The 72,089-nt window shown below is 41.4% G+C and overlaps 1 protein-coding gene across 3 annotated transcripts; it reads left to right on the top strand.

Annotated features, from left to right (window-relative positions):
* Positions 1 to 31,545: 31,545 nt before the first annotated feature.
* mtpn (myotrophin) lies at positions 31,546 to 46,922 on the top strand. 3 transcript variants are annotated; one of them, XM_080518679.1, is made up of 5 exons: positions 31,546 to 31,876; positions 36,921 to 37,034; positions 38,222 to 38,306; positions 45,477 to 45,597; positions 46,584 to 46,922. In XM_080518679.1, exons 1-4 carry the CDS (start codon positions 31,799 to 31,801, stop codon positions 45,560 to 45,562), a joined length of 363 nt encoding a protein of 120 aa, XP_080374805.1. In that variant the 5' UTR covers positions 31,546 to 31,798; the 3' UTR covers positions 45,563 to 45,597; positions 46,584 to 46,922. The 3 variants fall into 3 exon arrangements, with proteins under 3 accessions (XP_080374805.1, XP_080374803.1, XP_080374804.1); XM_080518677.1 differs by having other exon boundaries at positions 45,477 to 46,922; XM_080518678.1 differs by having other exon boundaries at positions 38,222 to 38,309; positions 45,480 to 46,922.
* The last annotated feature ends 25,167 nt before the right edge of the window (positions 46,923 to 72,089 follow it).

Below are 72,089 nucleotides of genomic sequence, written 5' to 3'. Positions count from 1 at the left end.
CTGCTTGCTCGTGAAATTGTTGGTATTTCTCTCTAAGAATGCCTTCAGATGATGGTTTATAAACAAAATCAAATTGAATTTTAAATTTTTGCTGAGACGCTAAATACTGTGAACAGCAGTAGCATTGCTTGGATGCATTGTACATAATGACGGAGCAAAATGTGTTGCTTGTACTGCTCCCTCCCTGAATCACATGCTGTAAAGAAGACATCTAATATCCATCATTTTTAAATCTTTTTAATCCCAAAGGTCACGTGGAATGGCTGATTTGATATTGGATCAATGTGTGAAACAAGAAGGAGACGGTTTTTCAGTACGTCTCATCACTGGGATTAATGCGGGGTGCATTGTGGACAATCGAGCTATTTAAATACGTCACCCTTTTTGCCTTTTAGAATTTGAAAATTACACCCTTTGACTTTCTTGACTCATTAAAGACAACCAGTTGATTCATCAAAGATAATCGAGCGATTTCATCACTCTGCAGCTGGGTATACAGAAAAGACGGCGTTTCCTCAGCAGTATTTCAGGCTGGTTACCGCATAATGACATCTCTTGTGCCCTCCCACACTAAGCCATGGATGCTGCTGCACGGCTGACAGTGAATACAGATGTAATCTTTCAACTCTGACACGCCGGTTGCTCGAATCCTTTCTGGTGGCTGACCGCAGCTCCGCCTCGCCCTCGCACACGTATTCCTCGGGTCCTCACCCAGCACATTTCTCATTTTCACCCCGTGTCACACATTACATCCCTCACAACTGTCCGTCTAATAGCACCACAGCCTCTCTCTTGATGCTTCATTAGGATGACAGACACCGGGGCCGACGGGCAACATGTGTGTCCAGCCGGAAAATCTCCCAGCAACCCACTTTCCTCTTTCACATATCTTTTTTTTTTTTCATTCCGTGGCCTCCCCCTCTTCTGGCCTTTCACGTCACATTAAAATACAACATCACTGTAATCAGAGAGAGCGCTGTCTTGCAACCCACAAGGCACCAAACGAGCCGATGATTCAAATCCCCCCAAAGACCCTCTGAAAGATCTTTGGTCACATGAACAACAAGGAGTAAATGTGCTCCATCAGAGGACTCGGAAAGTGGAGCACAAGACCAGATGCCAATGAAATATATAAGTCAACAGTTTCTATTTAGTTCCCACCGCAGGAATAATTCATGAGGTGTAAAGCCTTATAAATTAGTTAAGTTTGGAGGAAATCCCCCCCTTGCGGAGCGATAGCTGAGCTCAAAACACGTGTGTTGATTGTTGTGAAGTGGCTCAGTCAAGGGTGTGAGTCGGCGCCGAAAACCTGTGCTGCTTTCAGTGCCGTAGGTCTCTTGAGCCAGACCCCGAATGCAAAACGGTCCTGGTTTGTTTCACATTGATGTGCTTCAACATCGAGATTAAACATGTAAACAAAAGGAAAAGCATTTCTGATCTTCATTATGCAACAGAACCTACATAATTTACACAACGATGCTTTTCGCTGGCATAAAACTACAATTATCGCCCTGGAATTCAACCCCAGATGAGATTATATGAAGGTCTTGTAAAATTGTATAAAAAAGGCAAAACAACAGGGATTTCACTGAGTATAGAATTTCATTTACGCTTTGTAGCTTCAATTACGTGTAAACGAAAGACCCAAACGCATTGAAATGTGCCTGTTTTCACATGTTTCCATTGTAAACGGGGCACCAAAGCTTATGCCAAGTGTGAACACACCACTATATATTAAGAGAAGAGTAACTGCTTTATATAGTTTGAATTGAAAAGAGTTTTAGGTGGTTGAATAGCGACAGAGTCCAAGATTATGTTCTTTAAAGTAGGATTGCATTTCATTTGGTTTGCATTCAACAGGCGGTCAGAACAATAACATATTGTCAAGAGAAATTGCTAGTGATACAAGGCACTTAATGGCGTCTTTGATGTGGAGATGAAAAGAAGTGAAATACAATGGTAATCATTAGACAAGATATATACGAGTCAGGTCTTCAGAGCAGACAATGTTGTTAGTGTCATCATAAAACAAAGGCAGAAACTTTGCGACGGTAGAAAACTACTCAGAAACAGCTCGCTCTTTGTTTGCCAGATCTGGCTTCTTTTGAAATCAAGTTTTTGTGGATGTGATGAAGATTTATTTGTGCTGCACAGGAGGCCGGTGTGGAAAACTACTTTTATCTGTTTCTGTTGTTGCACCACAGCGTTAGAGTACTGGGTTCAAACCCCTCTGGGTCTTTTCTCCTTGACATGTACTTCCTTTGTTTTGTGAAAATCCTCTATTGTTTGGAATTTCTCCAACATGCATGTTGAACCTGTCCTGTCTCTACCTTTTTATAAAGACAGGCACTTCATTGTAGTTGAGCCTTTCCAGGCAGTAATGTGTGTAATTGTCTTTCTACTGTAAGATCCTGTTAAAATATCACAATATGAAAATTTAAGTTTTCTGTTGGGAAGCATAACTTAAAATGATGAAATATCCATTTATTCATCCAATTTATTTATTCATTGGGGATCATACTCATAAGAGGGCAAACAGACGTCATGATCCGCTTTAAAGCAATCTAGAACAATCAACCAAACACTCGTGCCTTTGGGGTGTGAAATAAGTGGAAGTACCTGCAGAAGTCCTCATCTTGCAGTGGCAGGGAATTCAGAGTTCAAGCAGAAATGTTTAGAACAGAACTGAACTTGAAGTCCGGTTGTCAAAAGTCAGTTTACAGGGAGTCAGTTTACACAGCATTGGTGCTCAGAGCCACTGAAAATGCAACTTTTTAAAAATTGGTTCCCAACGTGGAACATTCTGAAAATGAGCAGTCTCCATAGGAACGGGTCAAAATGCAATATTTTAAAAATGCTGATACTGCACATGCATGAGTAGATAGACAATAACAAACAATGGCAGCTCTCCAGAGTGTCATGAATACAAGTCCATATGCTCTTGGACTTGGTAGTTTTATAGTTGACAGCCACCGTGATAACAATCCAACTTGGTCGTCTGTCCATAAGAATGCTCATGTGTACTCGCCATTGTTAATCTTCCTAGTGTATTGTTTACTGTATACGTGTGTGGTTTCATTACAAAAACAATGAGGGGGGCCAATATGTAGCATGGCCCTTTAACTACATGATTTTCATTTCATTGCTTGAATGTGAACATGTATGAGGAATTTGGTGTAGCAAAACAAAAACGAAAACAAAAAGATGGATAGGTGTGTTAATTATCTTACCAGACTTATAACAGGACCTCATCATCTTGGGAATTGAAGCCCTTGAAGATGTACCCTCCTTTACCTATCGAGAGAGCAGGATTTCTACCCATGTGATCTCTGAAGAAGATGTGGAGGGAAGAATCGGTCAAGGTAAATCTGCTCATTTTTTGTTAAAAGCAATATGGATAACCATAAATTTAAGCCTCAAGACCAAACTGAAACTCGTCACTGGCATCAACAGAGCTACCTCACTCTACGGTGCTGAGACCTGGATGGTAACCAAAAACATCACAGACAGGATCTCAGTTGGTTGACTGGCGCTTGTATTCCATCCTTATAATCCGATGGACTTTGGTAATCCGTTATGATCTCCGGAAGATTACCAACCAGGAAAGAATGGGACACCAAATACACAGAAGGAAGTGGAGGTGGATCGGGCAGGCCAGGGAAACCTGTGTGATGAAGCAAGCGCTCTCTTGAGAAAACTGAGCTAGAATCTGCATCAAACTGGGTCAGAGTCATGTATTAATGTAGAAGCACTATTCTCCTCTTAGGAGCAATGGGTTTTAAATAAGTAAGTATAACAGGAAAGCATTAAATGCATAATTGGCAACAGATTTGCAGGAATCCATCAAATTACAATGCAAAACAACTTGCCTTGTATCCCTTATTTGTACTGCATTTCTTAATATGTGAATTTATCCAAGCACATCTTCGAATGCAGTTGCCCTTCTCACCCACACGCGCTCCTTATCATATTCCATATCTTATGCAACTTATTAAAAAACAAAGAGCAGCGTCTCGAGTGTGAACACCAGCGGTATTACAGCCGTTTTCAGAGGCAGAGCGTGATTCCCCCAGAGAAGGTCAGTGGCTGCAATGTCCACCATCAGGGAGGCTTTTTGTTCTCTGATAGCTCCTGTGTTCTTTGTGTTTATCACTTAATTAACTGCACTTTCCTGCAATTCAATTAAAAGGAGTATTATGGCGTACAAAGTGTGGAAGAGCGCCCACCCCCCTGAGGCACTTGGTGGTCCCTCGACAGTTATCTGGCCTTGTGCTAGAACCGTCTGAGGGGGCAAAGGATTATTATGCGAGTTCTTTATGGTGCTGCCGTTCACCGTTTAGGCAATAAAGCTGCAGTGCAGTAATGTGAAATTAGTTATTGCACATTATCGTGACGAGAAAAATCCACTGAACAGCTTCACTTTGTTGTTTTTGGTTGATTGAATTGAATACATTATCCTTCCTTTGCATCAAATGTGTATTTTCTGGAGTGGTTGTCTCGCAATTGGAATGTTGCACGTTCAATTTCATATTTTGCCCTTGTCATTAAAGTCCGATGCTCCTGGAAAGTTCTTGTACTTCCCTCGATGTAATAATTGACAACAGTGAAACAGTCATTTAGGTTTACTGCTTAGAGTTTAATAAACTCCTAAACCTCCAAACCCCAAATGTGAAAACTGTTGATACAAACAACTGTGCAAACAAACATAAACCTGTCAAACAAACAAATACAGATATTGCACCAAAACATAAACCTACTTTAATAATAATATATTAATAATAATTTCTTTCTGAGCGGTGGGAACAATAACCCTAATAACATATCAACTTTGGTGTGTTTGATTTGGTCGTTAGTGTGTTGGTTTATTCTCTGTGCAGAAGTGATGCCTTTTAGAGGAAGTATATTTTCAAGATTTATTCTCGAAGAGTGCCTTTAGCCTTAGCATATGATATTCTATCCCTTATTTACAATAAAATGTCTTGTGAACCATTGCAATTGTTATTAACCTTTCTAAACTGTTATACTGCTATTTACAGAATAAGTTTGCCGTTGGTCTAATATTAACCCTTTACCTTGGTTTTTAACGCCACATGAATTAAAATCACTTAACTATATAGCCTACTATGAAATTAAGCTTTTAACAATTGCATTTATGAAAGAAATGTTTCAATGTGGGCCTTGACATGAACTTGTAGCCACATTGGAAATGTTAGCATTAGCAACATTAGCGTACACTAAAAACACAACAAAAGTGGAAATATACTGACCTCGTTAGCTGCTTTACACAAACACAAGATGTACATTTTGTCTTGGTATCTTAAGCATCTATAAAACGTACAACACTTGTAGAAATCACACATATACTTTCATCCATCCACCTAATAAATGTAAAATCTTGCACATCATGCACATCCTCATCAACGATTTTTATTATAGTATACAAAACCTTTATTGTTTGTTGTGGCCCCTTCAGGTAAGTATCACACTAATATGTTTCATCAATGTCTTCTAGGCAGTAGTGGCCCGCTGGGTAGAGTAGTCTTTGAATTGCATAGTTGCAGGTTTGATTCACTCTTCTCCCCCGGTCCAAAAGTCGACGTATCCTTGAGGAAGACACTGAACGCCGAATTGCTCCCAATGGATGGACTGAGCACCTTACATGGCAGCCACTTCCATTGTTGTGTAAATGGGTGTCCGTGATTAACAGTTTAAACCGCTCAAGCTATGGAAAATCACTATATATTAGTTAAATCTATCTGCCATTTTTGTCTATTTCCAGGGAAATAGACACAACAGCTTGCTAAAAGGTACACTGTGAAACGTGCAACACTTGTGGGTTTTAATGCAGAACGAGTGAGCTCAGCAGTTCTTGGTGGCGTGCGCCTGTGGTTGTTTCACTTTCATTTACATTCAATATTCCAAAGCAAGTGATTGCAAATGCAGCCAAGCACTGGCTGTAAAATAAGAAATTAAATGGCACTTTTAACACCCCCCCCCCCCCCCCCACACACACACACACACACACACACATTGTTTACATGTTTACATGCTCCCTCATTCAAAAGATAATTTATTTCGTAATTGTATGCACATCTGGCAGTGTGCCTCGATAATTACAGTGGAGACAGATGACAGGAAGTCGAAATAAAAACCAAGCCAGGTGTCGCAGGAGTCGTGTTTTCACACATCCCTCAGTCGTCCTCGTCCAATTCTTTTTGGGGCTTTTTGTCTGTAAAACTGCACATGCAGCAAAGTTCTCCTCTCACAACGCACCTTTTCTAAAGTTAATTAATGGCCTAATTTGGTGAATTCATTAGTGATGAACTGTAATTCTCTTATTTTATCCACTCATTAGCTGACAATATTCATAATTAGTGGCATTAGGCCGATGATTGCTTGGCGGGTTGGCCAGCATCAGGCCTCGCTCCCTGCCGGAGGCATCCCACTGTGCGGGCAGGGAGGTCTGGTATTGACTTCATCTTTTAATCAGTGGATATCAGAGCTTCTGCAAGAAAAAATGCAACATTAGCAACAGCAAGGTGGAGACGGGTCAAAAAGCAGAAGAATAAAAAACGATTGCATCATCAATAAAAATGCGGTGTGCAAAGGTCATTTTCTGCAGGGCTGAGTGCTTAGGAACAATATTAAGGTTCTCCTCGGAAGTGGAGTCACAGTCATTAACAAGCCAGCGATTGTTTGGCTGTCAACACTGCTCACCTCTGCTCGGCTGTTCCACAAATAGCTTTCATTTCCTCACAAAATAACCCGCAATAGTTTTTCAATCCAAGGCATGTTTCATTTTAGTTATTATCTTGCATTACTCAAGAAGTACAGCTACACTACAATTAAGCTGAATTTATTTATTTAGACCCTCATTAATCACAGAGGGTTTGTAAAAAATTATGGCCACATGGTAATTCATCACATATCTGAAACACCCTTTGAGATATTTATTGTGCGCCGTGTTGTCTCTGTAATTGTACGATGATTCATTCTGAGAACCGAGGCCTCAATGTTTTCAAGGGAAGTACCTAGTTTTTCTACACATGTGAGTCGAGGGGCGAGAACAAACATGGCGGCCTTCAGAGTGTCATGACTCCCAGTCCATATTCTACTGGGGATTTGTAGTTTTATAGCTGAAAGTCCCCATACCTACCATTTTTATCTTTTATAGCGTATTGTTCCCTGTGTGTATGTGTGTGTGTTTCCAATACAAAAACAACCAACAGTGCCAACTTGTAGCCTGTTTGCCAGCTACATCGTTTTTATGGTTTCTGCCTTTCCCTTGAAACGTCGTTGTGTAAATGTAGTCTGAATGTGTGTAACAAAAAATGGGATGAGTGTGTTAATTATTTCACCAATTCTACCCAACAGCTGCTCGACCTGGCTTTGCTTTATGACAGAAAAGAAACAGTTTTCCCTGTTTTCAATCATCTTGAAAGGAAAAACGTTCGTCTGTTAATTCATTTCTCTTGCCCTTTTTGGGGTTTTTGTTTTAATGGAAGGCTATAAAAGTGGAATAGGACATGCTCTAGTAAGTGTGTTTGCCAATGAAGGAAGCGTTTAACTAAGCCCCACTCTCACATTAATAAAGATAGAAAAGTATGGTGGATATTGTTTTCATTTTACACCCCCCCTCCATAGTCAGGCTGCTCCCTGTCCTGATGTCTTTCACTTATGCCTGAATGTGTGATCGTCTGCACCTGGTGAATGCACTATAAATTGGGCTGCAACTATATCTTGTTACCAGTTTGTCTGTGTTGCCAGCTGTTTCAGTTTTTTGTCCTGTGTTCCAGGTCTCATGTTTTCGGCGCACTTCTGTCTGACCAGGATCCTGCCGAGTTCTTCAACGAGATCAGCTCCTCATCAACACTCTCCACCTCCTCTTCCCCACTGGGAACACAATAAAGTGGATGCTTGTCTTGCGACATGCTGAGTTGGCCCTTCTCTTGTGACAGTGCTAGCCTCTACGCATGGTGGAACAGCAGGACGAGGGCAGCCGACACCAACAGGCTCAACAAAGTCATTTCAAAGGCCAGTGATGTGGTGGCGGTGGAGATGGGCTGGTGATCCCAGAGAGGAGGATCCAAACTGAAATCCATCCTGAACGATGTCTCTCACCCCTTCAAAGCAAATAGAGGAGATGCATTATGAGAAGCTGAAGCTTTTTGTCCCGCGCCGCTGGCTGAATGAATATTTTCTTGGAGATTATGAGAATCACTTGCAGCAGGATCAATATGTTCATCATCAAGCAGTGGCTATGCACATTTATGCATGAGGATCAGACAGGAGCTGACAGCTTCTTCTAATAGAAGAGTTTACAGTTCCACCCATTTTCCAGCAAGTACCCATTACATCCATTTCAGGGTCGCTGCATTGGCGACCTGTCTTGCTCCTACTTATTTACCAGCCTTGCTGTTATTAGATCAGCCTTTTAAAGATGATCTTCTTCTTTAGATCTTCTTGTCCTGGAACTTTTAGTTTTAACCCCCTGATCCCAAAACATCACATTGCTTTAACTTGTACATACTGCTCATCTTTCAATATCTTGACTTTATGGCCCAGGGACCTTTGTGACCAAGAATATTTGAATAGTTTTGATAGATCTATCAAAAATGGATGAATATTCAGTCTAACATTAAAAGGAATTAATGATTAATCCCTGGCAAAACTGAAGAGAGAAGGTAAAATATGATTCTTCAGGATTTATAGCTATTTCTGTGGAATCTAGGAACACTTTGTATATGGTATAAAAACACCTTCGGTGTATTATTGATATTTATTATATTATTATTATATTTATTATATTTCTACTGCTGTCAGGTCAAAACAGATCAATTCTCAAACACAGTATGTAAGGATTAACATTACTTACGGTTACGGTCATAAATGTGAGCAGTACAAGAAGTTACACCAATACTGCCATGGTAAGGTTTGCTCAAAATGTATAAAAGGTTAATAAAGTATAGAAATTGATAACATATTGCTCACTGCCTCTCTTTGGATCTCATGGAATATATTACCCATGGTGCTGAAGTAGTGAAAATAAATCTCCAACGTGGTTTTTTTTTTTCACATTCTTTCTGAGCTTTATGACTCATAACCTGGCTCGTTCCTTTGAGAAAGACTGGCAAGAATCGCAAGAATAACAAATGTCAGACCTTCTCTTTTCTGCCATTGTCTTGGAGCAGCCATCCCTACCAATCATTTCCATTTTTTTTTTCTTTTTCGTGTCTTTCAGTATGAAAAAAAATCCAAAAGGTCTTGTTCTATGCTCCCACCACCACCCCAGTGTTAATCAGCCTGCTTATAGGCAGGTGATACAAGGTGAATTTGCACATTCTTGGAGGAAATGTCAGTGACCGGCAGCTAAATCAAGTTTGCGTGATTTGAAGAACTTATTCATTAAAAAAAATAATAATAAAAATGCTGTTCTTGAAAGCGGTGTGGGGAGAAAAGAAAACCTTAGAAATGGATACATACACGGATGTTTGAGATGCCAGCACATCCTACAAGTCATACAAGTCTATTCATTGTATTCCATTTTAAATGTCCACAGCTGCCCCCATAGGCCATGAAATGAAAATGTGGACTCAACCAGTTAATGCCTGTCCCTCTTTATTCTTAGTTATTTCTCTCTTCATTGATTCTTTGCGGCTTTCATAGCCAGAAGTGCCTCCTTTTTGGATAGAGTTATTCATAAGACCAGGACCCCTTCGATTATTCTCCAAGAAAATGCAAGGATGGCTGTTAATCCGGCCTCGGACCAAGATTAACTCCACTGCAGCCTGGAACTCTCCCTTTTGTTTGTTTGTCTATTTCACACATGCCCCCTTTGCTTATCTCCCAGAATGGTAAATGCCATTTGTTTTGTTCAAAGTAATTCAGGGTGTATTGGAGTGTGATTGTGCTGCTGAGAAGGGCTGCCAGGGCACAGATAAGCATGTCCACAGTACAGCCGCCCTGCCAGGAATCCAGTCCAAGAACCTCATGGAGCCCTATATTATGTATACAATAAAAAAATACGACTGTCAAAGAAATGCATCAGGCATCCAGTAAATCTGCGGGCTACGACGGGATATTCGGATATTGCACTTTGTTTTTACCCCTTCCCGCAAGGATGTCTCTGCTAGCATGAAAAGTTTTATAAGCTTTTGGCTGAAGGACAAAGTTTCCTTTTGTTTTATTATGTTTCAAAAGACTTTAATACAAGTTTTCAGAAAGAAAAATAAGGGCGCGGGGTGGATGACGATTTTGCGTACTTCAGTTTCACTTTCCCTTAACAGCTGAGAACATTAGGCCCGTGGGCCAAAACAAGCATGCAAGAGGCTCTAATCTGGTTACCAAGCAAGGTGGTTTAAAAGGATTTATACAAGTTTTTTTATTGACATTTCATTGTATTTTGCACCTCAATCTTTCATTTAAATTGGCTTTATGTTGAGAATGTAATCAATTTCAGTACTAACTGTTTTATCTTGCAAAAATATAGACAATCCCATCACATACACGGTGAACACAACAAATAAATACTTTGAAGTGTAAATTTAAAGTTTGTTATAGCAATATTTTGCCAGTCTGGTCCACTCAAAATGAAGCTGGACTATATGTAGTCCGTGAAGTAAATTTAATCTTATTTAATAATTATCTTGGATACATCTTATATGCATATGTATGCATTTCTATTGTATACATCTTATATTTGGGGTTCAGTTCGTTCAATATGAACTGGTCCTACAATTTGTTCTCCTGACCGATCCCTCCAAAGAGAGGACACCTGCCTTCAGGGGACACTTGCCCTTGGATTTTAGAGCGTCCCGACATCAGAGGTTTTACTGCATTGAAAAACGATATAATATTGCACCTTTAAAGGAAGAAAGTTGAAAATGGTGTTGGTCAAGATGAACAGTTCGATGTCATCAGTGTGGCAGTAGAATGATAATGTTGTAGAGACGTTTTTATTGGTGATTTAATGAAAAGTAGCACCATCGGTGATATCATGGCTCCCTTGAACCAGGTATAAACATTGGAGAGATTGGGATTTCTCAGTTGCTGCACCCAGATTCTGGAACAAACTGCTCTTTGACACATGCACAACCGACCTCGGCCTTGTTAAATCCAGGCTCAAAACCTATTTATTCAGACTGGCTTTTAATACACAATAATATGGTGACATTTTATCGTTTTATTTGGATTTGATGTGATTTTACCCGTGTTGATATCGGCTCATGTATTTTTTTTACTCTTGTCCTCTTTTAATTCCTTTCTTTCTCATTTCTGTTTTTACTGGAAAGCACCTTGGTCACTTTGAGTGTTGTAAAGGGCTTTTGAAATGCATGTTGATTGATTGATCATGTTTCATTTGAGAGTTTTATGTGCTTCAGGCCCTGTTTACACAATAACAGCAGCAGCACTGCTAAAAAACTGAGTGGGTAAATCATATTTATACCACTGCAAAGCAGCATTAGCATATCTTCTTCTTTCCAGTATTTGGATAATTTGCAGCACATGGTTGATACTTCATGAAGGCAAACATGCTATAGGAATAGTGTGTTACTTTGTATGTCAGTCAGATGCAACCTTCAATGAAAACCCCTGAATAAATATCTAACTTTATCCGTTTGGTCATTTGCCAGCCACCAGAGAGAATGTGTTGTGTGAATGTACATGATGGCAGAATCAGCATGTTAAACAGGGCATTAATTAAGTAAATACTTTCAGCATTACATTTCAACATAAAACTGAATGTTCATGGAGGAATCACTGCCTCTGTCAGTGCACGAATGTGTAACTGTGCCAAAAGTCGCTGTGTTTCCTCTCCAGTGTGCAGCATGTGGTGTCGATGAGCCCACGTCTTGCAGTCTGGCACAACCCAACAAAAACAGAAGGTTTGTGCCAGTCATCTTTAAAAAAATAAATAAAAATTTGACATGTGCTCACGCCCAAACACTCACTTACAGAAACATCCCATCAACTCCCGTCTATTGACACAGTGAAGCTTTACAATTCATCTCTATCACAGAGCTCATCTGCACTGCTACATAATGTACAGATTTTGTATACAACTGAGCTGATGATGCACATTGCATATGATTAATTGAGAATTTGAGAATTTATGATTTGCGAAGAACCAGTGTAAAGTGCACTATATTGCTTGCTCATACAAACAGACCGTGTTTGTGCAATCAGGATTAATCCCCTTGCATGCAATAAACATTGCTTACACGTGAATGATCTGCATGAAATTCGATCATTTCCATGTTTGTTTGCTTGATTTTGCCTTTGAGTTATTGGATGGCGCGCTGCTCCCAAGGTGGAACTTGTCAAAAATGCTCTGACACTGATACTGATACTGTGGCTGTAGAAAACAGTTCTTCTTCACATGCGCGAGTCGATATATTTGGACCCAAGTATGACCCCTGATTCGAATAAATGACCATGAACTTTTTGGATTCTTAACGATGAGTCTTATCTACGCCATCACAACGAATGCTAGTCGGGTTGGCGGTCATATCAACGATATTCTGTTTGGGTGAACTTGTAAAAACATACTTAACATTCCTTTTACCTCTTTGCACAAGAGAAACATTCAGACTTGCCATTATTTATAGATTATTATGTCATTGGTTTCATTGCTCTGGCCTACTCGTCTGCATGGGAACTAAAATGGCTTCGACAACCTCGCTGTAAAACATGAAGGCTTCGATTTTTCATACCTCAATATGAGCAACACTCTCAAACAATGACTGTGGAACACTTCAAGGTTTCTCTCGAAGTCCTTGGAGCTCCAAGATTGATCTTTGAGTATAGACTTGGCGATTGTGTGATTCTACTGTCGGACGATTGCTTCAATCTTTAATTCTACGAGTCAATCTCAGTGAAAAAACTAATATTGGCTGTCAACTTAAGCTTCAACTCAATGTATATTTCATGGCTTCGGGTTGGATCATAAGTCATTATAGGATTTTTTTTATAATATAAATGTAAAGATTTGATATGTATTTGTTCTTTAAAATTGACTTTTTTATTAACAATGTACTGAATTTGTTTGACTTTGCTCAATTTATCTGCCTCACTAGTCTTCTTCAGTGAGTATTATTGTCAAATACACGTTTTACTCTTTGTGAAAGCACCTATTTTATATTTGCTGCAGGTTTAGCTATTATACTGAGCTTCATACCTTGCAACTCTAACCATTTGTATACATCATGTTAAAATCTGATGGCGAGAAGCAGAAGCAGATCTTGTCTATTATTGCGTTTTTGATTGAAAAAATAATCCTGCTTTTGTTGTCATGTCGCATCACTATTTTGGATTAATTTGAAAAGAAATTAATTTGAAAAGAGATTACCTCAGCAAATACTTGCATAAGGACCACAGCATTATCAAAGAGGTGGGTTTGGATCATTATGCGGTTCACCACTTGAATACTCTTTAGAGTCAAGTGAAAATTCTAACCATTAGAGATAAAATTGAAGGTCTACTGCCCACAGCTGCCAGAGACCAATCACCCATATATTCTTCAGAACTTTCAGAAGAACCTGCTTTCCTGGTTTAATTTCCAGGTTCCATCTGATCTCTCTCAGTTCGACTCGGTTATCAGAATAAAGTTAAACATGGAGTTCCACAAGATTCTGTCGTAGGCCCTATACTTTTTACTTTATACATGCATAATGTAGAGAGTATTGTCAGGAAACATGCCATTCACTTCAATTGTTGTGTTTTATTGTTACATTAAACAAGTCTGCAAAGACTGTTTTCTTTCATCCGTAACGTCTCTAAAATCTGAACATTTTCACGTGCTTGTTACTTCTTTGCTAAACTACTATAATTTTCTATTTTCTGAATGTTTGAATAACTGCTGAAAAAGTCTTCAATTGATTTAGTCCACACCATGAAACCGGTTAATCTAAACATGCTGTTTTGGGCCTGTCCTCCACATGAGGCGGTACTTTAGGAGTGCGGAAATGTTTTTTGTTTTTTAACACTGGTTCTTGAGAAGGGAAATTTTAAAACCCCGGCTCGACGGCAAAGTTGGCATAGTCGATCATCTGTGGAAAAAATAATAAGTAATCGCCCCCCTCTCCCCCCACCGCAGTCCAAATGTCATCAAATAACCACAACAATCCTGGACTAGAAGCCCCGTTCCAGCTGCATGACGCTAAAGGCAGAAAGAGTGTGGCCATAGACCTATAGAACTTGAATTATATACAGTTTTATGAGCAGGAATCTACTTCTAAATTTCTATGTGCTTTGTCTTCTGCATTTTTGGTGTCACAGCGCCTCTAAAGGCCTGGCATGTGTACTACATGCCCTGAAGCCTTGTGTTGCCGTGTTCATAGTGAGGTGTGGACAGAATTTCTTTGGAGAAGGCTGGGGAGAAAAAAGAATGGGGTTTTTTTTTCGTCGTGTGGATGTACCCTCGAAATGCTGCAGGGAAGCTACTGATGGGAACTTGCAGGGATCACATCACTCCAACTACTGTTTACTCTCCATAAATCTATATTTATTTGCGTTTAATCTGTCAATCATATGCTGGTCTTCATCTCCTTTGTTAGCCACTATCCACAGCTCGGCTCTGCGCATCTCTAAAAGCGTCACTTTCTTTCTTTAATTCTCTCTCAAGGTTGTAGAGTCAGTCTCTGATCATTTGAAGAGACTGCTAAGAAAAACAAAAACAATGCAGAAAAGTAATAAAAGGAAATCCATGTGGATAAAAAAAAAACAAGCCACTTGTCTCCAGTCACGAACATGAATAGACTTTAATAAATAAGCTAAAAGCTGTTATCCATCCATCCATCCATCCATCCATCCACTCTCAGCTAACTATGGGCGAAGGCAGGGCAAGCGCAGAAGCTGTTATTACACTATTTAATGCAAATGAAATGTAAATCAAATATATCCGTGTTTACAAAGGGGGAAAAAGGGCTGTGGATTACTCAAAGTGATCTCGGTGCTTTGAAAAGCGAGAATACATTTGCATCAAAAACACCTTGCAGCAATTCCTGGACGTTTCCTAATAACGTACACCTGCTGAGCATCAATGAGCATTATGGTGACATCCGCACTCCCCTTTTTGCACTAATAAATACACATTATTCATTTGATTTGAAGTTGTTGGGAGTTATTAAAAAGATGACAAACATTCACCAAACTTTGTATATTTATTCAAGTTTAAGTAAGATTTTTGCCCATAATAACCATTGACGGTGACAAGCTGTACATGAAAACCAAGCCACGTTTGATTTTGAGCCCAAATATGTCTGTTTTCTATGTTTGAACATTTTATTTTATTTTTACATTTTGTATAAAATGAGATGAGAGAGAGAGAGAGAGAGAGAGAGAGAGAGAGAGAGAGAGAGAGAGAGATCTGCATCACCTATGATATTCCATATCAATGAAGTCAAACATACCAAATCTATACTTTGCGCACAAACTTTTAGGAGATCAAACATGTTACCTGTTACCACTGATATCATCTGTGTTGCAAATTTTTGTCCTAATTACTTGCTTCAGCTTAATTTATCCTCCATGTGTAAACGGTACACAGAGGCTATGTGTCGGTAGCCACCTACACAGATCGTTCACATTGACGCATCGATTGACTTTCACGCCGGTGGCTTTGTCAACGCTGAACTGCCTTTTTCTCTCCCGACTCGTCGCTTTTTCATACCTCATTCAGATATTTTTGCATTATGTTGCTCAAGCTAAATTGGAATGAACCTCGTGTACACGGAACAAAGTCCCGATTAGTAAACACACTTTTCCGATGACTCAAAAACCACTACTGACAGTGCCTCACGTCTCCGCACATGAGATCCCGCGTCTGTAAACACGACGACACCTAAAACTGAATTAGTTGGCGATGCTGCAGTGGAGAGGATCTGGGGTTGTGGAGGAGGGGGTTTGTTTTGCGCTTACTCAATCATTCCAGCTGAAATCAGAGTTTGGAAAGGGTAATTTTTTTTTTATATATATATATATATATGTATATATATATTTTCTTATTTCAGGAGGGAAAGGCATTCCATTTTTTTTTCTCTTAAGAGGCTGCGTTGATCCGCCTCATTTTTCACCGGCTCGTTCCTTCATTAATCGCCAAGCATCGCTTCATTGAGCTCCCAAGCCCGGCAACATCAGACCGCGCCGTTGAATAGTTAACCCTCTCCTTCACCAATATTCTGGCCCCATTCTCCGGCTCATTACAACAGTCAACCGGTGCTCCCTATGTGCGGAGAAAGCACCAGAGTCAAATGAGATGCTGATCCGGCGGTGAAGGCTGCGATGCCCCAAGCAGGAGAGATTGCAATCTTGTTGAACGCTGAGGAAGCAGGGGCACCTTTCTCCACGTTGAACCCCAAAATTGTCTTTACCTCAAGGGTTCTGTTAACACATGATGCAGCGCTTTCCGATGTATTCGCTCTGTATTGATTGGTGCTGTAAGACAGCTGTATTACTTATGCATTATTGGGCCAGAGGTCACTCGATTAGCCTCCAGTGCATTCACAGCCATGAACATGGCTGAGACGAGGCCATTAAGCGTATCTCTCACCGTCCACTAACGGAGGGTAATCTAGTTGCAATTATCACCTCGACTGGGGATTTGTGGTCAGAGTATTAAGAGGTGTGATCATTTTATCGTGCGTCCAGATCATCTGCTGCATGTTCAATGTGAAAGAAGAAAACAAATGTCCTCAGTGATTGTGCAATGTGGGAATGAATTGCAAATTAAAGCAATTCTGACGCCAGCCGATGGGTTGACTTTAGCATCAGTCAATGCAAGACAGCATTTGTGACTTTCTGATATCCTTAACTTAAAAATGTAGTAATATATAGCCATGTTTACGCATTATTGTTTACATAGAGTGGTTACGTCTCAAAAAACATTTTAGACCATGGAGGTTTCATTAAAATTATTTCTGGAAATGTACCTTACAGGACTGCTGTGAGGAACACAGTGACATCAGAATTGACAATAAATCACAGTCGTGAACAAATCAAAGTTGCTTATGAAGTTTTGAGGCGTTGCGTGCTACGCAATCGCTCTCACGGCTCGCCAGCATGAACGTTCTGCAGAAACAGCATGAGAGCTTGGGATGCTGGGAAAAATAAGGGGAAAAAAAAAAAAGAAGAGAAGAAGCAGGGCTGGTTGGTAACGTGTTGACATCTGTCATATGTGTTTGTTTATCAAGAACACGGCAACGCCACAGGAGAGAGAGACAGCTACTCTCCAGAGAGTGACTGAGCTGAAAGCCAACTCTCTATCTCAAGGGTAGGAGTCGGGTGGGAGGGGAGGGTGTAGGTTTGATGCTATATACCTCCTGCACATATACTCTGACTCACAAGGGAGGGGGGGAAAAAAAATGTATGCTCAGAAAAAAATACAAATCTAATACATTGAGGTGTAGTGGAACTCCTTGTGATGGTCTCGTTATCTCTCGTTATATCATTATCAAGTGATTTCTGGGAATTTCATCTTAAACTAAAGCGGCACTGTGATTTATCTCCACAGGCTTTCGTGATAAATGATCCTGCAGCGTAAAAACACTATTTGTGTAATTGGATCATTCTCTGCTCCCCCTGTTCTATACCTCCTCCGTCTGCTGCCGGTAGAGTTATGCGGCCCGGTGGCAGGTAATGTTTTTCATTATATGCCAGGCCAGTTTTATATATAGAAAATGGGTGGGAAGGGACTCGGCACAGCCTGGAGCCGTTTGCTCGGTCGGTCCCTGTAGGTGCATCCGATATCGATTGCTCGGGAGGAGAAAAGCGGCGTGTGCAAGCGCTATACGCGCGGAGATACGCGGCGTATGTCCGTCCGGCTAAAATTAGCAGGCGAAGCAACACCCGTGATGACAAGCTTCTGAGCAGCGGCGCCGCTGGAAGACGAGAACATGTTGGGTGCCTGTGGAGACACAAACAAACCAAACTCCAGCACGGAGCCGGAGAGCAACGCTCGCTCTGTGGTTTCATCGCCGGTTTAAAGTCTCATTTGTTTTCAGCTCCTCTCCGTTTTCATGAAACGTAGAGGATGCGGCCCATGGCTCTGGACCCACAGGTGGGTCATCAGAATAGCTATAGTGGTTCCATGAAGTTTTTATACAGATACTAAATAAACATATTTATCCAATTAGCGTACCAGAATCATTGGATGAAGAAGAAAAAAAGAAAAACGACATTTGCCGAAGAAGCTAAAATTGCCACAAAAAAGCCTCAACAACTTGAAATGGTGAAAACAAAACAAAAACAAAACAAAACAGGAAGGTAACCTCTAAAATTGTAAGAATCGCTAAAAAGTAAAACAACTAAAATTGCTGAGTATGGACTGGGAGCCATGACACTCTGGAGGTAAAAGTTGTTATTGTCCATCTACTTGCACATGACCGAAAGAACTATTTACTATTTCGAAGCCAGTTATATAAAGTTTAATTTTCAGTGGCTCTGAGCACTGCTGTTGTGTAAATGGACAAACACAAGGAAAAATATTAATTTCCATGTGAAAACCTTAAAAAACTAAAAATTGCTAAGTGAGCATGAAAATGCAGTGGCTATATGGCTTCAAATAGCTAAAAATGTGTAATCCACTAGAATATGCTAATACAGAACTGGCTACAAAAGGCTAAAATGGCTACAATAGCTATAATGACAAATCACTAGCAAACGGTACGAAAAAGTCGAAACTGAATCAAAGTGGCTTAAAAAGCTAAAAAACTTGACATATAGCACATATATCTCCCATTATAAATTGTGTTTATTAAACTTGATATATGAAACATGACGTAGAGTTTCAATACAACTATAAATATGAGCATTTGATTCCTATTTCAAATGTGATAAATTTGTCAGAAGTGGTTAAAGAAACATGTTTTTTGGTGATAAATACTGCAGGCTTTTGTCCAGTTGGAAACGTTTGAAGCTTCCTCACACTGTTATTCAAAACAACTCGGGTTGAGCATTTGATTGCAGCACACTTCTTCAAGATAACAGCTCCCCGAGTCTCGAGAGAGAAACGTATGGGCATATTTATCTGTCCATTAGTCTGCAGGTATCACTTCCACCACAGAGCGCGGTGAGGGTTTCAGATTCCCCACTTCTCCTTGGCATTTAATTCCCAACAAATCATGTCACATGCAATGATACAACTGATGATTTATACTAAAAGAGAACGGTAAAGGCGAGTTGGCAGGTCGTGTATGTTTGTGTGTGTTTGAGATCAGTAAAAACACCATTGCAGCTTTCTTTGACCAATATGAAATCAGTATTATTAGTTATCACTAATGCATATATATTATTTCACCATATATTGTTGATTTGAACCTTCATCTCACTGCCTTTTTCTTAAAACTGACTAATTGTTCTCATGGGGAAAAGTATTTGTGTCCCTACAAAGAAGACAAATCTCAATTATGTCACTTTGTGAACACATGTACATATGTCCCAGCAGCTTTAATGAATCCATGTACATACAAGGTCCATCGTTATAAATATCAGTGGAATTACTATATGGTCACATTGCTGAAGTTGTTTGGGGAACTACATTGGATGAGGCCAGAAATATGAGTCAAATATCAGAAAAATCCTTTCTTTATTGCCCTTGTGATGTTGTATCTCCCCTCTATTTCTCTATTGATAATTCCTTTCTCTATCTTTTACTGTGGAACATATTGGAGTAAATTTTTTCTTTTGAGTGGTACAACACAAATAAAGTTTAATTATTATTATTATTATTATTATCCACCACGCCTGGAGCCAGATTGGGCCTGGCAGGAGATCGGCACAGTATGTACCAGTAATAGGGATCTTTTGTGGAAACTGGCAGCAGAGCAGGCGGGAGGAAAACCTGGAGTAATGCATCAAGTCAAAGAAAAAGTGCCCCGTCAGCAGGAAAAAAAAACCCTGTGATTTCCCCCCCCCCCCCCCCCCCCCCCCCCCCTCATTTTCTCCCTCCTCTTCCACCACCTCCAAAACCAGTTGGGGCAGCATTCAGCAAAATGTGTCATTAAGGAAAGCAGGGCTTCCAAAGCTGTAACTCGCCTCGATTCTGCAAGGTGTTTAGACCGGGCAATTTAAGTGATTCGCAGCGGAACACGGGGAAGATGCGAGGAAATCGGGCCTCATCTGATATTTACCTGGTGCAGCAGCCGGTCTTCTGCCCACACAGGTAATTACAATTATGTAAATGAAGCACAAAGCCAGAGCCTGGAACAAAAGTGATGCCACGTATGCAAACTGCAAGCTTCGCGGCTGCCTCTCACCTGTACATTAAAATACACGCACGTATTGCAGACATTATCGCCATAGTACACCCAAGGAGGAAGGTTAATCATCAGTGCATTGGCAGAAACAATACGTTAAAGTCGTCGGGAATGCACGCGCCGAGCGGAAATCACAAGTCCTTCAAGAGTCGCCCTCGAAATAACCCACAATCTTCTCACTCTTGTTCCGACGTCGGAATACAAGATTGCTTTCGCAAAGAGACTGAAGGGCAGGAGAGGAGATTGGGAGGCAACAAAGATGACGAGCGCTGAGCTGGAACTTTGAAATGCTCAGGTGATGAAAGGATGCTCCGATTCATTAGCGGGTGAAGAAAGCGTCAATGTGGCGTGCTGTGATTGCACAACATGGAGCAGAGTTTGAATGAGGGACATGCTGAAAGCAACATTCAGTCACTTTTTGTTGTGTCTCTTCCTGTGTATCGAGGTCTTATTCTGTATGCTACCGATGTCTATATAGCCTTGGAATTAAACAAACGCAAGGGTTGACATTGACTTTGGACATTTCTATTTATTATATTATGAATCTGCATGCACGCTTTTTAAATGCAAATGAAAGTCGAAAGACTTTCCCGCCTGCGTGGTGTACTTCTGTTCTTAAGCAAAGGCAGCATTTACGCAACATATTTCAAGTGAAAACGCAACATTTTTTAAATTTAATTTCTGAAAAGCTTACATGACATTTTGAAAACAATATAATTTACACAGAAACAGGAGAAATGCTGAAAACAATCCAGTTAGCATGGAAGGTGCTGTTGGTGGTTTTTGTAATAAAACAACACACAAATATGCACAGAGACCAATCCACCATACCCATTAATAATACGACATATTTTTGTATGGACAGACGACAAAGTTGGATTGTTATCACGGTGATTTTCAACCAAAAACTACTTCTACCAAGTCCCAGGAGAACATGGACTGGGGGTCATGACACTCTGGAAGCCGCTATGGTCGTTATTGTCTATCTACTCGTACACGTGCAGATGAACTGTTTACTACAGCCGAGGCACTCGTGTAAAGTAGCAAAGCTTCACAAAAGTTGGGTTTTTCTTTGTTTATGCCAGATTAGAGCATTTCCCTATAGAATCCGCTCTGATTGCAGCTAACTTAATGTGCATCATAACCTCCTTCCCAATCCAATGCAAGCACAAGGTGTGTGGATCTGCAGAGATTGACGTTCAACTGTTGCCAATATTTTTTACTGTTGGGGGGGGGGAATGAAAACGTGACATGAGACGACATCTAGATTAATCTCTACTTGTTCAATTACTTCAATATCAGCACGAAATGGATTAACTGGCACATACGTGCCAATCTCAGGTTTTGATCCATTACAGCCTGCTGTGTACATGCTATAGGTGACAGCATAGCTTTCTTACTGTGTCTTCTCCCTCACCTATGGCACATTATACACACTCGCGGGCTCCCAGGGCAACCACCCGAGTGCTAATGAGCCCATCTCCTGTTAATTTAAATACGACCTGTGGGCTCCCTGTTTAACCACAACTCTGTTGCTGTTGCTGCTCCCAGCTGCACTGGGCTCTGAATCTGCACACAACCATACAGTCTCCTGCATGCATGTATGCATTGTGTGTTTCTCGGTGTTCGTCCTTTATGGTGCCCATTCGAGACACCCATCTACCAACCCCTCCCCCCTAAAGGAACACACAGATGTTAATAGGGAGACTAGAAGACAAACATCACGAGAGAATCCGCGCTACAACTCGTTAATGAACCACTGCATAATCTCATTACCTTCCATTATCTCAACAGAGAGGCGAGCAGGGGGGGGAGATGAAAAGCTCTGGGCTTTTATTTTTAATGACACGGACTCACCTAGTCAATACCTTCAAAGACGTCGGTCCTTATCTACTTATTTTCTACTGCGCTTTCAGTATCTGACTGAATCACAGACAAAAATCAGCTGAGATCTGCCGAGTATGGGTCACCTTGACAATCAGCATCCACACTGAATGAACCAGTGAAGGTCAAGTATGCTCATCTCATGACAAGAACAGGGAATGCGTTCCATCTGAGATTTTGGTGTCTGTGAAAACACGCAAATCACTTCCTGTTCTCCTCGGTCATCTTAAGATATTGCAAAACTATAAGTGCATTTTTTGAGAATACAGACAGGGGATTTGGAGATTTATGCCAAAACATCATTAATTTATGGAATCCTTATAGTGTGCATAGTATATTTTTTTTCCAGTTTTCCATTTTCTGCAGCTTCTGTATATTTTCGTACCTTTTGAAATCACTTTCCCTAGTATAGACAGATACATGCACAAATTGATGTATTGTTTTGCACTTGGGCAAATGGGAATACTTATCTAATCTAATCTAATCTAATGAAGGAATTTCTCCACAGAGGTTATTAAGTTTTTCTTTCTTACAGAAGATATTTATTTTTGTCACTTCTCTTATGATAGTTTGTAGTTCATTCACATAAATACAACTATTTTCTATCTTTAAATTGTGTGGGTTAATTTTTGTTTGACTGAATTACCATATGTTCTGGCCTATGAGTGCCACTTTTTGTCATTTTTCTTCACTGGTCGTGTCTCTGTGGCTCCTTTTACACAGGAAAGTTCACAGTCAAGACTTTATTTGCACTTTCACATCTAATCGAGCAAGCTACAGGAAATATGACTTGTCACCCAAAGCTGCACTGAAATTCCCTAAAGGTAAGCGATGACTCTTTCTTACAAGACTCACTTTAGACATTATTAGAATAGTTCGGCCATGAATTATCCTTCCTGAATTACTTTATTGTTGTTGTTGTTTTTTTATTCCAACAAACCAAGTTAACACCTACAATGCAACAGCAATCCAACACTGTGTTCAAACTATTCGTTGAATATTTGTGAAGAAAAGAAGTGAATTGAGGATTTTGCCATCTGTGTTGTTTTCCATATCTCCCCTTTTGGGGTGGTGGGTGGGCCAACAAAGCTGGAGTAAATATTACTGAAGTGAACAAAAATCCTTCTCCCAGTTTCTCCCCCCATCCATAATTCTGTTCAATTTGAATAAACTTCTCTCTGAAAATGAGACGATTTCTATTCTTCTCTCGAGCGAGGAGATATAGGGGGAGAATGCCTGCGTTTAATCTGCTCAGGACGGCTTCTGTTTAACCACAACCTGACTGGAGGATTCACCCTTTCCCTGCTGCGCTGACATAAATCACTCCATAAAAGAGCGATATGCTTGAAATATTGGGAAATCATTATCAATCCTTGTGCTTTTTCATGATCAGATTTCAAATTTGATCCAAGACAGTCAAAAAGATTTATTAGGCAACAAAAGCTTTTTTTGTGGGGGGGGGGGGAGTTTATGATTAACCTGTACAGTTGGTTTGTGCAGTCGGGAGAGTCGGGATCAGTGACCTGTGTCATAGGACGAGATGCGAGTTGGAGTTAACAATAGTCAGGAGTGACAAGCGGTGTTGTTGGGTGTGATGTGCCGGGCGCCTATTCGCCAGTGACAGGACCAACAGTCCCCCGAAGCTGCCGGTGGATGTTTGAGGCAGGAAGTGGATGGGGGAAGGGCGGTGATAATGTCTGAGAAAGACCCGGGGGGGGGGGGGGGTGGCTTTGAATAAAAAAGAGGGATGAAAAAAAGAAAAAAAGAGAAATCCCTCCCGTGACGAGAGCCGCAGCTCGGGGCGCACATCGCTCACACGTCGAGCGAGAGAATGAAAGCGCGGCCGCCTGATTTGTGCCTAATAAAGTTGTCACATCCTATCAGGGCGCGCATCTACAACGGGAAGCACAGGGCCCCCAGTCGGGGCTATTTGGGGGGGGGGTGGGGGGGTGATAAGGGGCAGTCAGTAGTGGACAACACCTCACAGTGATGGATGATGGGACTTGCCTGATGGAAGCAAACGGGGGGGTTCGGGGGAGTTGGGGCGTTGAAGGAGGGTGAAACAGGTGGACGATGGACGGCCGCCGGTGCTCCTGATCAATTTATTAGAAGATGCAAGTATCCAACAATTTCTTGTCCCGGCTTCCTGGTGATTTTACATTTTTTTTTTTTTTTTTTTTTGAGGGGGGGGTTGGTCTTTTCACTTTCTCAGTAAAAAAAAAAAAAAAAAAAAAACAACCTCAGATTGCGATGTCTTCTGCACCTCAAAAACCCACACTCGTTCACGTCGGCTGCTTGAAGAAGACAAGTCCTGTCCTGTGCCTTGGCTAATTTCCTCTTGCCCACGCTCCCATTAAAGATTCGGCATCAGTGGCCTGACCTCTAGGGGGAGGCAGCGTGCAGTCAGAGCTGCCCACGGAGGCCACGTTGACTGGTCCCCCTTTTTGACGGAGGCGAGTCTGCGGTCGTATGGATCGCGCCTCACAGGATCTTTAAAGGATTAGCCATTATTGGCATCCAAAGGTTGAACACAGTGCCCACAGGGGCTTTAAAAGCCTCGGGTCCTCTTTAAGATCACTCAATCACAGCTTAGGTGGGCCGGTTCTTTGGCTGCCTTCTTAAGCGGCAGCGTTGAGAATGCCACTATTCAGCATTGGATTTAACCCTTTAAATGTGCAAGAGGTGATTTGTGCATATCCTTCAGTTGATGTCGACCGACCAGACCTAAACTGTTGACTTCTACAGAATACATGATGAAAATGTGCAAATCTTTTGAGAGAAAAAAAATGTGAAAAAGCAATACTTTTGCGTGTGTGTGTGTGTGTGTGTCTGTCGCGTTTCAGTTGATCGGTTGAAACAATTGTGTTCTGGTTTTTTGAGTGTCTTCAATGTCTACAGTTCTACTGTCATTAATAAATCACAAAAGGAGAAAGGCGTTGAAGACTCTCATAATTGTCTTCACTCGGATTCTGAGTATAAAGTGTTCAATTAATTCAGTGATGAAAGGTTAAACGTGAAGACGCTCCCACAGGTGCGCTCTTCAACATTATAACCAACAGTGGTTGTGTTATCAACAATCTGGCGTGATTGTCCGTTGCTTCTGAAGTAATATCCCTTTATCTCTGCATTGCAGGCATTGACAGAAATTTAATTTCTCTGGAGATAATGCGCCATCGCTTATGGGCCTATTGGATGGAAAATGATTTACTACTAATGTTTCCTCTGCCCTCGAAACACAACAAAAGCTCTCCTGCACTTGCCCGTTTTTAATTACTTTTCCAAACTGCATTTTTTTTTTTTTTTTTTTTTTTTTTACATTTTATTTCTGCGTCTATAAATTCATCAAATAAGACCTGCTGCTGAAATCCCTTCATCAAAAGTTTTCAAATTGTGGAGTTGAAGAAGCAGATGATGCTCGCTATTTTCTGTCATTAGGCGTTCCCAGTTAGAAACCAAATTCTCTCCACGCAATATCTGACAACAACGGGATGGCTGTGATGAAGAGTTCGCAGGTCTGAATCAATCACGGGTGGCACGTTAGTGGGAGTTAAGGAAATTGCTTTCATCTCTAACTTGGTGATGGTGCCTTTGCATTAAGCAGGCAATCTAACATTGCTGTTTGTGGCAACAGATCCAGTGTTTGGTGACACGGGGGGAAAAAGAAAGTATCGGGAGGTTGTAACACACTGGATGAGCTGTCGAAAACTCTGAGAAGTGGTTTAATATTCTCTCAAACTATGACCACATCTAAATAAGGCTTCTGGTGTACTTGTAGATCGCCCAATACAATTGTCATTTCAAGGCAGTTTTAGGGTGAAAAATCCAACAATTCCAGAACAAAAGCATTCGTTCAAACTCCCATTTAACAGGAAGAAAACCTGCAGAGCCAGACTCAGAGATGGAGACTTTCTGCAGAACCAGACCCAGAGGTGGCAACTTTTGGTGTTCTGGTTTGAGGTTGGAGGTTAAAAAAACCCAACAGAAAACAACAGACCAATTGTGATGAATCTAATTGCTGCAGCTGTGATGGGGCTCCGACCAAAAAGTTTTTGTTCTACTGTCAGAGATCTTGCAGAAAGGAAAAGAGAGAGAGAGAGAGGATTGCTGAGGTTCTTATCACTGATGATGTTTCAGCCGAAGCGAGAATGAGCACCATTATTTTCAAGGCACTCGTGGACGCAAGGCATTGGCTGCAGCACCTGTTGGGGGCAATCATTCCCAGGGCCATCTCCATTTTCCTACGCCGTTCGAGGAACCGCTACATCAGTCCCTGATAAATAGGATCGGCTGCAGAAAGCAACGCGGCAGGACGATGCAGCAGAAAACAATCATTACTTAACCTTGATCTGTAAAAGGACCAAGGACGGAGCAATAAGTTCAACGCAATGCTGCGGCCACCCCCCCCGTTGCCACCAACAACACTCTTCTTTCTCATTACCCTCCCTCCAACATCATTCTCCCAATGAAGCCAACTGTATACATCCTCTCCACAGCCTCTCCCGCTGAAATATAGGCGGTGACAAAAAGTCCTGTCTCGCTATCGCGCGGAATCAGCCGCTGCTTGGAAAAAAAAACCAATCTGTCCGGAGGATGAAGAGCACAATAAAAGGCGTCGTTGAAGGGAAAATCCAATGTGGCAGTATGATGAGGATAAAAAACGCCACTAATGAGATTCAACTGCTCGCTTTCTCTCTCTCACTTCTCGTATAGCTGCCCTTTTACAACCGCGCTCCCGTCGCCACCTCTTCTCAAACGGACACTCCGTTACAGCAGCTGAAACGCCGGTATTAAAACTCATTTATGGGACGGTAATAAACTGTCCCGCTATGCTGCAGGTTTTACAGTCAAATGGCAGTAAGGACACAGATGATTAGAGCTCAGGTTTCTCCTGCTCGTTATGCTAATTTGACATATACTAGTAAAATGACTCCCACAATGGGAAACCATAAGTCCATATGGGGCCCGAATCAATTGTAATCAATTACAACTACCCATGCCTGTAATTATGACATCAGCACAGTAATGTTCTGCAGTGTGGGAGTTAAAGCTTTAGCATGTCGTTACACATACTCTAAACTATATGGAAGGTGAATAATTAATCTGGTAAATAGACGTGCGGATGAGATTATATCTTGGTATTTGCAGTTACCGTCATGTCTTCCATCTATCCGTCTGAACATCTTCCATACTACTTTATTTCACGCAGGGTGGTGGGGACTGTAGTGTAGTGAGGAACAAAAATCAACGCGAAAATGATTTCTACTGAAAGATGAGGATTTGGACCAAAATAAAAAAAAACAAAAAAAACTAAGTTGAAATATGTGATTTCCACTTTAATTTCAGAATTCTGAATATGTCTTTATAATTCTGACCGTTCACAGGGAATTCTGACTTTTTTTCCCCTTGGAATTCCCAGTTTGATCCCACAATCCTGACTTTTTTCCAGAATTCTTATTCATATAATATAATTCCAACTTCAATCCCTGAATCCTAACTTAAATTCTCACTCTTTTTATTCCCAGATTTCTGAATTATTATTATTTTTTAATCAGTATTTACACTTTTTTCCCCCAATGCTGACATTTTTGTTTAAATGTTTACTTCATTTTTTCCCTTAGAATTCTGATTTTAGTTTAAGAATTCTGATGTTTCTCTCAGAATTCCAAGTTTAGTATCATAAATCAGATATTTTTTCTCAGAATTCTGACTTCAGTCTGGAAAGTCTGACTTTTTTTTCTCAGAATCCTTTTCTCTGACTTCAACTCTCACTCTTTTTTTCAAAATTTTTCCTCATTATTCAGACGTTTTTCCTGATAATTCTGACTTCAGTCTCAAAAGTCTGGCTTTTTTCTCAAAACTGAGTTTTTTTCTCTCAGAAATTGCCCTGGAGTGGCAATAATAATGTTTCTTTTCTAAATTCAAAATTCTGAGTAAAAGCTCACATTTTGTTAAGACTCTAAGTTCCTATTTTCTTTAGTGAGCTTCATCTTATTCCATACGCTGAGGCAAAAGACAGCCTTTTCAAGACTGTTTTTTTTTGTACATACAGACCAGAGAGAAATTTCCACCCTGACAAAACTGTCAAAGTAATTCTGTTGGTAGGCATGACAGTTTGGCACCTCCATTTTTTCAGTTTATTAGCAGAGCCTATGCAACTGCGTCTGTTAAAAAGTCCAGAAGGGGCCCGGCAACAGCCCTCCACCACAGCTAGTCAAGATACTCCTGCAGACAGCGTCAGTCGACAGTGAAGCTATGCTTCCTCGTGGCTGATGGATCATGCAGTTGAGAAATAAAAGAACCGCTATAATTACTGCAGTAAGTCAATTAGACATTTCTGCGTTGATCAAATGAGATCATTTTCTAGGCTCAAGACAGTCTTCTTTCGTTATTATAAACGCTATGATCGATGCTTTAAGGTTTAAATTATACATTTGAAGTGACTTGTGCTCTTTCTTTGTGCTAATCTAATCTATTAGATTGTATGCCGCACAAGAATAATGGTGAAGAACATTTTTAAAGGAAAAATTGACAATTAGCAGTGTTTTTGTATTTTGAAGGACACGTGTACTGTCAACCCAAAGACTATATATAGATTTGTGTTTTTGAACTGTGGGAGGAAACATTCAGGTGTACTAAATGTATCGATACACATTTGCAACATTACTGAACATGAACCTTTATTGCAACAGTTTGGCAGATGTGATACAATGTTTGTGTTTATCTCAATGGGAGAACATTTCTCTCAATACAAGACTGTGGCTCACTGATAGTAACTGAGTTTCTAATAGTTTGCCATTTAGTTTCATACATAACAAGGCCTGAACTCTTGTTGATTAGTCCATCAAGGTTCCTCCAGCTGGTTAATTATTGCCATATTGATGGACAATGGATGGAAGTGGAACATAATTACTTGGCGGTTGCAATTTGTTGTTTTTTTAAAAGGTCCAAAGGAATCAAAGCTTCTGAACTTTCAATTAAAGACAACCTTTTGTAACCAGAGGAACTTTTAGATCAGTCGGTTCGTATCTTGCTCCAAAAGAGTCACTGTCCTGCGGGTTTCGGTATATGCGTCTGCTCCACAGCACTTCGATATAATCAATGTCCAAATGCCAATTGAAGTGTGCAGAAAGCTTGGTAATAAGCAGCTCATTAGAGTCAAGTGTGCTGGACAGAAGAAACCTGTGAAATATGCAAAACAACGGCACTTCTGAACCTGGATTAAACAACAGATCAGGTGGAAACACTGCAAGAGCGACAGAGTTTCTGCCACTGATGAAGTTGTAGAGTAGCAGTGGGTGGTTGTATGTCTGAGACTGCAACATTAAAATCTCATTTACCACCTGGTATTTTTTTCCAAGGCTGTTGGTTTATTTATATATTTTTTGGTTATTTTGTCTTCTAAAAGGACAGTTAAAAAAAGTTGTTGGTGATGCAGATCACATTCTTGATTAAAAAAAAATAAATAAATAAAGTATCAAAGTATGTCATTTGATACAAGTACACAAACAGTACATACCACAGGGAGGGGATTGCTGAAAGGGTAACTTCGGTGTTTTAAATACCATACAATTAATTACGTTTTTTTTTTTTTGAAATGAGCATTTTAACCCCACCCTACAATTATGAATTTAAAATAAATTGGTAGATTTTTTTATTTTTTTAATTTTATGTTCCACCCCTGGGGAAACTGGTCAAATCCCAATAAACCTGTATGAAATTGATTAATCCTTTAAAAAAAAATTTTTTTTAACATTTCTAAAGCACCACAGTGGCTCAGTGGAAGTTTAACTCACATTTGCACGGGAAAGTGGTATCTTCAGGCTCCCATCCCGCGCTCCCCGCTGAGATCGGCTCATTGTTCCAGACCATTCCCATCAAATTGATTAGTGTAGTGAAGGGTAATCCATACTTGCTAAATTTGCTTAATCAATCCATCTCACTTGTACGCGGCCTTGTCTTTGTCATGGCTAAATGTGATGTAATGTGATTAGCCAGTGTCTCTCTCTCACACACACACACACACACACACACACACACACACACACACACACACACACACACACACACACACACACACACACACACACACACACACACACACACACACACACACACACTTCTGCAGTTTCTCACTGCCAACAGAATATATTCTGTGCATCTTAACTAACTGTGCAGACCCCAGAGTGTGACAGTTCCTATTCAGTTCAACACAAACTTCCTTACAGTTTATTTACAAAAACCTCCTGATAATCACTGTGCTTCTAGCTGGGAACCAGTATTGACAGAAAAATGTCCAACTTCACAATTGTTGGGCGTGTTGATTAAAATGTAATTAATCAATGAATTACCTTTATAGCAGGGGTCTCCAACCTTGGTCCTCGAGGGCCCCTGTCCTGCATATTTTAGCTCTCTCCCAGGTGCAACACACCTGATTGCAATGAGGGGCTCCTTATTGGGCTTTTTCACAACCTTGTTGATGACATCATCATTAGAGTCAGCTATGCTGAAGTAGGGCGAGAGCTAAAACATGCAGGACAGGGGCACTCGAGGACTTGGTCTGGACTCCCCTGTTTTATAATCATTATATACTCTGAGAAGTATTGGAACAGTTTTTGAGGATTTTCCCCTGAAAATAATACAGTTCACACCTTGAGGGGATTCTTAAAGTGAATGGCAGCAGGAATGTTTAAAATCTTGAGGTGTCCTCAGTAAGTGAGTTAGTTCTCGGTGGGGGAAAAAAACAGATGCTACAACTGGCAGGTCATTAGGAATCTCAACTCCAAATACAAGGCAACGAGGTGTCATTGTAGCATTAAGTAATGCTATACTGAGCCATCCAGCTGCAGTTAATGTCTTATGCAGGATTTGGGTAAATCAGGAACAAGTTGAGACTTGGTCATCATCTTATACATTGATCTAGTAAGAGAGCTGTAGAGTCTCTGTCTGTCCTGCTCACTGAGCAATTGCTAGTTTTCACAATAACACACATGGTAAGAGCGATTTACTATGAAGGTGGTGTGCATGTGCAGTAGCAGCATTTCAGAAAAATTCAGGTTTCCCTGTTTACACAGTCGGAGTGTTTTCATAAGGTTCCCCTATGCTGCATCTTGTTTGGGCCCCCAGAGTGTGTCAGAGCGCCCCTGCTGCCCCGCGAACATACCTCACAGGAGCGTTCCATGCTGCGTTCAGGGTCCTCTGTTTCCTAAATCTACCTAGTTATTCTAACGCTATACCCCTCCAGATATTCGTGAAAAATACAGCTGATATACATATAGATTAAAATGTTTTGATAAATGTGCAAGTAGGATTTTATTACAGATTACTGACGCTGCAGAAGTACACTCTTGAAAAGGTAAAGTCGCTTTACGTCACCACGTAAACGCACCACCAAACTTTTCCGGGTAACGACATCGGAAACGCTTGTTTTTTGCAGAAAGGCGGATCCCTGTCTGCTACTTTGCTTTTTCACAACTTCGATTTCACCAAATCAGACCCGCTAGACCCCCCAAATTAAGCCGCGGCGGCTGTATTAAGCTTTAAAACGACAGGGAGTTGACGTGAACCGTGCGAGCCGGACTCTACGGAAGGGAAAGCTTCACTAGCTTGTGGCTGGCTAACTTTTAACGCAACTTGTCCTGCAGCACCGGAGGGAACACGGGAAGATGGGAGATGAAGATAAAAAGCTGGTGTGGGCACTGACGGCTGGGGATCTGGACGAAGTGAAGACCAGAGTGCTGACGGTGAGACGACAGTGTTTTAGCTCCGTAGAAGTATGCGACAGTGAGCTAGCTGTCGAGCGGTAGCCAGTGTTTCGGTGTAACTGGTTTCCCTGTTGGCTAGTGACCTACTTCCTTTAGCGTTCATTGTTGCTGGTTGTAACTACAGATGTTAAAAACCCCGATCCAAAATTATAGCTGTCGTGGGGAACGCCATTTAGTCTCATTTACAAAATAGGTTTTAAAACTGGTACATTTTGCGGGTGTCATTTTAACATCTCGCAGCAACGAGGGACGCTCGAGGAAGTCGGCCATCAGTTAACAGGGAAACCACTCAATCCGAAACACCAAACTTGGGAAACGCTCAATTTGGCAACTCATGATTGCAAATATAACTCTTTTTAGCTTAACAAATGGCGTTGACTTGTATTTAAGTGACAATTGGTTGAATTCGTACACTGCTGAAGCACGTTTCATAATACTCTCACCAAGTTTGAGAACAATGCTAGCATATTAGCATCATGCAATGCCACTTTTACGTGAGAACGAAATGATTGTTCTGCTCTTTATCATCCTCGAATACAGCTATATAAAAGGCATTAATCAAAGTGGATGACATTTTTAAAAATGCGTTAGCTTATCTGGTTGGTATGGCACTGCAGATGGCAACCTGTTGGCGAAGCTAACCAACAGTAGCCCCGGTAGGTTCAGACAGAACAGCTGCGTCTGATGCAACAGTCGTTTTAAAACTGCACGCTGCTCACATGTGACTGGAAAATGCTCGGGATGTTCTGTGTGTTGTGTCTATGGTGAAGCTAACTGCTAAACATCCTAAACCAATCAGACAGGCCTGTGATCCAGCACTGTCGGGCCAGCGAAAATGGGCGGGGACCCCACCTGCATGAGATGGTGGATCATGTGTGCTCGACAACAGTTTGTGTAACCATGGATGGATGGCTGGCTGGATGGATGGATCCACCCATCCATCTCCTATACCACTTGGTCCTGTGTAGGTTCGTAAGGCGTTGGAGCCAATCCCAATTAGCTGGAAGGAGGCAGGATACGCAAGACAGACATCCACACACATTGGCATCCACACCCAGGGGCAAATTTAGGGTCGTGGAATAACCTTGCATGCATGTTTATGGACGTGTGGAAAATGGGCAAATTCCACACAGAACGTCCCCGGCAGGTATTGGAATGCGGACCGCATTGCCACTGCACTACAGTGCGAAACCAGGTTATAAAACTTTCCGGAAAATCTGTATTGTCTTTTAAGATGCACAGTGTGGCTGTTGTTTTTAAACTAATTCAGTTTTCAATAGTGAGGTTTCTATCTTTTGATTCTAGTCAATGACGGTTCCCGTCACTTATCTGTTGTACTGTTGCTAAAAGTGATGCCGCTCTTTACAGCTGATGGTGATGACGATGGTGTGTTTCCAGGGAGTAGCTGTTTTTGTGTTTAGAAGAAAGGGTAGCGGTTACACCTCTCCGGAAGGAAGCGCTCAATTATACTGAGAAATCCACTGGGCATTACAGTTTTAGGCAAATTACATTTTAAAGGATAATTTTCCTTCCTTCTCTTTTTCTCAGTGCCTCAGAGTCTAGCATCACCAACTGCTGTGTTCAAAAAGTTATTATCCTCCTGTGAATGTTCACATGAACATATGTCAGCAAGTTGCTTCTATGCTTTTGATAATGTAAAAAAAAAACAACAAACACATCTTGCTAATCATGTTCTGTGTTGGAGAGGTAACTGAAGAGGAAACTTTACAAATGAAAGTAAATGTCATGTCTGAGAACGTTTTGGTTGTGCGAAAGCAGAATAAAAAGGTCAGATGTTCGGATTACAAAGAAAACATTCAAAAGCTGGCTATAGTTGGAGACGCACACAGATCTAAAACCAAATTCACCACACATTTTGTCTCACCTCAGTAGTTATTTATGGCTGAAGGCCAATATTCTGATATTACGGTTAACGTGCAATACAAAGAATGACTTTTTGTGATGATTAAACGATACTTGCATATAATCTTGGATTAATGATTAGTTGGCTCTCAAAATTACTGTCCTGATACCACCACCACCACAGAATATTGGGACAAAGAGGTCCAGCCGTACTTAACGGAGCCTGACACTGATTGTTGTCATGAACTCATTTGGTATGAAAAAAACACGTTGTTAAATCACAATGCATCGCACATTTATTGTCGTCATGCAGTCAACATGTGCATATCGTAAAAGACTGACTGCACTGCATTTAATTAGCTCCCCCCCACGCACTGTGCATTTATGCTCTGCAAAAGTGAATAATTGTATGATTTATTAGAAAACTGCTATTGACTCATTAAAAATATCAATTGGACAAAGAAAGAAAAGAGTTGAAGTAGAAATATCAAGGCCAAAGACAATGTTATCTATTTAAATGTTTGTATTCATCACAGGTAACCTTGTTTTTGCGTTACTTAACATTGCTACGTGACATTTTATAGCTGTAAACGTTGGTTTAGAGATGATTGAATTGGCACGTCAAGCTGAAAGTGTGAACCTACAACCCTTAGTGGTAAAACTTTAAAGCGGAGCAAAATCTGAATTGTTGCCAGTAGAGCAAAGAGACATTTTTTTTTTCAGACAGAAATGTTTGTGATTTAAGAGAAGCTTGTGGCGAGGCAAGTCGTAGCTCCTCAGGCAAATTGTTTCCTTAACTGCAGAGCACTATCAGCAAAAGCTCAGTCCCCCATTAGTTTTCAGATCATACTCTTTGTACAGTCAGCAAGTTTTTGCCCAAGGATCTTAAGCTGGCGCGCATAAGTTGGGCACAGCAAGTCGGATATATATTCTGGGGCTAGGCCACAAAGGGGTTTAGCAGTAATGACTAAAATCAATCCGAAAACAAATAGACTGCTGGTGTAAGGGCATTGAAAAGGGTCTAATATGTTTCTTTTTAAGTTTTTGTTAAAAGTCTGGCTGCTGCGTTTGGAAGAAAAGCATTTGGAAACAGCTCTTGGTACTATATAACTCTTGAAGCATTTGCTATTAGCTGAAATTGTGTAAAATGAGAGTATTTTTTTAAATAGAACAGTAATATACGGGCATAGAATACAACATGAAAATCATATTAGAGTTTTGCATCGTCTCTTTAAAGGTCGCCTATAAAGGTGAGTTATCACAGCTTTGGAAGTTCACCGTATTAGAAGAGGTCAGGGTTATATATCCATCATTGCTAATTGATTCACTGCGATTTGACGGGAAATGAAGAATTGTGTTCAGTATGTTCTACTTGACCTCTTGATTTTATAACAAAAGGGGCAATCACAGTCAGTCACTGGAGCAGTTTAGATCACAATGTTGTTCCTGAATGAATCGGAGGTCTGAAAAGAGGCTCCGCGTTCATTTGACCTCATTGAAGCAGCGAAAGCGGAGCATCACACTGTGCAATACTGCAAAAGTATTCACACCTCTTGAACTGACGGGGCCAACACAATGTGTCGCATAGTTACGAAATGGAAGGAAATTGATACATGGTTTTCAAATAGTTTTTACAAAGGAAGTTTGGCACGCTAAAGTGTTCAATACTTTGTAAAGCCACCTTTCAGGAGCAGCCACCCAGCTGCAAGTCATTTCGGGGTTTGTCTCAACCAGCTTTGACAATCTACAGACTGAAATGTTTGTGCAATCATGTTTACAAAATATCTCACGCTTGGTCAGATTGGACAGAGTGCATCTGTGAACGGTATTTTCCCCAAGTCTGGCCAGAGGTTTTCAATTGGATGAAGGTCTGGACATTGATTTGTCCATTCCAACACATGAATTTGCTTCAATCTAAACCTTTAAATTGAAGCTCTGGCTGGATGTTTCAGGCTGCTGTCTTGCTGGAACATGAACCTCTGAACAGGTTTCCCTCCAGCATTGCCCTGAATTTGTCTCCATCCATCTTCCCATCAACTATGAGCAGCTTCCCTGTCCCCTCCTGAAGAGAAGCATCCCCCCACTGCATGATGCTGCCTCCACCATGTTGCATGGGGATGGTGTGTTCAGGGGAATGTGCAGTGTATTTAGTTCAGAAAATTGTATTTGGAGCTCATCTGACCAGATGACCTTCCTCCACGTTGGCAGTGTCTCCAACCTGGCTTTTTTGCAAACATGACTTCTGTTTCAACAGTTTCTTCTTGCAACTCTCCAATAAGTGCCAGATTTGTGGAGTACATCACTGATAGTTGGATACATTGGTGTTAGTCTATCACACTAAATCCCAAATAAATACATTTCATTTGTGGTTATAAAGAGACAAACATATGTCGTGGTCTTGAGGTTTTTTGCAAAAGTATTCAGTTGATTTGGTATAATCTTGATCTCTGAGTTTTGTAACAGGAACACCATGTATATATCTATATATATATATGTGTATATACACATACACACACACGGAAATGTCTGCTGTGAACAGTAACTAGATTATCTCCAGGAAGTATTCACCATTCATACCTGTATCATTAAATTGTAATGTTTGAAACCGAAGGACGGCTCTATATCATAATGGCATGATAACCACAGCCCCAGATAATATCATCTCGTATCGGCATAGTATTAGCACTTCTGCTTTTTACCCGTTCCTCCTTCTTATTGGCATCTTACCTTTTATTAGATCTGCTCTAAGTTGCCCCCAGAGAACAAGATAGTTCCCGCTCGCGCAGGTGTTTTTTTAATCTGGAGGTATTATGCATCAACATATTGCTCTTTCTCCCACCTGAAAGCCTTTATTCTCACCGAGAGATAGTTTTATGAGGTAGCGGATGCGATCACTGCAATCTTGGCGCCGGCGATTAGCTGATCACACACGTCGAAGTGGACGGTCACAGCTGTGATTGATTGTCTTTCACGAGGTCGTGTTTCTCTTCACTCAAGGTTGACGGTCTTGGAAATCCGATTACCACAACTAATGAGTGTCACTTGATTCCACCGTGTGCTTTTTGACCAACAGTCAATTCCTTTTTACTCTGTTGGATTCTGAAAGCTCTACATTTACACACCTTTTGACGTCAACATTTTTTTCCCCTCTCTTTCCCAGCCCGAAGATGCAAACAGGGTCCTGGACGGTGGGAGGATGCCTCTGCATTACGCTGCTGACTTCGGTAATAAAGAAGTGCTAGAGTTCCTGATCTCGAAGGGGGCGGACATCAACGTAAGAGCCACAATGACTTTGTTTTGGTATTTTGTGTTCCTACTGTATCAGGTTAACATGAGATCATATTATATTGAGACAAGGATTTGTAATAAATACAAATACCTAGATGCTCAATGTGATTGGCCACATGTGATTTATTCCATGTCAATTTTTTGTGATCGATAGATTTTGTCGCAACAAATTTGAGACTTACTGTGCATCCCTAATTTTTAGTGACCCTACAGTTAAAAGGTGGTTTTGCAAATTGATTCATGTTGTTTCAACAGTAGCAGCTCAGATGTAAAAGACGAGTTTATTTGATTTCGAGTTACTTTCTTTGCCTTTATTCATATTTAACTCGTAGAAATGGCATGCATTGAGGCCACGTTTCCATGACGACGTCAAAGCTGAACACTTGTTGAGATCTGGGGGTCTGTTTACATGACAACAATGGTTGGTTGTGTGTCCGTATGAATTTCTGTGGCGTTGTCATTGTTAATGCTTATAGCGTCTTGTCCTCTATGCATTTAAAAAACAAAAAACAACAACAAGCCAATGGCACCAACTCGTGGCCTGGCATATTAACTACATTGTTTTCAGCATTTCTGCAATTTCAGTGTGAACGGACATAGTTTTCAAAACATTGCCATGTCATTGTGACACTTTTCTGAAACCAAAACAGAAACAGTTTGTTCTCCCTTGAAACGGTGTGTAAACGGGGCCGAAGCTGACTGAGTATTTACCTGATTGGTCAAACTTTGCTTTGTTGTCACTACAACATATTTGTTGGGTGCAACTTCGTATTATAGTTTGATAAACACAAGCTCCATCTTCACCCGTGCAAAATTTGACTCGGCAAGTCAAGAACTTTTAGTTTTTCCTGGATTTTTTCCTGACAGACATTTGGCTTTAAAACATTTTTTTAGGAAGATCTAGTATTTTGTTGCCTCCTGAGTCCAAAATTGTTTGTGGACTTTCCTTTCTTCAAACACTCTGCTCAGCTAAGACAGATTTATCGGTAATGTGCTTTTCTCCACAGCAAAACGTTCCTTCCTCGCAGGATTCCTTGTTCATTTTTCATAAAAGAGCGATGTTGCCCCGACTCTTGGCTTTGGGCTTTGTCTAAAATCTGATAGACACGACTCATCCGTTTCCTGTTTATCTCTGCCTTCCGTCTCACCCGGGCCTCTCTCCTCCTCCTGCAGGCTACAGACAAACATGGCTTCACTCCACTGATCACCGCCTGTTACGAGGGTCACCTCATGTGCGTCAAGTTGCTGCTAGAAAAGGTTGGTGTCCGACGATCCCGAAGTGTGCAGGTGTTTCTCAACCGTCAGCACGGCGTTGGGACAAAAGGCCTTTTGACGCAGCCCCGTGGAGGCCATGCTGGAATGTTCATGCAGCAGTATTGCTGCTGCTGTTCAAGTGTTTTTGTCTTTTTTGAGGCCCTCTGCTCCCCCCACCCTCCCAGGTGTTTAGTTCTGGAACTATCTTGAATGCTACCTGGGTCATATGGGAGCTCGCTGCCGGGAACACATCCGAGTCGCAGCTGTGGGGCGGGAGACAATGCCGAGTTGAGACACAGCTGGCACTGGTTGAAGCAATAGCGGCGAATAACAAGCGCGCTGTGATAAATGTCCGATTCATCCAGCGCCGCCCCAGTCTCCAAAAGATTTGTGCACTTCCATCGCAGGCATACTGAAAACCTCATTTGTAATTGGAGGAGCTTTCCTTTACCAAGTAATTGTCTTGTCTTAATGCTCAACTTCTGAAGAACTGCAAGACTAATGCATAAATAACAGAGACTCTGCTCCTCCAGGCAGCTGCAGTGCTTTCATCACTGTCCTGACAAGTCTAACTACAATATGATGGATTTCTGTGTCACACACAGTAACGACTTGTCTTCCTTTACCCCAGCGGTGTCAAGCATAAGGCCCGTGAGACAAAATCAACCTGTAAGAACCTCCAATCTGGCCAAACAACCAACCACATTGTAAAAATTTCATACAGAACAATACATTTCAACAAGAGTAGCAGACACAACACAAGGTTGATACCAGAGCTGATATGATGTTGCCATAAAAGCTAGCAAACTAGCATTAGCGTTAAAGCCATGCTTTCAGGATGAGTCTTGAGAAAACGTGCAAAATGCAAGCAGTTATAGGAGCATTGTTTTTGATATTTCACAGTATTTTGCAGCAGAAAGTGGCCTTACAAATGGCTTTATGTTGAGATTGTAGTAATTCCTTGGTTTTGGAAAAATTGTAGAAATTTTCATTACGTATAGACTGCGCCACAACAAAGAAAAACTTTAAAGCTTGAACTTAAATGGATACAATAATGATATTAAACTTTATTTGTATTGCGCTTTCCAAAATACTCAGGCACTTTACATAGTTACAGTATAAAATCAGCAAACATTAAAATAGTGGCACATCATAAAACACATCATTAAAATGAGTGTTATGTAATAAAAGCAGTTCTGAACAGGCGGGTCTTGATGAGTGATTTGAAAGAGCTATTTCACCAGTCTGGCCCAATCGAGATGAAATAGCGGCCCCTGAACTAACCCCTGATTTACCATCTTCAATTTCTTCGTGGTCCTCCCATCACCATGCAGCCCTGAAGCTGTTTTCAACAAAACGACACTGGTTTGTATAGAAAATGTTCTAGAAAACTAAAGCTTCTATCACTAAACTGGTCAGTTTTTAACTTTTCTGAGCTTGAAACTTGGACAATCGTACAATATCTGCACGACTGTGCGAGAGGAGCGCGGCGCAATTGTGAGGCGTCATGTTGATGTCAAGCAGAAGGCTTCAGTCGAACGCCGCCCCACACACAGTGGTAGATATTCGCAGGCTGAGGCTGAGTGAGCAGCTGTCTGTTCCCAGCCAGGCTAAATGAGGCAGGGTAAATGAAAGCTCCTCCACACAGTTGTTTCACAGTCGCGTCATCTTGGCTCAACAAAAGTAATGGAAAGCTGGGAGGGGGGCTTTTTACAGGCTAGGTCACACAACCAAGTAGGGAAGTCACTCTTCACACTCGACACAGTCTCACTGGCAGTTTTTTTTTTTTAGTAGGTTCACAGTTTGAAAAGCAGGCGTTGCAAAAGAGGAAGTCATTACGGGTTAAGAGGAAAAGAACGCCGCTAGGTTTGAGAGACCCTTGCGTGGCACTCCATTATAACGTATTCCTGTTGGCCATCAGCTGTTATTAACTCTGTTTCTATAAGCACTGCCATACGGTCCCACTCCTGCATTAATTGTCCAGCAGCTGGCAACTGCTGTCAGCCAGCCATCAGTGCTGTTTGCTCAAAGATTAACTGAAGGAAGCAGACCGTGCCAAAAGAATAAGAGGGGGGGGGGGATTCTGTTTTTTAAGTAACTTATTTGCCATAAAAAGTTTCATGTGTCACATTTGCAGTGCCTGTCAAATTCATCGTTCGGACTTGGATGTATTATGTGATGCAGAACTAACGCAATCCTGTTTCTAAAAAAAAAAAAGTGTAGAATGTACACCGATACAGGGTCCACTGATCTATGAATGTTATGTTGGCAACTCATATTTTAATTACAAAATACTAGCAGGAACTAGTGATCACGGGAAGAATTGAGACATTCGCTGCACTGAGACTGTCAAAATCACCATATTGGTGTGAACACAAGACAAGAGTTCTAGAACATCAGTCTGAAAAAGTGAGGTTTTCTTATATTTGAAGCATTAGGAAAAAGAGACACCTGCTCTGTAAGTGGCCTTAACATCTGAGCCGAGCTGGTGATGAAAGGCTTGTCCGTCAGTGAAAAGACGAGAGACACCAAGTGTAGATGTGACTGGTCGCAGTAGATATGTAATGTTCCTCCAGTACATTATTCCAGACGCCGGAATCACTGGTGCATCTGGAGTAGGCACCGCCTCTGATTTGAAAATGAAAGTCCGTTAGCGAGACCTTTCAAGGGAATCCTTTGCCCGAAGTATAATAATAGACCAGACTGACAGCCGTAGCTCATCTGAAAAAGGGATTATGCTGGAAGACAGGGATTTTGGTGAAACCGTGGTCGTGCGCCACTGCTTCGATCCACACTCATCTCCACTAAGCACCAACAAAGATTAACAGCCCCGATATTACCAAAAGGTCAACAGTCACCACAGGGACCGGATCTCAAAGATTCACTGATGACGGCTCCGAAAACTCGCTGGATGTCTTAGCAAGAGATGAATAGATTGTCTGGAAGCCGCGGCTTCCATTGTCATGCTCAATATCCTCATTGGACGGTAACTGCAGCCCCACATGCACTATGTTTGCAGTCGATAAAAAGAACCCACGGAGAATACCGAATTGTGACTGTCGGACAAATCTTGTGTTGGCAGGCAAAAATGGCTCAGTTCCTTGTTGCGTCATGGGACCTGACACCCACCCCCCCCCCCAACTGCATACTGCGCTTTTGTTGGTAATGAATTATAAAAAGCCACGTTAACCCCAGAGGTGACCCGGACTGTAAGATGCAGGCCAAGAGTGCTGACGACAGCCCACTGAGGCCGGCCAGTCAATTGTAAGTCGACAATAAAAGGGCACAAGGGGCAACACACACATGAATAGCCACCTGTTACTTTCTTTTGTCAGGATGCCAGTACATGACCATTAAGCAAGAAAAATGCAGTATTATGTTGTTGCCCTGTCTTCTAAACTCGACCCCAAGAGGTGTTGCATACGCGTCCTGCATCCAAAATCGCTGGTCTACTTTCGCTTAATGTCGAAAAGTAGAAAATTCCATCGTACAAACTATGAAACAATCTGACACATTAACATTTTATTATTGTTGCAACTTTTGGCAGATCATTTAAAGTGCCACTCTTCTGAAACGCCTTTAATTGGTGTTTCGACAAACCCAAAGATATTTCCATTGGACTGAACAAGGCATTCTGGGATATCTCCCCAAAAACAGTGTAAATGGTGAAATAATTTTCCAGCAGTTTTTGCTTTGTGGCTATAGGGTTCATAGTTGATCTGCGCTAAATAATTGCCCAAGATAGTATTAGAATTTGAAGAAAGTCCTTTTTGTTTTCCGAGAAGAAAAACATCTAATCTCCCCGTACATTGTTCCCTTAAGTTTACCTTGCAAATCTTTCTCCAGTACAGATTTTCCTCTTCCTGACTTGTCTTTTGCTAATGGGTAAACATTCCGTAAGCTCTGCATTTTGGCCCAATATTGGCGAATTTGAGACTCTTTCAATCCCGTGCTCTCAACACATTATGAAAAGTTAATGGACACTTTGGTGGGTCAGTGGCGTTACGTTACTGAGCGCCGCTTCGCACGGCTCCCTAATCATAATGATGATGCCTCTCAGCCCGACGCCAGACTCCCCCAGAGCCTATCCTTATTCATTAGACTCTGTCTCACTTGACCGCCACCTTTTCTTTGACTGGATAATGTTTGGACAGTGAGGTGTTTCACGAGGGGTCATTATTCAAGTTGAGGGAAGCTCATTACTGTAAGTAGTGTCAGGAATCGTGCCGCCGAGCCGGTTGGCCACTGGGGATGACGGCGGTATCCTGAGAGGCGGTAACAAGCAGAAGAATGGACCAACTATTAATGGAGCCCCACCATAAATACCCTCACGGAGTATAAATCCATGGCAGGCCTTTTCAATGCTTGTATTGTGGCAATGTGTGCGGTGACTAGAAGGGAGGGCTCATTACGAGACTGCTTTGCCTCAAATATAACTGGTATTCACTAGTGTTTATCAGACAGAAGGCTTGTTTGTTCCATAGCAAGTATAGTATTGATGGTAAAAGGGCTAAAGCCAAGGTGTAATGTGTTTCCAGCCATCTAAATGAAGTCTGTGGAGTCGGGTTACTCGGTACACACTCGAACCAACTACTAATGACTTCCCCAGAGCTGGAGAAGAAGGAACGGGGAAAGAAAGGCCTTTTCCCCATCTTTGTCCTACCAGGCACCCACTGAACTCTTCAGAGTGGAGAGTATAATGATTGGTTACCAGCTCTCTGATATCGATGAGTCAGCAGCAGGAAAAGACTATCGACATAAACAAACACTCCACTGGAGTTTACAGTTCTTGTTCAACGCTCAGTTTTTGTTTTCATCTGACTGACAAAACAATTGATATGAGAAAAGCATTAAGACAATACCAGAGTGGAGTGATTTTTGTTTCCCCTCAAGGGCTCAGGTTGTGTCTCTGACAAGAGGAATTACACTGCAGGAGTTCCTCCATGCAGTTACAGATGAAAATGGAGCAGATTGGTCATTTTTTTCCCCTCTTTGAACACTTGCCTCTGGTGAAATTGAAAACTAAATTGGCTTGGTGTGCTCTTACTCTACCAGCCCTAAGTTGTTTTCTTCACATTTTAATTGGACTTAAGTGTTTCACACTCAGACGGACACACAAAAAGAGAGTCGGGACGATGCAGATATTTTTGGCCAGATAGGAGGCATCTCAAAGCATTTTGAATCGCAAGCCTTCCTCGTCCTGAGAACAGCAGCTGGATGAAGGGAGAAATGTTTTCCAGACTTCTGACTAAGTAAAGTCAACCTGATTCCATTTCCTCTGAGATCCATGCAAAACCGTGTTAATCTGGACACATTAATTTGACCCAATGCAATACTTTTCCAGCATGTCTTCCAAACATGGCACATTTTAAGTCTGATGGGAGACGCCCGTCGGAATGTGTCAACAGTATGTATGTTGAGCCGACTTTCCTGAAGAGGAGGAAGGGAAATGCAAACTGAAGTCATAATGAACACAATTGAACTGAATTGCCCCAAGACAAATTACTTTTCTTCTTAATATATAGCCTTGAATAAAACAAAAAAGCTTTGGGAATTTATTTTTTTTTAATACATATATATATTTCAATTTTGAAAAAAACAAACTTAATGAAATTTAAATTTAATCTCTGATAAGAAAAAAAAAAACTGACAAGAAATCGCTATAGTGTTTTTAATGAGTACAGCTTCCTATATTTGGGAAACTGGTCCAAATTAGTTTTTTAAATGGAGCTTTTGAAACATAAGGCCATGTAGATATATATATATAATTCCCAAAGCTTTCTTTTTACATACTGTTGACATGTTTCAACGGGTGTCTCCCATAAGACTCTAAATGTGCCAACGACATTAAGTCAAATCAATGTGTTCAAATTAACACAATTTGGCATGAATCTCAAAGGAATTGAATCAGGTTGACTTGACTTAGTTATAAGTCTCATAAAACATTTCTCCCTTCATCCATTCGTTCCTACGACGAGGAAGGCTTTAAAAAAACCCAAAACTTTTAAAAGGTTTCCTTAAATCTGTCATAATTTTAGAAAAAGACAAATTCTCTCTGACTGTCGTCTGAATAGTTCTAGATGTAGAAGTGCCGGGTTTCCCCGCCGAGCCACCCACACATCGCCGGGTCACTCCAAACTGGGTGGCATTGTTTTCAATGCTTCTCCACACGACAGTGGCCTCTCTTTGTTGAGTCTCAGCAGACTTCTGAACATGTTTACATTTAATCTGTACATTGCACACAGTGCACATCTCACTATCTAATTAATATTTTGCACCGCTCTGTTTTATTTTATATTTAATTTAATTTTTATTCTATTTTCTTGTGTATATACTTATTTATTTATGTATGTCGGCACCAGGGCAGACGGCAAAGTAAGAATTTCATTACACTGTGAAACCTGGCTTTTACTGTTGAAATGACAAATAAAACACCTTGAATCTCTCTCTCTCTCTCTCTCTGTCTCTCTCTCTCTCTCTCTGTCTCTCTGTCTCTCTCTCTGTCTCTGCCTGGCTTGTGGAAGCCCTTTGCTAAGAGGCTAAAGTTGGCAGGCCAAACAAAGGGACGTCTCTGCGCCGCACGGCCCCTCCACTCCTCCACATTTAATCTCTTGTCACTACAAGTATTCAGCACTTTCTCTTTTTCTGACGTCTTTTTTTTTTCCCCTTTGTCCGATTAAGGCGCTACTTCTTTTCAAAAGACTGCTACTGCGTAGTGTAATTCTTCCACACACGCGAGAGTCGATGTGCAATTACAACAATGGTGGCCTTTCAGAGTGGCGTTTTATACTCGAGTCACCCGTAATAATAATCCCACGTCTGTCCGTGGCCATTGTTCATGTTTATAGCTCCTTTTTCTCTGCACGTGTGTAGTTTCATTGTTAAAAACAACAAATCCATATAGTTTTCAAAACGTTGCCGGGTAAATGCAAAACGTTTCTGAAACGAAAACGCAACATCAAAGCGTTGTTGTGAAAACGGTGCTTGCGCTCGCAAAAACCCCAGGGTGCTCAACTTCTCCGTCGCCTCAGTGTCTGGAAGTCATTTAATTCACGCAAGCATCAGCTGTGCGCTCCTCACTCTGACCCCGACGACCAGATGTGAGCAGGATCCGATGCACCCGCTCAGCATTTTTAATATTCTCTCCCCCCCCCCCCCCCCCCCCACACTGCAGGAGCTGACAAAGACCCGAAAGGACTGAACGGCGTCTCTGCCTTTGAAGCAGCCGAGAGCGACGCCATCAAGGCCCTGTTGAAGTGAGGCGCGGCGGCGGCGCTGGGGGAGCGGCTGGACAGGTGGGTGGACAGGCACACAGATGGACGCAGTGGTCCCACGGCAGAAGACGGACTCGCCCCCTCTTACCCCCGATCAACCTCTGTCATAACACTGCTTTGGTCTGTTTGTTGGAGGTTCATTTTGTCTTGTCTGGTCTTTTTTTTTTTTTTTTTTCTCCCCTTTACCTGGATTTTGTTTTTTTTTGTTTTTTTCTTTCCTCCAGTTTTTTTTTTTTTTGGGGGGGGAATAGGGATTATTTTTCTTTACTTTTGCCTCCGTTCGTAGCCAGTTTAACAGACAGGACTTGTCGATTACGTCTCCCTCAAGGACCAAACACTGGGGAGTCTTGAACCTGCATCATGAACCAATTCTCACAATTACAATTTGGATTCTCTGTAAACACAAAGTGTAGCACTTCAATAGTCCTCTCTTTCTTACCATTGTCTCTTAAACCTAAAGAAATGCAAATAGACCGCCGGTGTAATGGTATTCCCACAACTACGTTCTGACCGGGCTGTGATATAAACAGGATTTGCACTGTGTTCTCGTCGGTAGCGAGCGGTTGTAAAGTTTCATTAAGCTTGCATTTCATCACGTGTGGCCTCATTCACTACATTGGCTTTCTTTAATCGATCAACCTGTTGCTCAAGTCCAATCCTGAAATTTTGGAGACGTTTAAAAGAAGCCCAGATGAGGTCAGATATTCCTTTTCTACTCAGCCCTGTATCGCTAACATATCAAATAGTGTTGTTGTTTTGTTTTGTTTTTTGTTTTTTTTGACAAATTTCACATTATTAATGCATTTATGAGGTGTTTCTGTATTATTTGACCAATCACCATGCTGGCTAACTAGAAAGACTTGAATGTTGCAATTTTAAAATCTGCTAAATATTTCATTACGGAGCAACGTTAACAGATTATTAGGAAAGTGTTGATTTTAATTTTCTCACCTCCCCTCTTGAGATTTCCTGTTTTCATTGCAGCTTCTCTGTGTGTTTTGTAACAGTTGGGGCCGTAGCGGCTTTGGACGGCGGGCAAACGCGGGGTTAGAGTTGAGAACACAATAAGTAGGGGGCTCTGTTAGCATCGCCCTTCAAATGGATTTGGTAAGAAGCCCTGCCGGTTTCATGATTTGTTTTGTTTCGTTTCTTTTTTTTTTTTTTGCTGCATGTCAACGCTGCCTCTGGTTTATGCTATGGAATGGTCACTGTCCTCTTCGGTTGCTTTCCAATGAATTACTACAATGTAATGGACAAAAAAAAAGATGCTCTTGCTGACTTTGTTGTGACAGAAGTCTGTTAAAAAAACAAAACCGAAATAAAAAAAATCTTTAAAAAAAAAATCATCCTGTCTAAGCGAAAGTTCATTGAAAACTTGAGGGCTACTTGTTTGAGAGGATTTCAGAGGACGATGATAAAATAAATTGAAGGAGAGCTAATGATGTATTGAAAATGTATTTTCATCACAATATGAACATTCACAACATGCATATCCACATGGGATTGAAAACAAATGAAGAAAAGTAGAAAATGCATTATTTAAAAGTGCACAGATTTCACATAACTGTTTCTCAGAAGTTATATTAGAATTGTCATGCTTCTTATTAAAGCTGTTGATGGTTCAGGCCAATCTGGACCATTTTCCAGTGAAGCTGCTTAAGGTTTAAGATTATTTCCTTTCTCTCTACATACAGTGATAATGCATGTCACCAACTTACCTCACTTTGACATTTGACAATTGTAAAAACAATTTTTTTTTAACCTTGAAACTGGATGAATTTCCCTAAAGTAACTCATAATACACAATTATATAAAGAATCTACTTTTGTAGTCATACTTTTAAAGTCAGAGTTATTTTTCATTTAAAATGCACCTTGTTAAAGCTAAAAAAGCCATGCACTGTAAATAATATATTATGGTTTTTCAATTCTTTAATTATTCTACCGGTTGAAAAATGCCCTCACATGTCATGAAATAGGAATGTTATTTATTCAGTAGCAGTATTGGTCACCCTGGTTACAAAGGACATTTTTGTGGCTCTCACAATGATCAAGGTTTTAATTAACATCGCTGTAATATACAGGTTTTGAGTCTTCTGTGTGTTCTCTCATCCATAAGAAAGGGAAAAAAATCCATTTGAGATAAATGGGTGACCCTAAATTCCCCGTGGGTGTCAATGAGTGTGTGATTATGTGCTGACAAACTGACTCGGTGTGGAAACTTTCTTCGCCCAGACGGAGCCGGTGTTGCCTCCAGTTGGATAAAACTGCATGAGATGAATGGAAGTTTAGAAGAAAAAAAAAAAAAAGCGTTGCAGAGATGGACGATAGCGCAGCTCCCTTCGATATCTGGAGACAGGAGCACATTTTCAGAGCCATTATGGAACGACTGCATTGTGGTCTGCAGTTACCTTCCTCGGGAGTAGACGAGGGCATTACGGTGATTTTTATGCTGACTTACGACAAGGTTTTTTTTTTCTCCCCCCCCCCCCCCCCACTGCTGACGCCACCAAGTTGCTCGTTACAAAATCATGTCGAGGTGTCGACTTCAGCAGAATGTTTTTGCTAAGAGGGATGTTTCCCACAGACTTGTGTTGATGTTATTATAACCTTTATTTATGCATGATGCAGCTTTTACCACCTTGGCAAAAAGAAAAAAGAAAAAAAAAAAACATCAAAGGGTAAGAGAAGTGAAAGATAAGTTGCTATTTAATTATTTGTGTGATAAAAGTGGGGGGGGGGGGGGGGGGGAATAGAAATTGCTTTTAATTTTTCCTATTTTCCGGCACATTCACACAAAATGTTGTCTCACTGTTTTCTAGTGTGGTGCAATCAAATGAGTAACTGCTTTAATTTTCTAGTTCAGGGAACATCATGCTGTTTGACAAATTGTACCTTTGGTATTCTCCGAGCCTGAAGCAATCTAATCAGTATTTGTGAATTTAAGCAACTGCATCCCAAACATAAAAGCACAGCGGACTGTAATCTTTGTATCAATCTACCACCTTGAGCCGTCTCCATTACGAATCGCAGACGCACATTTGACGCCCCCTGGATACGATTCGACGGCTGGCTTTATAATGAGCTCTGCCTTGTTGTGATACGGGAAGTTTTACCGTCACCCACAGGAGACTTCAGCAGTCACATCAAGTCTGTGGAGCCATTCTGCACATAGATCTGTGATATATTAGCCTGTAATTGTCATTGGATGTTCGCAGAATGGGTCTTTTGGATACAACTGAGTCAGTTTGAACAATAGAGGATCTTATCACCTGACACAAAACAGGAGGAAGTTGCAGTGAAAAGCAGTTCTACCCGATAGATAAGGAACAAACTCGGTGTGACGCGGCCTCATGGTTCACGGGGTTCAACGATAACCAGGCGCCTGGGGATGTGAAGCTATACTTTGCAGTCATACCAATCCTTGCCACCTGTGTGGGATGCAGTCAGAGGTCTGACCAATGAACTCCACGAAAGATATATACTCTTTCTTTGCAAAGACAGCGGCAGAGGTGTCCCATGCTTCAAAGAAATACTCTACAAGTGATAGTTAACTTATCAAAAGTTTTTCAGAAAAGGAATATCCAAGCATGCGCACTCCTATTCATACTGATACACATACATGAGTCAATGCTTAGTTTTACAAAGATGTAGTTTTCATTATGTCAATATATACAGTATTGTCACCTAAGCAAAAATGTTTAAAAAGAAACAAATAATGTATAATTGAATGATCATAAAAAAAATGATCTCAATATTAATTGATTTGCAAAATAATGGTTACTTTGCAGCCCTATGTTTCTGAAATGAAACTGCAAAAACAATGAGTTTTCACTTAAAAACATCACGTAAACTGGGCCGGTTCAAAAACATTGGTGTTTTTAATTCTGCACTATCAAGATTGACTGTCATGCAGCAGCCTGCCACTAGCCGGCGCCACGGAGCCGTCAAGTCGTTTTGATCTCAGATGCTGTTTCCCGCCCAGACTGACGAGACAATCACAGGAACGAGACGTTCTTCCCCTCAAGGGCGGCTGCTTCAGGAGGTCAGTGTTGATCCGGAATTTCTTTTTTAAACTGTCCAGGAACGTCCAAAGTCCTGCAACGGAGCGAAGCCTGGCTAAAGTGGTTCTCCTTGTACTGAAACATGACGCTCTATAGGCCTGATGGCACAAACTGGAAAAAAAAAATGCTACCTGCAATTACAGTTTTTAACTCATAGTGTCAGTAGCCTACTAAAGTAAGTAATGCACTGACAGTTTAGCTGAACTTGAAAAGAATGGAGAGGTCTGACATGTTTTAATACACTTTGTTGGACAGAATCTAAAACAACATGAAATATTTGCAAGTAGAGGTGAGATGTTCCCTGCAGTTCTTGACTGCAGTAGGGATTTTTGTCCATTCCTCCAGAGAGAACGTCTCCAGGTCTTTCAGGTTTCAGCTCCGTCCAAAGATTTTCTATTGGGTTCAGGTCTGGAACTTGGCTCGGACACCTTGAAATGCATCTTCCAGAGCTGCTCCCTATTGCTTCTTACAACATCTCATCTATCCTCCCCTTAATTATTTTAAAGTCATACATTGTGATTTTCTGGATTTTACAACTTTAGTGTACCTACGACATAAATGAAGGTGAGTACATTTAAGACTTTTGTGAAAATCTTTTAAACATATATACCGAACTGTTCACTTCATCAACTGTGGTCCGTATTGGTAAAAGTTTAGACGCCTGCTCTGGAAACCGGTCAAGAACTCTTTAATTTCAAGTTAAGTTGTCAGCTTCTTTTGTCTTGTGCACTTCTAAATAAAGTCAACAACTCCCTTAAAAGGTTGTTTGGTCTTTTGTCGTTTTCATGGGCGCTGATGAGAACTCTTGAGATGACGTGTGCAGTGTTTACCAGCGTTGGTCACTCCTGTGTTTGGGTGTCATGTAGCGTAACACGAGCAGCCCTTTTTACAAGGCAGCAGCTGCAGCAGTGAGTGTCTTGAGTCAACCTGAGAGGCGTTCAAGGACGGCTCTACGCGCAGGACGTCTGTGACCTGTAGGAAGGTGGAGAAAAAAATAATTTTAACTAAAGCTATGCTTCATATTGTGGATTCAGTTTAAAAAGAAAAACACCAATTAAGGCATTTATTTGATGTAGTATGAATTTCGGCTAAAAGAGGAAGACTTCAGATGTCTTCAGATGCTCTAATTCAGCCCGAGACCTCTGGAAACTTCGGGATTGCGGCTCGAATCCAAAATAAAGCCGTCTTGCCTTTGAACCCGGGCCTGTCCACATGACGCCAGCCGGTAATGATGTAAACGCCGACGGGGTCCGCGGGCGGGGTAGATGCAGGCGGGAGGAATCAACAGAAGCGGGTGACTTTGAGCTGCGGAACGTTGGTGGAGAGTTGCACCAGGTCCCGTCCAATGAGCAGCATCCAGAGGGGGAAGCTGCTGCCAGGCGGGGGGGGGGGGGGGGGGGGGGGGTGAGAGAAGGTTCCCGCTGGTCAGATGGACGTCCGCCTCCCTGGGCCAGTCGCCGTGTTTTGTCTCGTCTCCTCCGTTGGAACGAAGACAAATCAATTATTCGCGGCGTGGGCAAACATCAAGATAAAATGACTCCACCGTATTTTGACAGCCTGGGCGCCATGCTTCATGCGCCCCGTCCCATTTCTGCTCATTGCAATTACCTTCAAGAGAGAGCGACCGGGGAGAACCGAGGTCCGCCCTTCCATGACGGCAACATTCACGTATTATCAAAGATCCACTTTTTTTTTTTGGGTTGAGCTTGCAACTATCCTTGATGGATCCAGGAGTGAGCGAGTGGTTCGAGTGGATGACGAATGCAATCGCCTTTTATTTCAACTTTTAATTGCATTGCCTGGGGAATGTGCACACGATCCCTAAGCTTTCTCTCCAGGAAGCAGTAGTCCAATCGTGTGTGTGTCGCTTGTGTGGATCACTGATTCCCGATCCCATCCTTTTCCTCACAACCATTATTAAAGCTGCTAAAAGGACGTTTTAAAAGTTGCAACGACATGAGCTCACAACTTGACAGAGGTTTCATCAGATCATGGCAGATAAGTGCACACAAGCTCAACTGAACTCTGCTCCCACCTGCTGTTCTCCAGAGTCAATTGCGGGACATCTTTTTTTTTTTTCTCTCTCTCTCTCTCTCCCTTTTCAATTAATATTCATGCAGTCGACTTGCTTCGAATCGAAAAACAACACTTTAGAAATAATTAAAAAGTGTTTATTATAATCATTGTCAGTCCAACTACATACAGTAACCACTCATGCACTGAGAAATGGGTCCTAATTGATTGCCAAATGACTATACAGTAATTACCAGATGCTATAATTAGCTCCCGCACACCACCAAGTCTCCGCGTTTCTCATCTGTTTTTATTTTGGTATTATCCGCCCTTTATACGGAGCCACCCTTGTGATCAACGGGCTCGAAATGGTGCTTAATGAAGTAGCAAATCCAGCCCATTAGCATAATTAATACGGACTGCTGATTGCCTTTTGGGGTATCTCGTGCTCCGTCTCCCTCCGTCTGATCTATTATTGACTCCTTGCTTCTTGCATTACTCCAGCTTATGACTGATTTTCAAAAATCTATAACTTATTTCCCCAGTTGAGAGTTTTGCTGGCTCATGTGACCTTTTAGGGCAGCCGACCATGAAATCAGCCAATAAATTAAGGAGTCCAACAAATTGAAGATCACTCAGTGAATGTGTGTTTTGATTGAACATTATAATTTGGGTGATTTTCTTGCATGTTGTTGGGAAAGACAAGTAGATTTAAGAAGGTTTTTAAAGGGTTAGGTGTAACGCCTGAAGGTTATTGGGTGTGCTGGATTATATTAGAAAGCTACAGGGATTTTGAATATCCACTACAAAATTAGACAAAAAAAAAGTTTACAAAAGTTACTTGTAATCAAATAACGATAGAGTGAATAGAGAAATCTGGAACTTAAACTGCTTAGTTAGCAATTGGGTAAAGTCCCACTTCTGAAATGGGCGTACACGAGGCTACATACATACCAGTCGTCACCACCACCGAGGCTAACATGTGGAACTGAACTGAATCATGTTTCAATCCACAGACTTTCTCAAAATATCCCAACACTTGCAAAAAGAAATTGTGAGATGCATAACTAAAGCCAGAAAGGGTTTGTGTTTACACACCAGCGTTTTGAAAATGAGGTGCGATCGCGCAGAAATGCTGAAAAACGACATCGTGTCGAGTGAAAAAGCACAGTTTTTTTTGCGTTTTCAGAAAAAGCCTCATGTTTACAGAGCAACATTGTGGAAAAACAAGGAAAAAAATGTCTTGTTTCACATAAAACATTTTGAAAAGGATGTCTGGTTACACGGCAATGGCAGAAAGACCGAAAACTATCAAGATGGTATGCCGGGCCACCAGGTGGTGCTGTTGGTTGAGCATGTGCAAAAGAGCAATTTACTACATGGCCTAATTTTAATTTAATTACCTGGATTAGTTCCATTAAGTATTTATTGATAAAGACAAGAACTGGAAATGGTTTTCATTTGCGTTGCACTGTAAATAAACTGCTAATGATCATTTTAAAGCTCATCCAGTACAGTTTTCATTAATATCCCTCTGACAGTTTCCATAGTGGACAAAATGAAGAGCGAGAAATGGAGATGCCAGCTCCCAAAGCGCAATGTTCCAGTGAGTTTTAATTATTTATTTGTTTCCTGTTTCATTATTTTATTTCCCCTTTGACAGGGTTTTCATGCTTGAGTCAAACTTTTGGAGTTACATGCAAATGCAATGTTGTCATGCCACTTACCGAGACTGATGCGAGCTATCGATGCGCACACACACAAAATAGCGCCTTAAACCCATCGGAGACGCTGAAGCCTGACTAGCGCCCGCTAATCCGAACGGGAGGACGAAGCACTGCTCGAGGAAGCTTAATGAATAATGTGACAATATTTGTGTTAAACCGACGCGGCGCCACACCCCCCATTAACTCTTTTCAATTTGGAAAGCGATCATATTTTACCGGAAGCCAACGACCCGTTCTGGTACGACGCGCAGAAACATTGAAAGAATACGTGACTTGACTGGAGCAAAAGAATGTCACGAGATAGAAAAAAAGTTATCTTCCGCCGCTTATTGAATCCCACGTTAAGTAAAGAAGTCCCGTTACGCGCGTGGGCTTAGCTGCCAGATGTTGCGTGGTGTAAATCAAGCGGCCAATTATGACCTGGTGGAGCAATTAAAAGCATGCTGTACACATGCGAACGGTTCAGGGGACGCACTAACCGTCTGTCCCGACGCTCACAAGCCCATCAGAGCCTCCAGGAGTGCGATATACGCGCCGTACGCGCTCCTATAAGTAGGCACAAACTAGCAATAAACTGGCAGGAGTACAGGAGCCAGCTGGTTGGAGTTCTATCCGTCTGAAGCTGGTGTACGGGATTCTACGTGATCAGAGCCGCGAGGACACGATCGACACCATTCTATCAAAAAAAGACGATCCTTATTGTAAATGTGTTCAAAGTTTGTCTGTTGTTGTTTTTTTTGTGTGTGTTTTTCATATTGTTCATTCATAATTGTCGCACTCTTTTGTCCGTGAGGTGTTTCAGCGAGTCCCCTGCATTGAGAGTTAATATTTGCATTGAGAACCGTATCGAGCTGGAGTTGCGTGTTTTGTTTCGCGTCAGGTAAAATGTAGGATGTTCGTGAATTTTCAACAAGAAATATATTGCATTTACACAATCGCACAGTTTTGAGTTGTAAATGTGAAAATTCTAAATCGTGAAATGCTAACATAGGATTTTAGACATTGTTTGTCCACTAGAATGTCCGTGTACTTGCCAGTGTTTACGTTTTTACCGTGTTATTATTGGTCAAATAAAGATAAAAATGCATATTGTCTTCAGACTTTTAATTTGAATTTTGAATTTTAAATTCAATTACAAAATGTAATATTGAAGACTTTTTGATGAATGTATTGCATTTCACCTCTCACCTTACGTACCTTCAGCCTTCAGGGAATCGTTGATATATGACACGTTATAACTTAAATTGTCCGCAAATCTAAGCCAGTCAAAGATAATAACTATTGCCCTTTTCCATCTTACAGCATGTCAAGCTGTCGAATACGAAAGTGATGTGAGCGTCTGTTTCTACATCTCCGGGGAACTGGAGTCGGACGGAGAAAGACGGAAAGCCCAATAAGCTGGAGATTGACGTCTTTATCAGTGCATTTGGAGTCCATTGAGCAGGCACACAAAGCCGCTGTAAACATTTAAAGCTGGCCGTTCTTTTCCGACATGCTCATAATACACACGCACGAGCATAAATCTGTTATGGGCTATTTACTTATCAGTCCGTCTTTGTTTGTACTTGGAGCCAATGTGCGATGAGCCCCATTCAAATCCCACGAGCTGCCGCAGTGCAAATGTCCTCGGCTGAAAAAGCCATTTGTAGTGGAATCGATGTAAACCGCAGTGCTATTAGGGATATTTTAATTGGAAATGAAAGCAAATTCATTACTGCTGCTATGACGGCCGAGCACGTCGGAGGGAAGCGCGGCTGCCAGACATGTTTGCGCGCGCTGTTGATCATGCGGAGCTCGGAAGACGCCCGCTTTTGGACATTTTGTCTCTGCGACTTTGAAAAAAGTTTCTCCGTGGCGCCAACGTTTCTTTGTACGAGAAAAGAAGTTTGACCAAGAAATCAATACATGTCTACCTTAAATCAATACATACACCGACAGATTACCCAAACTATGATTAAAAGGTATAAATCTCGGCCCACGCACAAAAAAAAAAGGAATTTTTAAAAATTCATTGTCATGTTGTCTTTGCATGGTATGCTAATTTGCTCTGTTTGCAAATTCACCTCGCATCCTCCGCAGTCGCAGGTAATCATCATTCTGTAAAACCTCTGAAGCGCCGCTCCGGTTCTGTTCGAACGGCAGTAAAGAACGAGGCAATTTGTTGTAGGTTAATATTTCAATCAATAGGCTCGGGCAGTGCGCAATTAAATATGTTTTACTCATTTGTTGGGTTTTGGGAAAGGTGAAAGTCTTTGCCCCCTTTTTTAATTGTCATCAGAAAAGTTTCATGTCGAACGTATTGTGGAGCACTCGCTGAGGAGGGTTATTTCACCTGCATCAGAATGAAGGGGTTCACAGGTTGGGCATCAATAATTTTTCTCTCTTGACTGAATTGTTTTGATTTTTTTTCAGTAAATTCACAATCATAAAAGTCATGAATAACACAGGGGTGATCATTAATGGATTAACCTCTGAGTAACGTTGCTGTGCATTGTCACGACATCGTTTTCGGCGTTTTTTTCTGCAACAAGAGAGGAGTTGTCACTTGGAATGTTGTCGTGTAAACGGTGCCTCAGTTTAAAGCACAAAAATGTGCATAATGCAGGACGACATGTCGGACACATGGACCCTCATTATTTTTCCATTTCTTCACACCCCAATTAATTTAGTGTCAGCATTTATCGGATAGTCCAGAAATGCTTGAGAAATTATTGTTGAGCGTTATAAATAACACTTCAGTCATTCGTGATATCCATTGTCATATTTGTGTATAAATAGACTTTGCTGGCCCCCCATTTAATGAAAAGATTAAAATATAAAGTTATGAGTCAGGAAGGAAAAGAACAAAACATTTTTTTAAATGACAGAAAGGTTTGAAAGTAAGGAATTAGAAAAGTCCTGAAAACAGTGGAGGAATGTGATAGATCTCACAGAGGTGGCGGGAATATCCCAAATGAAGCTTTATATCTTCATATTGTGAGGAAATTTGAAGATTTCAATATTATGTCTCATATGAGTAAAGATTGGATAACGCGATGCACAGTGAACCCATTTGTCATGTCTAAAATAAGTAACACATCTCACGAGGGTGTAATTTCTTCATTTCCTGACAACACTATGTCAGATCGTTCATTCAAGCGAGTGGGAAATATTGGGCTTTTTTTTATTTTTAATATTGGTGCCTACCCAAGCAGGTCTTAGACGCTAAGGTTTGTGGAAAATAGAGAAAGAAACAGCTAATAAACGCTTGTTTCACGGAACAACTCTGTTTCCGTGTTGTCGTAAAGGAAGCCATACATCCCCCTGAACGATAGTGGCGACTCGATGTATTTTACAGCTGCTGCAAACTTTCACGGCCAACTTGCTGAAGGAAAAAAAAAAAAAAAAACTCCAGAAAGACTTAGAGAGGACTTCAGTCGGGCATTTCTCTCAGTCACAATGAATGAGGGCGCTGTGCCCTCCGAGTGCTGGGGGTCGCTGTGTAGCCTGTGGTGCAGTGGAATCTTTGAAAGATCTTTGTTTTTCCTAATGGTTTATTTATTATCTCAAGGCGCTGTTTGTCTGAGTGTGGCACGTTGATGGAGGGAACCAAGTGACTAATGGTACAGGTGGCACTCAAGGGTAAGACCGAGTCTATAGCGGCGGGGCTAATGTCTCCACTTGCTCGGTCCCCTCTGACTGATGTCGCCATCAGCCGTCCTGATCATCATTTCTCTTGTTGCCGGTTGACGACGGCTCGTCTCGACTCCCCTCCTCTGTCTTCCCAGGAGCCGCTGAGCACTGAATGCGAAGCCGGAGCGCTCGCTTCTCTTTGTTATCCGCCGCGTTTAATTAATAGACGGCTCTCCCTTCTCATTTAATGAGACTTTCTGATGTTTGTGGTATTCTCGGCGTGGAAAGCAAAAGAAGACACTCGTACTAACGGAGGCGAGAGAGAGAGAGAGAGAGTGAGAGCACTGGCGAGGACAAGCAACAATATGACAGAGAGAACTTTCAGGAGCTTAATCATCAAGGGCCGCTGTGGCCTCAGTGGCAGTGCTGCCTCATTAAGAGCAGCCAAGTAAGCACATTAATGTCCTTCAGACATCGATACACTCCTTAATACAGTAGTTCAGAGCCGACTGCTGTAGTGTTGCGAACATAACAAAAGCTTGCTGTGACGTCTTTTTAATGAAAAATAAATGTATAGACCAACCAAGAAGAAATATCTTAAGCCTTGTTTCCTCTGACAAAAGTTGCGGATAATACTGAAAGTACCGTTACTATATTTCATAACCCCTCCGTCGAGGTATCGAGCACCACTTTATGGATCACGTGACAGATTTGGGTCTGGGTACGCTTTGCCCTACTGTACAGTGCCATGCCGTACACTATGTATAGGTTTACGCTATGTTTCCGGCGACCATGGCAACCACGTTTCAGCCCACCGTGGACAACAAGCGAGGTTTCTGTGGCGCTGAACCCAGATTTCAGCACCACGGACAGTTCCTGCGCGATCCAAGGATCTCCTGGAAGAGCTCCGGAGGCATTCCTTAGATAGTTCGTGAAGGATTTGACATCTTCGGTGCGGAGCCCTCAAAATGGCCCGGCGTCCGCGTTTCATCCGTAGAAAGCCTTGACAGAACATGTTTCTCCTCAGAACGCGAGAAACGTGAAGGGTCCCACCAGAACGTGACAGGCCTTGAGGGAACGTACTTGCATCGGTGATAGACCGCGGGATGAACCGTAGTGTGCCTTGGAGCCTCCGGGACTCAGCCGCCACCCCCCCCCCCCCCCCCCCCCCACGGATTCCTTCACGGATGCCATGACAGACCCCGAGGAAACCTGTCAAGAATAGAATACAACAAAAAAATTGCTTACAATTGCAATCGTGTATGTCTCTTTCAGGGTGTTGTACAATCTTGATTTTGATAGGTTGACACCTGCGAGCTGATTGCTGCAATGCATTATGGGAGTTGGGTTGGCGGAGCTTCAAATGTCTTGATTTGGGGTTATATTAGGCTTGTCAGTGTCAGTAATGATTGTGTTTTGTGTTTGTGTTGCTCACTTCATGTAGCTAGTTAGTTTCTCGAGTTTAGTTTAGTTTAATCGTTGGACGTTGGCAACCAGGAGTGAAGAGAGTTTTGTGTGTCATCGCCTCCTGCCACGATGTTCCTGTTTAGCGTATCAAAATAAAAGCTTCCCATAATTGCATGTGTTATGAACGGAACAGTGCAGTCTTATTTGTTAATATCCAATAACGTTGCTTCTGTCGTTGAAAAGATTTGCAGACGTGAAACTTTTGTGAAACGAGTCACAGTTGTTGAGGTCAAGTAAAGGAGGAGCGCTTCATCACCTGCTGAGTGCTGGACACTCTGCTATCATGTTACAGGACACCCATTTACCGGTTTATCTGATCACGGACCGCTTCAGTGACTCCACCTCATGAGCGATACCTCCTGTGCTCTTATTGATCTGTGGTTGTGCAAACTCTGTAATTTCAAAGTAATCTGCTACCCAGAATGCTGAAGGTTGGAAAGAAGTGGTCGATTTGCTGTGATGAAGCTCATGTGCTCATGTTTCCCCTTTTCATTTCATCTTAATACTGTCACCCAGAGTGCAATTTGTTATTTTTAACGGGCGAAGTGGGCAAGTGGGGCCTTTTATCAGGATGTGGCACAGTTTGCACATATCTCAAGCCACATAAAACATGACTAGCGTTGGTTGAATTGGCATCTTTCTGTCACCAGGATTGAGTGCTCAGGCTAAACTGTCTAACCTGCAATGACAGATTTAACTGGTGCTGCAGTACAGTGTGCGTGAAAGTAATAAATACAGCTTCGGACACACACATCGCATAAAAAAACACTAACTACTGGAGGAGACAGGAACCGATGAGACTACACATCTGCAATGAGCGCTATGTAAAAAGTACGTTACAACACGAGCACATTCACCTGTTCAGATTAGTAATTTTCTTGATTATAGCGTGGTGGTTAGCACTCTGGCCACAAACAAGAATGTCCTTCGCTCAATCGTTGATGTTTCTTTCGTCCAGATAAACTAGTTTCCTTCACATTATCTAAACGCATGCAAAGGGACTGATTGGATCCGGTTCACACGATGCGTCAAGTGTCACAATGCGTCAAAAATTTTTTTTAAAAACCTAAAATAAATTTGTTTTTATTCTGTTTCTGAATCTGCGTAATGCAAGTATAAGGTTACTGTGAAGTAAAGTGAGTGCAGGTATGTGTGGCAAATTTATAAATGGCGTCTTCGTAGCCTCAGATGAAGAGCTTGTTGGATCATATAATGACAGGAAGCCCCCCCCCCCCCACACACACACACACACACACACACACACACACACACTTTAGTCACATCATTCTGACACCAGGAGTGTGGGGTACTGCGAATTTTTCAAAGCCAACAACACGACAAGCTCCAGCTTTACACTCTCTCTAATGTATGTGTGGAGATGAGAATGTTTTTTTTTTTGGGGGGGGGGTGGCGGAGCTGAACTTGATCATTTATTCCCTGTTCCATGCGTCACATGTTGGCGGAATGAGGAATCAGGCTTGAGTTCGACCGACCAACAAATAAACTACTTTTTTTCTCGAGACGTATTGATTCTGAATCTTTTGAGATTGACAAAAATACTCGACTGAAGGTGGATTTAATATAAACAATATAATAGCGATTATTACAGGAATTTTTTAAGCCTCAATTTGCAGCACGTCATTCTGATTGTAAACTTACAGAACTTTGGTATTTATTTTTAAAAAAATCATCTGGTGATACAGGTGACTAAAATATAATTTACTGAAGTATGAGGCACCATTTTTAAGTGAAAAAGAAAAACTTTTTGAAAAATGCTCCCAAATTGGAACTTTTTGAAAATACGCCATCTCGGTAAATGTGAGAAAATATGACTTTTGTGAAACAAACAGCACCTACTAGTGGCCGTACATGAAAACTACACCGCTTTCAGTGTTTCTGTTTCAACAGATTTGTTAACCACTGGTACATAAACGTGAAACCTTTCTGATACAATAACTGAATAACGATACATTTGTACTCCGAAAATTTTAATCGGATTAATCCCCGGATTGCTGTGGATACATTTTGATTCATCGTGATTAAATAATAATTTCCAATCAATGTCAATCACCTTTCATTTTGCATGAACAAACACGCTCAAGAAAGAAGGGAGTATATGAACGCATATCGGTCGACGGTTCCGTCTTTGTTTTTTCTTTTCATACTTAGATTTCCCTTCGAGACAGCCAGTGTGTTGTTGAGCATCACATTGAGTTGGTTCTGTGTCACTACAGGATCGACTGAATATTGGCGGTAAATCTACTTGGACGAACCGCCCGGAACACTCTGCCAGAGACCTTTCAGCGCTTTCTGTGCTGCAGATGGGTGAGACATCAGATTAATCGTGATGATGGATTAACCCGTGTTAATTTTGACAGCCTTAGTTTTTTTTCATTTTTCCACAATGAAACAAATTTGCTTTGATTCAACCTGAAAGTTCAGGTGAACGTCACGTCATCCAGTATAGTCATTTAACCATTTCCCCAATGGCCAAAAAAGGAGACAAACCCGCAAATGTTCATCTCCATCGGTCCTCAGTTTCTTCAATTGTTTTCGGAGTACAGACCCAAACCACCCCCAACAATACCCATCAGATTTCCTGAAAACACGCCCCAGCACAAAGTGGCGTGGTTCTAGGCTCGAATCAGGAAGAGTCATCGATGTTGCGGCTCCAGAGAGTTCCACTCAAAGCTGTCAGACAGATCGCAGCCAATTATAGGGCTCTTTCCAAATTATCCCCGAGTCCTAAATATCCCCGTGCTCTTGTCAGAGCTGGCACTAGACGCAGTGGCTAATGGCCGCCGGCAGCACAGGGCACTGCTTTAACCCATCAGCAGAAGCTTCTCGGGGGAACTGATTATGCTTGTTTGCATCTGTCTTCTTTTTCCCCGGACCTGCCGACGAAATTAGAGCGAACCGCAATGTAGGACTCCGGATGACAAATGTTGAGATGGAATCGTAAATATAACAACCCGGCTGATGGCGAAAGTCTGGTTTAAAAACTAAAAAAAAGGGGGGAGGGGTGTAAAATATTTACTGACTGAGGTGCTCCGTGGGCCAAGTGACATCGGTTCAAATGCCCGAACCTCTATTTCTCTCTTTTGTGTTCTGGCTTGGAGTTTGCTGAAGGCGTGGAGGGCAATTCAATTGCAGTCTTTTGAGGAGAATAGATTATGTGCACTCTATTAACCTTTTTTTTTCTTATATTGTGTACTTTATGAATATCAATCCCGCGCAGTGTTTTTGCCTCCACTCAACACAATGGATGTCGGGGGAACAAGGGGAAATGACTAACAGCTGGATACGCATAGATTCTATTGTTGTAAGGCGGAAAGGGGGTTGTCCGCAGGGTAGAAATGGAATGTTGCGCTTGGCAATTAAAAGTCAAGTCAGCTGTTTCGTAGCACATCTGCTTCACGTGGAGCCCCGGGTCTGATGTGATTCCAGTGGATTAAACATGTTGCTTTGGCTGCTGGATAGTAATATTGAAATTTATTGAAATAAAAACTAAAAAAAAAAGCATTTTAATCACATTTATTTTGTAGTGTTTTGCTCTTGTTTTCATCACTGAAGCATCAGTGTTATTAGTGAAGGTCCGCTGCATTATAAAATTACTAATCACTTTTTAACTGATGATATGCAAATGAGGAAAACATTGATAAATTGCTTTTTGAAGAGATTCAGCAAATATTTCATGATAGATGTTGTGCGTTTTCCCGCACAAACCATTTACCCACACTCTTCACCGTGTTCCTTCAATCCGGCAGAGCTCTGGTTCAGGAAATAAGTCGACTCCACATCGCTCCTTCAATGTATTTATGTTGTTCACGGTTCCTGAATGTCACGGCGAGTTATTCCGCCTCACATTGAGAATATTTAATGTTTCTCTATTGCATGGGTTTCATCCAGGCAATTGAGATTCTTCCCGCGATCCAAATACATGCATATGAGCTTTAAGAGTCGGCAGTGAACCTAAATTTCGCTTAAACTTGAACACGTATGCATTGATTGCGTTTCTCTCGGCGTGTCGGCCCTCTGATTGACTGGCCAGCCGTCCGGGACGTGCTCTGGATCGCTGGACTTGTGTGGAAGAGTACTAGGGCCCCTGATGAGAAGAAAAAAAACCGATAGGAGGGAGATTTTTTTTTCTTTCTTTTTTATCCTGCACTTTGAAAAAAAAAAAGTCAAACTGGCCAGCAGCTGTGACAGCTTCTATAAAATGCCTTTCAGGCAATGTGATGAACTTCTTTGTAATTCCTAATATAATTCCTTTAATGTGGTTATTTGAGCAACCATGGACAAACGATTATGGACTGACCAGAGGAGACGTTTCCACTTTGCATTTTTGACTCTTTTATTTCCAATTTTATGATGAAAAAAAATGAAAACTCCGTCTCCTGTCATTTCTTTGTCATGACTTACCCTATAGCTCTTGAGGAGCAAGGTTGATTCCAGCTCCTTGCAACCTTAACTTGGGCAAAAGTAAGAAGATAGATGAATGACACTCCATGGTCCCGTTAGCAGCGGATGTAGATAAATCGGATTTTGAAGAAAGTGCAGCCTATATATTCATGATTAATATCCCAGAGATGCAAAATTACCTTTCAAGGTAAAACAAAAAGAGCGAAACGTGATGAATTAGTTCTTTTTGCATAATGTACAGTGTTGTGTAAGAGACTCTTAACAACAAAACTTTAAGGGAGGTAAAATACAGTGAGCTGACTCTGAGTTATGCGTAGAAGAAACGTGTTGAAGACTTGAAGTACATTGACAAGATTGTGCCAGTTATTCAGACATGAATACGTCTGAAAATTAATCCATTGGTGTATTCTTTGAAACGCACGACATTGCTTTGGAATGAATTATTTAATCTTTATACCTTCTTAGTAATGAGTTCTGGTTTCATGCTCGGGTGACTCGTGTATAATGCATCTTTCATGTATTAAGAATCTCCGCGAGAGAGGAGTGAACCTTGATTCGTCGCTTTATTGTTTTATACCCTCAGCGCCGCTTCTACACAAATTAGATGAGGTACAGAATTTGTTGCTTTTTTATCATATTTCACTCATTTGCGGATTATTTGGGAAAGACTATGGCGACATGAAACGCTGCTGTCTGTGCTGTCATGGAAAATCCCCCAGCATGCATCAGATGTCGGTTTCATCCTTCCTTGGATGATTCTCGATTTGACTCATTGCGGTTCACAATTCTCTTCACATAGCAGCCTCTTCGTCATTCTTTTTTCTTCTTTGCGTGTCTAGCATAAGCACTTCTGGACATTTCTTTTTTAAAAATCTAAACATAAGCATACATCATTTCTTTCCTTTTGACAATAACATTAGCAATAAATACTATTTTGATTAAAAGTCTTTTCATATCCCTTTCATATGGTGCCCTATTTGTATATTTGTTTGTGTTGCACTCTTGGCAAAATTGCCAAACCTTCACTGTTAGTGTCAAACTGCTGATTGTTTGCAGAAAAACTGAAAAAGAAACCCAACAAACCTTGAACATGTTGTGTAAATGTGGTCTCATACAGTCTGTCTACTATTTCTCTTGTCTTCTTTGTTCATTTTGCTTGTTGCTCATGAGGTCTACTGCTAGCACTGCCTCCAGAGGAAAACTTCATTAAAAAAGAAAGTTGTCTAAGATGTGAGAGCACTTCACAATAAATTCACAAAAAAGACTTGTGACCTGCAATCGCAGACAGTAGTTTATATCTGGGTCCAATTATTGCTCATTAAGCATTAATTAAGCAAACTGTGTGTTTTGAGCTGTTTTAGAGAAATTAGATAAATATAATGCTTTAAAATGCACAATTTTCTTGTGTTTTTTTCAATTTTCTTTATTAAGATGTTCTTGTATTAACCTACCTGGGTAGCAAAAATTGATTTAGTTGTTTAAATAGCTGAAAATAGAAACGTATGGAAACTTAAAACATTGCGACATTTATATGGAAATAAAACATGAATCAGTCAATCATTTTTTCATGAAAATGTTTAGATGAAGGTTGACTTTCTGCCTGATGGAAGGTTTGAGAAACTTTCTTAGTTCTTGCAATGGAACCTCTTCAGTCGCGTTTCCTATTAGAAGAAACACCATGAAGAGTAAACGAGTGCGACTGAAGTCAGATAATCCACGTAGGATTGCTGCCGACCTTTTTTTTTCCTGCTGTTGTTTAAGAAGGACACACGGCAAGGACTTCCTGTCTGTGTTTTATCTCCATCTTCTACATGTCTTTGCCTTTGATGCGTTTCTTTTAAAGCCTTCCCTCACATTCGTGCGGCGCCTTCACCGAGACTGACAGAAGGGATGAGACACTATTTCCCCAACAATCCTTCTCCTTTGGGAGCATTAGCTTCTAAAATAATGTGACATTAATTCCTCGCGGTACTGCCATCTGGTTATTATCTTTACAACACTGAAGGCAAGCTGGAGTTTCTGTTTCTCAGTGTGTATCGTTGTATGTCTGCAAAGCCCAGAATGTATCCTGAGAATCCTGTGTTCACCCGAATCCATATTTGAAAGTTGACCGAATGACAAAACCTGATTTATTTCCACTGGCAGCCTCTGTCATGAAGCTCCATGTGGAGATCTGACATGAGCTGCGTTTACATGGTCACTTTTTTGTCAATATGATTGAATTCTTTCTGATTCTAGGATCACATTTATGGGGACGTTATTAATTATTAGCCTGTGAGCCTGAGCTCAGGGCAGGAAAACCCTTGGTTTACAGCTCCTAATCCTGTCAAGGCAGAAGTGCAGCAAAAGTCATGTGTAAAAAAAAAAAAAAAAAAAACACGTGAAGCTGCTGTGCTTCAACCCAAAAACGTCGACTTTTCTAATAGTCTTTGTACCTATTGACAACTCTTCTTAAATGTACACATTTAGGAACCTAATTACAGACAGACAGTTTATGAGACGACTTGCAGATTCTGGTTCGCTTTGACGATGCAACCTGATTGTGTTTTCTCCATTTTTTTGAAACTGCAACATCTTTTTTTTTTTTTTTGCGCGATATAGCTCCCATTAGTATTCCCCACCTCCCAAGACGCCTGTGTACGCTGATGACGTCACGACGTTCGGTGAAATGACATCACTGACTTGCACGCAAAGCTCCAACTGTAGGAAGTAACTCGTTTACATGGACGACTATCGGGATTAAAAAGAGGACAACATCCACCCCCTGCAATATGATTGTGATTCCAATCGGATGGTGCAAATATAATTAGATCGAAGTGTTTAAATGGTAGAAATTAACCACGACTCATGAGGATCTCTGACCCTCATGGGCAAAATATACTGCCAGGTGTCATTGTAGTACAAAGGACATTGTTCCTTCCTTCCCGTCGGCCATCACTTAACCTTTCCAGCAGTGTCTCATTTATCTGGGCAACCGTTCCAGTCGGCGCCGCCATTACTAGCTATTTCCAAGAACATATATGAATAGGAATGGCACCGGCACAAGGGGAGGGTGGCAACATCTGAGTTTTAATTTGAGGGCCAGAAAGATGGATTTCACTTCCCTCTCCTCGCTTCAGAGGCCAGTGGCTCTCTGGGCGGAAATGGAGACGGGTTTCAATCTCCGAGTGCTGATCACTGCTCGGTGCTCTAAGATGAGATAACGTACAGAGGAGAGGCAGACGGCAGCAGCAGCGGGAGGAGGAGGAAGAAGTGGAGGGTGGGGGAGGCATACGTGTCTGGTAAAAATAGAAAGTGAGACGAGTAAAAGCTTTAATAACACCTCCTCGAGAGTGAAGCAAAAGATTTTTTAGGTAAATTGCACCAGTTGCATAAAGCCGTTGCCTGTGTGAGTTTCGTGTCTGACACAGAGTGCAGCCGTGGAGTTTATGCATGTTGAAAACAGCCATTTGGAAAACATGTAAAGTAACTTTTTTTTTCCCGTAACACCTCTACATTTGGAAGATCTAAATTGACAGATGGTTCTGGAACAGCAGCTGCTGGCCGAGACTTATTGACAGTGCAGCTTCGTCTGGGTATGAAAAACAAGTTTGTTTTTTTAATCTAACAGTTCTTTCTCCTCTTTGTTACACATCTTTTGACAAGTTGGTCTTATAGTCCAGAAAATATGGTAATACTCACGTTAATTCTCGGAATGTTGCAATGATTCGTATTCTTTGGGGATTTTTTGTGTGTTTTTTTTTTTTTTTTCAAACAATGACATGGTCTCCCTTAAAAATAGATTCAGTTCTAGAAATGTGTGTTTTGAGCAACGATTCAATAGTTTTCCCGCCCAATCGTGAATTTTTTTAGCTGAATTCTTTTCTTTAAAAAAGCAACTTAAAAAATGCAATCACAGAAAATACCAATAATGCGAAGAAATACTTTTAGAAAACAAAGTATGTGATCGTTTGGAATACTCGTAGCCCAAGAACATCAATCCTTTATTTATTACCTTTACAATAGATTTTTTTTCTGCTTAAATATGTAATAACCAGCCAACAATGCCAGAACCTGTTACATTATTGGCAAAAATAATATTATAATATTGGATTTAAGACATTTTAAATGGACAAAATGATGATGGTATTGGACAACATTATGTAATCCGTGGCTACAGACCCGAACAGAAAAATGTAATGAGCCTCCTCAGGGACCCCACAGTGTAAATCCTTGTGGCATAAATGCATTAAAACAATCTCATTCCCAACTCATTCAGCCTCAAGTACGTCGTAAACTGACTCGTCATGGTAAAAAAAGTCGCATCGTTGCAAATTGCCACACAAAGCGTTGCGGTTTGTTTCAGAGCCCCGCAGATGTTCGCAGCCTCCACAGCAATCTGCCGCTTTGACCGAGGACGCCAAAGGTCGACGGGAGCGGAGAGGGAACATGCTGACGGAGGAGCACATGCTCCCGCGCAACCCGAAGAGGGAACAGGTGGCCGTAACGGGACGACGAGTCAGAGGGGAAAAAAGTGAAGGGATATGGGGTCATATTTGTGCCAAAATTCTGAGCGAGCGAAGGGAAAATTTGAGCGCAAAAAAAATGAATTGTGCAAGCGACACTAGTAGCATTTTGAGGAAATATTTAAATTGATAACCGAAGAAGAAGAAGAGGAGGGAGAAACAAACCGCGAGGGAAAACAGAAATAAGGAAAACTAAAGATAATGATCCTGGACTACAACATTTTTTCCCTCGCAGTTTGTTTTTCCCTCTTCTTCTTCTTCTTCGTTGGTTATGAGGCACTTCCAGAATCTGAAGTAACCAATCAGAGTTCAACGCTCGCCCCGAATTTCTGTGATTGGTGGACAACCGTGTCTGTCACATTTGGGCTTTGCACATTTTGAGCGAGCGCACAGCAGAACTTGAGCGCGGACGTGGAGAGATTTGAGCGAGCGAGAGAGAGAGAGAGAGAGAGAGAGAGAGAGAGAGGTTGAGCGCAGAGGAAGAATCTGAGCACAGAAATGATTTTTGAGCACGCAATCTCAAGTTTTTCTTTGCCCAATTTAAATATTTCCTAATTAATTTATTTACAGTGTCCCTCTATTTCCTAATTTACTAACATTCACAATTTATTCACTAATATGTGCTTAAGACTGGTGATCAACACTCGATTGTTTATTTACTTCTTGTCGTCTGTAGTTCTTCTTTCCATCTCAAGTAATTTCAGCTTCTTGTTATGATGCGTTTTTTTGACTTTTTTGCTTTTTGGTTTCTAAGGATCTGCTTTGTAGCACTGGGCAGCTTATTGAGTTTAGGAAAACTTTGCTGCATGAATGCTAAAACAACAGACAAGGTTGTTGTTTTTCAGAGGGCAGGTACAGTATAGCATAAATAGCCAAGGGGTGGGTTATAAATAAGCAAGTATAGGTCAAGTTTAACATAGGCAGTGTGCCCTTTTATCTCATTATGTATATGTTCTTGTTTCCGTTTGACATTTCATCCTTTTCGGTTAATTCCTTGTGTACAGCTCAGCTGCCCACATTCACCTCTCACAAAACTTCTATTAACTCTCCGGAGCAGGTGATTTATTGCTGTTTACAGCGGTTCATGGAGTGCTGCCCAACTTTCTGGATAAAGTACAGAGACGGCGGATCATGGAGCAGTGGTCCATGATCCACACTTCCAAACTTTGAGTGGGAGTTTTGCGTATTATTTGCACGCATTATTTCCCGCTCAGGCTGTTTGCTGGAGTGGTCACTGCAGGGGTGCTTTTTTTTTTTTTCTAAGTCATAAACTGATTCAAAGTCAACTTTTTAAATAGCTTAAGGTGGCTGCAGTTCAGCTGGCTGTGTGTCTTCCAGTCACGGGGTCGTGGGTTCGATCCCCCCCATCTCACTCTGCCCATATGTTGAAGTGTCAATGAGCAAGTCGCGGAGCTCCCAGTGGAGGTCGAGTACCTTGCATGGCAGCTGTTGTCTTTGCTGTGTGAGAGTGGAAATGTGAATTTGACGAAGCAGCAAAAATGTCCTCTATTGTCGTTTCCGTAACAGGAGGGTTTTACAGAATAGGATTGTCCGTCTTGTGTCCAAACCCTCGACCTGGAGGTCCAGTGGATTATGCTTCTTCAGGCTTCTACCCTTTGACCTTTTTTGGTGCGGGTGACCCCACCGGGAGTCCAACCTCCGGCCAGCATAGCTTCAGAGGTCACTGAGACACGCAACGCCACCAACCACTGCAAGGTCGTGATCCTTTACAGGGAGGTTCTGGGTGTCGCCTGCCTGACCAACGGTGAGCTGGGATTGGCTCCAGTGCCCCTTATTTAGATAAAGCGAGAGAGAAGATGTGCGGAAAGGGCTGACATTGACAACATTATTGCTTTTAAAGTCATGTAATACTAACGATACTAATGTCTTTGTCAGCCAAGTAACATGCAAAACTAAACTCTCCTGGTGTGTTTGATCGGTCTATACTTACAGATTTTGAGCCTGCAGTCCTTCTGGGGAGTCTGTATATTCTATATGAACATATTCGTGTTTAATCCATGTACTTCAACCTCATATGCAACTGTCCACCAAGTGTAAAATGTAGTTTTAATCTATTATAAAGGGTCAGATTGTGAGATTTAGGATGGTGTTGGTGCCTACAGCTCATTGTGTTAGGAGACGACATTTGATTAAAAGGTGTGTTGGTTCCCATTCTGTGCATTTTTTAAATTATCAAACTAAGTCTGTGTTTCTGCCAATACTGAATACCAGCAAACACCTCCGGGTTTTCAAATATTATAATTTTTGTTATTTCAGGGCTCGTTGTTCTGTGGAAATCTGCAACGTATTGAAGAAAAACTGCTCCAGGTATTCAAACTATATTACAAGTAGTACAAATATTCTAATAAAGCAGCACCTCATGAATAAACAGCTTTGTATTTGGAGCCGAGCAGAATAAATCTGCCCATGATGAGTGCAGCACGGAGCTCACAAAGTGTCCATAAACGCTTCCAGTATTTTCCTAATTTTTTAATTCTCATTCAACTGCAAAAAAAAAAAAAAAAAGAGCTGAGCTGGAGAGTCGTTAAATCATTTGTTCAGACCGACTCTACTGGCAGGAAACACCCGATTAATCTGCAGAGAGTTCAGCTGAACAGCGCAAAGTTTGGAAGAGTTGAACGCCGCCGCACGCTCTTGACAATTATTGATTACATGTGATGGAGAGCTCATTTGGAAAGGTTGGAGCCATGTTGCCCAACAGGGACTCCCAGTCATTGTGTTTGTGTAACAAGCTGTGCAGCCACAGGTTGGTAATTTTTCTTCATTAAAAAGCAAAAAAAAAAAAAGTTTTGATTTATGTAGTATTCGCAAAAGGGTTACACATATTACCAGAAAAATAGATGCGGTGAGACAATTAGTCAGACAACGCACGTTGCAGGTGACAGTTGTTTCCCCGTGGCCATGCATCTGTGTGTGTGTGTGTGTGTGTGTGTGTGTGTGTGTGTGTGTCCCACCCCGAGGGGAGTTCCTATGTGCTGGTAACTGAGTCAACTGACCTGCTCCTGATTTAACCAGGGTTGTTATGTAACATCATCCCTCCTCAGAGGCTCCGTCACACTTCGCTGTCCGAACGCATTTGAAGACTGAACGCAAACACGATTCGTCATCAGGGTTTCGCTGCCATTCCAAAGGACAGCGGTAGCGTCCGGCCGTCGTCGGCATGGCTCTGCCCAGCAGCCGATCCCAGTCCACGACGATTCCACGGAGAATCTCCGTCCAGCTCAACACAGAGAGACGATCACACAGACACTTAAGGGACATTGATACTCACCAATAAATGTCATGTTTCTGGATTGTGGGAGGAAGCAAGATAAAGTAAACATATACAAACGCTAGAAGAACTGGAACCTTCACAATGCAAAAGGACAAGTTGCTCCACCATTGTTCACACTGATTTACGAAGGCCCCATTCACACAACAACGCTTCAAGTAGACATGCATTGTTTTTGCCCTTTTTGTTTTGAAAAGATTTGTGTGCCTGGCTCTCGCTGATGACTAATGTCCCCTCCATTCATAGTCTTTCACCGAAATCTCATTTGCATAGCCTGGCCAATTTTTCAGTTTCTTGTCATGTTTGTGCAGAAATGGTTTGCAGAATCATTAACAAAAATCATAATATACAATTGTAGCACTTTGAGATTAAAAGGAAAATGAATAGTGCATTACAAATAAAATGTATGTGTATTATTATTCCGGAATTTTCTGCAAGTTTTGATATACTTTTTGCGTCTGGGCTCCAATCCTCTCTGCCGAATTGTTAACAAAAGTCACAGCACACTGTTCCAGAAGTTTCTGCACATTTTGCTGGACTTTTTGTGTGTGTGCTCGCCACGCTGCAGGAGTAGTTACGTACAGGAAGTAAAAGATGGTGAAAAAATAAATGGAGGCGAGGATCGTAATCTAATCTTAAAGAGGCAGGCGCACAGAATTACCTCTAAAAAGAGTCGCAGTGAACATAAAAGTTTAGTATTACCATCGTCTCCCAGCTCAGGCTGTTTTAATGCTCTGCAGGCAGCACACACTGGATTTATTGGAGTCTTTTCTTTACTGAAACCAGCTCCCTGCTGAAGCTGCCTCTGCTGCTGCGGCTAGAAATAAGGTAAAAGCAGTGCGAGCTCACCAAAATAGGAAGGTTGACAGCCGAAAGGCCTAAACCAGTGAGCTGAAAGATGCTCCGACGTTTTATGGAGCCGAGCTGAGAGCCGCTGCAGAGTCATGTGATAATCCACTGTGGGTTCTTCTCTCGGAGAGGAGCTGGATTCACAGTCAGCACAGCCCCATTGTGCACGTAGCATGCACTCTTGTGTCGCTGAGGGATGGAGTCTAGAGCCAAGACCATTAAACAAGGCAGGTAACAGCCTCCATCGGGGCCTTCAGATTCCACCGAAGTACATGTAAATAAACTTTATTGTCTTGTTTTATCTTGCTGAAATTCTTTCAAAGGGGCTCTTAAAGTAGGAAGTTCAACAGTTTCCAATAGATGAAAGAAAAGTGTGATGAAGAGCCCAATGATATGATGGAAATACAAAAAATATTTTTAAAAAGTGCAGCACGGGGTTGTGCCAGCCTTATTTGCTATTTTCAGTTTTAAATGAATTAAGCCGTACTACAATTTTTCAATCAATACCTTTGCTTTTAAAAACCTTCATTACCATCCACCATATTGGAAAAAAAAGTGCAACC

The sequence above is a fragment of the Blennius ocellaris genome (assembly GCF_963422515.1).
Source record: "Blennius ocellaris genome assembly, chromosome: 22".
In the NCBI taxonomy this organism is placed as follows: domain Eukaryota; kingdom Metazoa; phylum Chordata; class Actinopteri; order Blenniiformes; family Blenniidae; genus Blennius; species Blennius ocellaris.
This window is presented reverse-complemented; position numbering and strand designations above follow the sequence as displayed.

Bases quoted from the DNA above. Each gene is read 5' to 3' on its own strand.
- mtpn (XM_080518679.1), top strand. From the start codon at position 31,799: ATGGGAGATGAAGATAAAAAGCTGGTGTGGGCACTGACGGCTGGGGAT. The intron at 37,035-38,221 runs GTAAGAGCCACA...CTCCTCCTGCAG, and splicing joins CGAAGGGGGCGGACATCAAC to GCTACAGACAAACATGGCTT. The intron at 38,307-45,476 runs TTGGTGTCCGAC...CCCACACTGCAG, and splicing joins CAAGTTGCTGCTAGAAAAGG to GAGCTGACAAAGACCCGAAA.